Source organism: Uloborus diversus, chromosome 2 (assembly GCF_026930045.1).
Source record: "Uloborus diversus isolate 005 chromosome 2, Udiv.v.3.1, whole genome shotgun sequence".
NCBI lineage: Eukaryota > Metazoa > Arthropoda > Arachnida > Araneae > Uloboridae > Uloborus > Uloborus diversus.
This window is the reverse complement of record NC_072732.1, coordinates 72,694,138-72,766,226: the sequence shown is the minus strand read 5'-3', so window position 1 is coordinate 72,766,226 and position 72,089 is coordinate 72,694,138. Positions and strand designations below refer to the sequence as shown.

The following is a 72,089-nucleotide window of genomic DNA, read 5'->3' as shown; positions in this document are numbered from 1 at the left end:
ATTTTTAGTAAAAAAAAATGTTTTTCTAAATGCATCCATTTATGAGGTATCTACAGATATTTAAATCTGTATGGCGGAAAAGTATTATAAAATATAAAATAAAACAGTTACAGCTGCGGTTTTTTTAAAAAAATGTATAGCCATGTATTTTACTCCGATAGATAAAGCAGTTTTTGGACACACATGCTACAGTTAAATCAGATCAATTTGGTAAATACGCAATCATTACAAGTTGAAAAAGAAATTGGAGACACTAAATGGCAAAGTTTATTAAAGTTGGCTTCGCGAGAATCATTATACTTCATCCTCAGTATTAATTACAACATTATCTGCATCAGGCCAATGAAAAGAGGTGTTTCTATCCTTCTTTGAAATTTATCTGTGTGTTTTTTTTTTTTTTTTTTCATTATCACCCCTCAAAGTTAGAGCTACACAATACTTTACGGTTTTCTCTGTTGCAAATTTCACAACTACATAATCACCAGCTTTTGTTGTATCAGAAGCTGAACTATTAATTCTTTCTATGTCTTTTATGATTGTTTTGTATATTATCTATGAAAATCTTCATTAGAGTTGATTTTCAATTTCAAATCATCGCTAATATGAGGAGACCCATTTACCCCTTAGAAGGGAACACTGAAGACATAAATGGAACCCAATGATTGTAAACACTAACCTGGAAATTATTTTTGAAAAAATGTTGTTAGGGCTGTTATAAAAGTGTTTTCCTGAAATTTATTTGACAAAAGTTATATGACACAGAAAAAAAGTTGCGTGGAGCGCAAATATATGCAGAACCAACTAATTTGATGTAATGTGACATGATAAGTGTAAAATAAGCATAAAAGTCGCATATTTCAGTTGAGGGGGGAAGGAGTCTTTTTTACCTCAGTAGCACCCCTACCCCTACCAATCCTATATACTTCTGTAGTCTTGTTCCCAGTACTCGGTATATTAAATCATTGAATACAATTATTTTATTATGACTACTATAGAATATAAATAAATATATATAGTTCAACCTCATTTATCCAGAATTACTGGGATCAAACGCAATCCGGATAACCGAAGATCTAGGTAATATAGGTAGTAAGCAAAAGGCTCTCGTAAAATATCTTTTGTTGCAGCAAAAAATAATGCCTTGTAACAAAATTACATATGCTTGTTACTCGCAAACACTTTATCATTTATAGTTCAGCTGCAGTGATGTCGAACTGACACTCGAAATGCGCCATGTTGTTTATTACAGGAATAATGTAATTTATTGCACGGCTTATGAAAAGCAGTAGATTTAATTAAAGTAAAGAGCGAATATTTGAAACATTTATGAATCATTTTAACATAACTGTCATTTTAACGTCCCTGTAATAATTTACGAATGTTTTATGACTGGTACAAAATGGTTACAAGTCTGAATATTTTTTAGTATAGAGTTTAACAAGATCATTAAAAGTAAAATTTCTATATTTTAGCTCAAATGTCTTTAATGTATGTCTAAAGTAACCAAATGTCATCATCTCACTTGTCCCTACTGTTAGTAAGAAAATAAGCAAAAATTATTTCTAAGGAAACAAATTAGTTCTCATAATTATTTTTAAGTTTGTCCCAGCGGTAAGTGTCATTCCCTCATAACAGTCAATTTAATTCCCAAAATCGCAACGAAATAATATTTTTGTCAGTAAAACGTCTAGTAATTTACAGCTAGAAACCCAAATAAATATTGCAACATATTTGCATCTTTACTTTCTCAGAAATAGTGACTTGGAATGTATATGAAATCATAAAAGTAGAGATGGATTTTTGCATCCGTCATTCATTCACATCTGTTTTTGCTGAAAAATAAAATAAAATAATGCATGAAAACTGTAGGATATTAATTTGCTTTCTGGTTTTATACTACAGTCGAGCCTGGTCATTAGAATATCGGTTAAAAGAATATCCCGCTTAGATGAATATTTTTTCGTGGCAAAATGCATATTCCATTAAGTGGGTTCGACTGTAGCTACTTGTGTGCGCATAAACTCAAATATCAGGTATGCATAGCTACTAAGTATCCGATTTTAATGAATTCGTCATTAAAATTGGTCTCATTAGTGAGGTAATGATGCTTAATTGAGTTTATAATGCTGAGGGTATAATGCTATTCAAAAAATATTTTTGTTTTACAGAATCAAAATTATTTTCATAGAGCCCTTACATATATCAATCACCATAAAAGGTTTTATCCGATTCCACCCACTTTAATTTTTCTCAACTTAAAATGACTGATTTTAGAAGAATGACACTTATGGCTCCGTTCTTGCTATCATAATTTAGAATCATTTTAAGGGAATATACATTTTTTAACCCTTCAAATTTCATCCGGAAGAAACAGATACCCAAGGTTCTACTATAAGTTGTAGATGAATTTTAATATTCTGTGTGAATTAGCCTCAGTTTTTATAGTATTGCTACGCCAGATTGATATTGTTATTTTTTTCCTTTCAGATTCAAAGCTCAGTAATGCCAATCGAGCACATACACTTATTTCGGTCATTTCAATTGTTTTTGCCATCTTCCTATGAAATCAAAGGTAAAGGATGACGTCTTGTGGTGCGCTCGAGGAAAGAATATTTATAAGCGTATGTGCTACATTGAACTGAACTTCTGCAGGAACAAATGATCCTTGAAAACAATAGGTGAAAGTTATGAAAAAATTGAAATGAAGCTTTTATATTATATGTGTTGTGTTATCCTGGAAGAACAAATCAGAATTCGCGAAACTTTCATTTGTAATTTTGTACCGTAAGCACAGTGTGCAAGTTTTGACTGTGAACATCATGTAATCCATCCCCTTATAAATTATGAATACTCACTTTTATAATGTGTACGTTAGTTGGTTTTAAAAGCTGTAAAAGAAAAGAAACGGAGTTTTTTGAGGTTTCAAACATTACGTTTCTGTATGAATGTTCTGTTTTGATTATTCATACAATGTCATATGTTTCACGATTGCTACTTCAACAAGGGAAAGGATTTTTCAGACGTAAGCTTTTATACGCTCAAAAATCTAGAAACATGTAAACTTTTTTTTTCTTTCTGTCTCAAGTTTTTATCTGACAAAGTATTTAACAAAAAATAAGGTGTATTGCCAGTCTTATTTAAGAATGAAAGTAAAGTGTATGCTTTCAATTTCAATTTTTCGATTATAAAATTGAAAATAAATCCATGGCTGTTTTGTTTTGCAAAATTTGAATACTCAACAAAACTATTTGAAACGTCAAATTTGCATTTTTATTCTAAGGAAGCCCTTACGGTATGCTGTGTACGTTAAACACTTTATTTTTCTTTCACAAAATGTGCTGCTAAACAAATATTAAAATTTTTAAATCTTATACTAGCTTTAAAAAAATTCCGACGAAAACAATATTAAAGGGCGTGTTAAACATACAAAGAAATCAAGTAATATAATTTTTATTTCCTGAATGATTTTATTTTCCAATTTCGAAGTTTAAAAAAAACTAACTAATATGAAATCGTGGATTTAAATTTACTTTGTTAGAAGTCATTTTCAAAGTACATGCCATCTTCGAACTTTATGATAAATAAAATTATACACAGAGTCATTTAGGGTGATTTTTTACCATGCTGGTTTTATTCGCTCCACTTTATGTTTTTAAATATACAGTCAACCGTTGATAACTCGAACCCTTGTCCCCCAAACTCCAATGAAAGCCGTGGGAATTTCCTATATTTCGAACTACCAATAACTCGTGTTTTTAGCCACGCTCTGGAGAATTTGATCTATCAAGAGCTGACTGTATTTGAGTCATAAAAAACTAGATGACCCGCTGAAGTACTTACCTGGAAATCTTATGAAATACATGTTTTTATCTTTATTATACACAAATAAAAACCATTGTTCAAAGCAAATGGCAATATTATATAACCCTAAAGTTACTGTTTTAAGGCTGTAATGGTTAAAAGGTCTTCCTACATTGTCATAAGAATAATTTCATAATTTTTGATAGTTTTCCAATAAAGTTTGCTTCATTCAAAAAAAAAAATATATATATATATATATATATATATATATATTCTGCTTTATTCTTCTGCGTTATTCAAAAGACAAAATAAAATATAAAATACTGCTTTTAAAATACAGCTTGAAGTTACCGCAATGACTAGTTCTTATTGCTCAAAATTAAGATAGTATAAACGCTTTTGCGTGTTTATTTTGTATTTATTTATTTATTTAATTTTATTTTTGAAGAAATCATACGTAAAAACAACGACTATTAGCCAAAATAGCTGACGAAAACTGAGATACTCTGTATGTAAAAAGTGTAACGTTTCATTTATTTAAAATTTACAAATATTAAAAACTGTTGCACATTGCTGAGCTTTATATAATTGTTACTACCCACAAGTAATGTAACTAATTTATTTAACTCGTTTTCGAAGGAAATAATGAAAATTATTTCAAAAATAATTTAATAAAACTTTAAGTACAAATGAAATGTATTTATTGTGCGTATGCAGGAGAAAGTGTCAAATGCTGATTGCAAATCAAAATATAATGTATAATGAATATGTAAATGATGAAAATGAAATTATAGACTGTATTTTTTGAATAAATACCAAAAGAAAAATTGTTTATACTCTGTGTAATTAAAAGCAATAAATTTATGTGTGGTTTTTGAATTGTAAAAGCATTCTTACAGTAATCAGGTCTTAAAAGTCGTACACAACTGTGTCCAACCCCTACATACAAAACTTATATAAAATAATACAAATTATTTATCTTTGTGACGCTAAAAGTGAAAAACAATTATGCTTACTTAGGAATTTGTATAATTTATGAATTATTTAAAAGAATTTATTTAAAACAAATAAAACTTGAAAATAATAGCCGAAATGTGCCCAAATTATGACTGTTGACTCTAAAGGGGTCTCGACTACTTATAAAAAAACTGAGATTTCTGTAGAAAGATGAAAATAATTTCTTATAATCGAGACTCTAGTATCTGATTAGTAGCCTAAAAATTACTAAATGAAAAGAAGAATCCACAATGTTGTGATTCCTGAATATTTAGAAAAAAAAAAATGAAGCGCACATAAAATATTCTTTAATGCAGCCAAAATATTACATAAAATATTTATAAGCAGCCAAAATATGTTTTATCTTTAATGAATTTCTATTCTAGCTGTAGAAACATGGATAGCCGAAAATGAATAATTTCTGATTGTGTACACAGTAATTGCGACGGTGTTGATAACATTGAACTTTACTTCATTGTTTCTTTTAATGTATACGAATCGGTTAAAAAAAAGAACGTTTCAAGAGTTTTAAGGTTCTATAAGTTCGTATGAGTGTACTGTGTAGCACAAACGACTAGTACATCCCTGCGTGACAAGTACAGGGGACTTCGTGATTGATGGGTAGTACAAACATTATTGGAAAGAAGAAGTTTTTTTTTATCACCGGAACAATTCAAACTACTTCAAGGGTATCGAAAATAAAAACTATTGATTCCACTGGCAAGATCTCAATGCAATAGTATTCGTCAGAAACTGCACTGTTATATGTAATTGCCATGTAAAGCAAGCCGAAATCAGTTTTTTTAGATTCAACACTACATCTCTTTAATGGCAAGCTGTGTAAAAAAAGGCACACTTGGCACACTAATAGAGAATTATCCTGGAGAAATACGTTTGAGGGTTTGGATAACCTTAACCAGAATATGACAGAACACAGGCGAATGCGATCATCGGATGCGACTAATAATAATACCTTGACGACTAGTTTTTTCCAGGGGAAAAAAAAACTTTCAGAAGATCAGAAGCAATGTTGCACTAAATTTGCCTATTGACTCTGGCAAATAATTTCGAAAATGCTTTCCCGGCTAATAAGAATTTAGTTTTTGTTGGTCTCTGTCTTTAACTGTATTGAAGAGCTAACGTAAACACGTTAGAAGATAATACGAATGTCGTTCTGGTTTTTGCGGCCATATAACGGCCAGCCAAGTTGAACCACAGTCAGATACGCGAAACACCGATTGTAGCTATTTCTCAAATTTCGTTTGAACGTGGACTCTAGTCCCCTTTTTTAACACATTTTTTGAAAGTTGTTCTTTTCAAAACACGCAATTGGTTCAATGCAATTTTTTAACACATTTTAGGAAAAAAGTTTTTAACACTGACACCTACTTTCAGATTACTTTTACAGCACATATGGGACACTCCTTTGATTATACCAGGAGTTTTTGTTAATAATTTTACATCAATCTAGCGGGGCAACTGTATAACGACAACCGGACGATGAATGGTCTTCGGCTGGTGAAGACCATTCCTTATGGCGGCATTTATGACAACAGCCGACAACGATTCATTGCAGCAGCATTTCTAGTAGCATGATATTGAGAGATTATTTTGACTGGTAATTAAAACAAGCTGCTGAAAATATAGTTGTATGAAAGAAAGCGATAATATCACAAGTATGCCCTCAAAGGTGTGTATTTTCAAGGGTGCTCCAATATGTTTAAAACAGTTAATAAGTTTAAATCAAACTAATATCTTAATCGGAACCAGTAGTGAAGCGTCAAATCGCCAATTGATGCTCCGATTTTCAAAAAAAAAAAAAGAATAAGTGTTGTTTTGCTCGAGAAAAATTTCTTTATTACATTTCACATGTTTTTTTCCGAAATTATTTGAAAAACAATATTTTTCCTATATAACTTGATAATGCTGCTACCAAAAAGTAAAATAGAAGGTGTAGGATATGGATCTATTTGATTAGCATATCCATTTCTGTCTTGCCGCCAGTTATTTCAAAGCTTATATCAGTCAATTAAATTCTTTAGGATACTTGTGTACTCATTGCTGCGAAACACCAATTTTTGCTGCAAGATTGCTAGGTTTAACATATATTAACCGATTTGGCTAATTTTGAGCACACTTGGCTAAAAAAAAAAAAAACACTTATTATCCAAACCGATGTTTGGCTATATTTCAGCTAAACCATGGTTTAAATTTTTGCACGTCATATAGTTCTACATAATTTTTAAATCGCTCATCTATATTTTATTTTGCAAAAAAAAAAAAACTAATGATATGAGACTGTAAGTAAAATACTGAACAAATTAAAGTCTCATATGGTCGGTTACTAGTTGTGCCAAATAGTTTTATCGCTGAAACATTTCTGAAATTCACTGTTCTGAAGGCTAAATAAAGATTAGTTTTATATTTGCATAGAAAAAGAAGTTTCTTTGTAAGGAAACATGCATTTGTCATAATTTCTACGTCCATTGAAAAAAATATAAGGTCGCGTTGGAAATGAGTATTATATATTAAAGTAATCATCAACTGGGAACAAAATTAAAAATACATTTTTACGTGTAATTAGGAATATTAAAAACCTTTTAGTATGAAATTAAGTTAAAATAAAATAGTTTAATCATACTTTAAAGCAACTGAACTAGACCAGTGAAGAAGTTTCCCAGAATTGGCCTCGAACCAAAAACGTGATGCACTTGAAACATGGAAAATTGCCATGTCATGTTGAAACAAATAGTCACCACCTATGATAAGGGGTACTTCCGGTAATAAGTTTTCAGCTAGTATATCAACATATAATTCCGAATTCAAGCGATCTCAAATAGAAACTATGAATGCTGTTCAATTGGCAACAAAACCTGTCCACACCATCAGAGAATCACTGAAATTAGGAAATTGTACAGACTTTTGTTAGAAACAGTACTATACTCAAACTTACAAACATAAGGTAATTTCTATTGTTTTATACAAACTATTAAGTGTTAATGCTGATAAATAAGAATTATCATTAAAAGCAAACATTTAAATTAAGCTTTTGTGTTTTTTTAAATTTGTTTACAGTCTGGGGCCAAAATGAATTGCTTCGCCGTTCTAGGTTGACGGAAAGTCCCACGTTTTTAATTTTAAATGTTCCAAACGAAATGGCTTTATTTACTGTATTCCCAGTAGGAATGCCATTAATTGATGATATAAATATTTACTGAAAAAGTAACCCTAAATATTGGACAAACTTAATTTGGTACTTTATTCTGTAAATCATTATTATTATTTTTTTTTTTTTTTTTTTGCTTCTGAAATTCCTATTTGTTTGTTTGAAATGAGTTAAACCATGTTTGACATAACTTTACACTTCAAGCAATTGAGAAAATATTGATCGTGTGCAAGAAGATCGATGTTAGTGACGAGAAAAAAAAGGTTGTTTCGATCTAGATGACATTTCTTGTTTTAGACAAAATGTGAGTGAGCTTTTAGATGAAAAGTCATGCAATAAAAAGTTTCTGCACAAGTTAGGACACATTTTTTTTCACTCTAAAGATGATTGCCTGAAGCCCCAAAACATCGCTCTGCAATCAGCTAGTAATTTGTGTTTTTTCAACGTCGTGTTTCCAAAAGTTACTTTTTTGGACAAAGGTAATTATTCATTTTGTCTAAATTTAAAAAAAAACAGTTTTTAAACATATATGCATATCCAAAAGAAAAATACGAAAATGTGACAGCGAAAGTACTCATAGTTGAACAGATAGTACTAATAAGAAATAGCTAATTCCTCTTCACAGGGTAAAACTTTGGAGCTACTATATTTTCTTTTACGCAGCAATCTATCGGCTTAGGTAGGAAACGGAACCAATCATCTATGTCAAACAGGTCTGTCAATTCCTTCCCAAGAACGATGCATTCTGCATTAATCTAATGTATTTTATTGTGGTATAAGGCTTATAAGGCTATTCATTAGACTGGAAGTGTTTTTTTTCCTGTATAATATTGGTAAGTGACATTCATCGAACGTTGTGTCACCTAGGGATTACTTCGTAGAGATGATCTAATTCTACTGAATAGTATTTTAAGAACCAAAGCATCCAACATATAATTTCGCATAATTGGGTATTTAAAAATTAATAAATATACAAAAAATTAGCATACCGAGACAGCTAGAGTGTTAGTAGTACTAAAAATACTTTAATCTTTTGCAAAAATAAATAAATAAACAAAAAATACTTAAAAAATGTTGCAATATGTAATTTTTATCAAAAGCGAAAGCGATAGCAGTTTTCTTTGTAGGGTAAAGATATTCGTAATCTAGGATTTCTTTCTATCCCTGTCTCTCTTTTTTCGTTATCAAAACGTTAAAAAAAGTAGAAGAGGTTTCTTTAAAATAAAATACATTAATAAAAATACGCCTAAATAAACTTTTAAAAAATCTTCTGCAATTCTTTCTCTCAATAATAGAGCACTCTTAATTTTTTTTATATACATCTTAAAGTTTTTAACCCACTGTTATTAGAAGGGCTATATTCTGAAACTTTAAATGCAATTATTTTATAACGTGTTAAAATGTGTTTTGTTAAGTTAACTTTTAAAAGAAAGAAAAAAAAACACCAATGGCGTAAGGTTAATTCTCCAAGATTGTAATAAATTAAAAATACTGCCATTATTCGATTGTCAACTGGCGGAAATAAAATGCAATGTTTCACAGCATCAATCATGTACTCCTTAACTTACTCATAACGCAAACCAAATGGCTCGAACGTAACAGCTGAAACAAAGATCTGTTAAATTTTGAAATTCTAAATCACTGTAATGCATTGGTTGTCAAATGCGCCTGCGACGGACACCACCTTAATCTCGTCTTTGTGCGGGAAGAAATTGTTTCAGCTTGCAAAGTAATAAATAATTCCAAATCCTTTACTCATGAGACATAAATCGATTTGCGAGAAATGAAGGACTTACAGAAGGTGTTGAATCTGTAAATAGGTTGCTACTTGAGCGAAAAAGGATAAATTTAAGTAAGCTCAATGTGAAAGTTACTGCTTTTTTTATTCAATTTCTGTTGGAGAATTATTGCTGAAAAAGTTTTTTTTTTCCTGTCGATATTTTTAGGACTAAGTGTTGTACAGCTTGTCTCTACTTCGCTCTGGGACCAAACACATAGAGATCTTTTTAAGGAAAATAGAAGCTTATATTGATCAAATTTTTATTTGCTCCATTATTTATACTTAAGGATCGTCAAATTCGAATAAAAGCACTCATATTTTCCCCAAAAAGAGAGGGCTTTCTGCATAGATTACGCAAGTAAACTAAGTGTTTGGTACAATCAATACTTAAAGTTTTTAATGACATTTATGAAGTTGGATTCAAGTAGTTATCAGATGTTTACCATAGACCGCAGCTTTTGTTGCAGTTATAGGGTTTAAGCTATTTATTTTTAGTTCTTTTATTTTTATCTATAAACGTAATGCTAAAAACAAGGAATACTAAGTCTCAGTGACCCCTCAGTCCGTGAGGGAAACGGCCTAAAGTATTCATCTCGGTTTTCGTAACCAAAGGAACTGTCGTGCAATGACAGGCCACTAGTTAGGTGCTCTATTAGGCAGTCCACTAGCTAGGTTAGCTAGGTGCTCGCTCAACCAGTACTTAGTTTCCAAGCATGATTGGTACTCATTTTATTGTCGCACTGAAGGGATGAAAGGGGGAATCGACCGTGCGCAACCTAGATTACCTGCAAGGAAATGCCACTACTTAGCCGCTCGGCTCTAAAAAAATATACAAATGAATAAATAAATAAATAAGCACGGAATATCTAAAAAAAGTCCTGTAATAAATACGAAAATTATTGATTAGATTTTTTTTTTTTTTTGAGATTATAATATTAAATGTAAAAGTTTTACAAATATCCTTCCGTTTTGCTTCTATTTAATATTAGACCTAATAACTGCCCTTAACGTTGCTAATAATAAATAGTTTAACACCGAAAGACACAATTCATATTTTCTTTCTCTTTTCGTATGATTGTTTCCTTTTAAAATTACACAAGCAAGAAAATATTTTGGTATATTATACAAGTATGCAAAAAGATAATAAATAAATTACAACAATACACGATGATCGTAGTGCCTTAGCGTATGTGTTTTTAATTACATTGTTATTATTGTCGAGTTTCAAAATATTCTTACATTTTTCAGAGATCTCATAATTTCTTTTTTTTTTCTTTTTTGAAACTAATCACAAAAAGTTTGGGAAAAGAGTTTCAAAACGTCTGCTTTCCTTTAGCAGCTTTTAATTATCTCAAGACACATGATCGATACTTTATCACATTCACCATACCACTTTTTCCAAAGCACACATTTCACTTTAATTCAAAATAAGTATTTCCTTTTTCTGCTCTTCGTACTTACTTTTCAGGTAGCGAAAAAATGTATTATAACGTCTGTCTGATCTTAGTTTTCTCCTGAAATTATTTTGCAAAAAAGAAGATGAAGTTCTGCATTTGCTGCATGCTGTGCAAATGAGATTAAAGTAATACATTAGCTAAAAAAAAAAAAAAAATACGACAATCTAATGTTTTTATCTTTCGCACTTTTGTTGCATTGATTTTACTTTAACTAACTTACGACCAAAACTTATTATTATTATTTTTTCTTTTTTAATTATTGTTATTCATATTTTCCATCTATTGCCCCCTTGCATATTTTTTTGCTTACTTAATAAACTGTAAACATTATATTAAAAAATATATTGTTTGCATATTTAATTGTTGCTATTTAAACTATTCCGACATCTAACATAGTTTACATAAATTGATATTTATTTACAGAAAAGGAAAAAATGTATCATAAACTTGAAAAAATAATGGTCAAAGCAGACTTTTAAACTGAAAAAAGAAATTTAAAAAGAAAAAAAAAAGTTCGTCGTAAATCTATAGAGCATCAAATGGAAAATTTCTGCGTTAATAAAACTGAATTAACAAAATAAATAAATAAAAATACAAGTTATAATTCATAAACTATTACACTTACATCTATAAATAATAGTTTTAAAAAAAGATAAATTTTTTTTTGAGCGTACGTGATTACTTATCACATTATGATGATTTAGCCTTTATGCGATCGCCAGTCATGCCCCAGACCTAATCCCGTGTGATTTTTTTAATAGGTTTCGAAAAAGGTAGTGTTTATGCACATCAATTGCCTACCTCATTGCAAGAACTGAAAGATCGCATATGTATAGCATTGCGAAACATAAAATGAAACACTTCAAAATGTGTGGAACGAAGTTACATCTTTCACGAATACAGGTTAGATGTGTGTCGTGTTACGAAAGGCTCGCATATTGAACATTGGTGAGTGAAAAGAAACTTGCAATGAATGTCTACAATGGCGATATTTTGGATTCATCGTGAAAGCCAAGAAACAATATTTCGTAGTCATTGGCCTCAAATGAAAAGAAAATGCCAAGGGCCTTAGCCAGAATGAAATTTTCCTGCAAAAAGTGTGTTGAGATTTCTTGTCGAAAGGATGAGTAAGAAAAAAATGTCAACTTTCAGATTTGACTTGAGAAAAGCTTTGAACACTCAGACGGAAAGCAAAAAGAATTTACGCATTTTTGCTGTCGACAGGGAGTTGAGATTATACACTAATTACTGAATTGGGTTGATGAAGCCTTCTAACATGGAACTAAAAAGCTTACAGGAGAGTGTTGTACTTTGGGACATATATTAATATTTCATATTTTAATTTTTAACGTCAATTATTTGAATCAAATTTCAAATCTAAAGGTCCGATTAAAATACCCCAACATATTTCTATGCAAAATAGTTTTTTTTAAATTCAGATAGTTTGAAAATAAAATATTGCCAGCCATTTAAATTAAGAGTTTTAAGCTGTCCCAAGGTACAACGTTCTATTGCACCTTGGGACACATCCTGTTGAACTATGGGAGTCTTCATGATTCAAGAAACAGCCATATACTAGAACCTATATTGCACCAAAAAACAAAAAACATTTTTTTTTGTCATGGTAATGAATTAAATCATGAATAATGAATAATGAGTTATAAAAACTAATTATGAATTATTATCTAACATTAAAAGTGTTTAAAATAATACATACGTTTAGAAAATTGTTCCATGTTCTTAAGCACATCTTAATTATTAAGAACCATGCATATGTTGTAATTTGAAACGGGTCCTAAGTTGCAATATATTTGGCTATCCCAAGGTATAATCACAACGAGGTTTAAGGAAAACCAAAATAATGGTTAATCTAGGCACACTATCATTGCTTTCTCATAACCAAATTATTTTAAGTACTTCTCTTTTATAACAAAATAAAATTTTGTTGCTTAGTTTTACAAATACAAAGACAGAAAATGAAATAAAAGTGAAGAAAATATTTACTTCGAAGTCATGAAGTTTTCTTTCCCACACAGAATCGTAAATCTTACTCATTTGATGCTGATTTTGACTATGGCACCATTTAGTGGTGAAGGTTACTATTGAGATAACAAAAAAAAAAAAAAAAAAAAACATGGCTGCTAAAAATAGATTCTTTGAAATCAGCAGTGTCCTAAGGTACAAACGTCACTAGGTACAAAAATCTCTCCTATAACTTATTTTTTATTGAAGTTTCGAACCGATACCATATTCAGCAGAAAAATCAGCGCTTTCAATGGATACATAATGTTAAAATGCAGAGTATTTTTTATCCCACATATTAAAGATTTAATTTGAAAATTGCGTCTTAACCCCCTATAAAAGGTTTACCCCCAACAGCGAGACAAAAACTACCCTATGTTGCTTTCTGAACGTCGAAGGAACTCAGAGTCAAAATTTCCAAAACTCTGACTTAAACTGTGAATTTGTATATAAAGAACACACATACACATACTGAATACACATCCATTTTTACATATAAAGAAATTAGTAAATAATTTAAGAAACCGTTACATGAATCTAGAGGGTAATGAGAAATACTACCTAAACAGTAAGCACGATAAAAGGAATAAAAATCAAAGCGTAGTTTCAATAAGATTTGGTAACTTTTATCGTTGTTGGCCGTTCTACACTTATTTGAAGTTCTCACAAAAGAAAATATTTTCATCAACGTTTAAAATAAGCCTAAACATATATCAAATTGACTAGTTAAAAATATAAAAACTTGAACGTATTTTAAATTATTTTATGATCAAAATGACTGGTCTGACCGTTCTTGTATGAAAATGAGGAAACATTTCAAATGAAAGGAACCTTTATTTAAAAACCTTTCTAAATCAAGTTGTATAGCAGTACTTGGCAACGCAACCACTAACATCTCCTCCCAGAGGACTCATTAATGCTCCTCCTTTTATTTCTGCTAATTATCTAGAAACTTTTGCTTTTCTCGACTACAGCCTTTGCTTCTAAGAAAACTAACTTTACGTTTAGCGAGTATGTCACTATTTTATTTGCAGTAAAGTTGAAAAGTATTGTACAGAGGTTGAAAAGTATTATACTAGCTGGCCGAAAACCAGGATTTTTTAAATTTGAATTACAGGAAAATATGTAAGTACATATGAAAATAAGATGCAGAAATAGTCCAAATTTTTATTATTACGAATATCCAATGTGATTTTATTTCGTTGCTATGCAGATGCCATGGTGGTAAATCAGTGGTCAGGAATGGGTTAAGGAAGTGTTTGATTTCGCTCATAATGCTTTAAAAAATATGCATCCCAAAAAATTTGATAAACGAAAACATGTTGACAAATCTTAAAGGGGAACTTTTTTACCGGATGGACATTTGCAGAGCAACGAAAGGAAGTTACAAGGATCATTTGTGATAATGGCAAATCTTGGACTACTTCTCCATCTTAGAAGGGTGGTTTCACTTTCCCTGTAAATTATACTCAATAAAGTGTGCTTTTTGACCTACAAACTTGTATACGACCAGTATTTGTTTTATCGCGTAGCTTTAAAATTGAGTAAAAATTCCATAATAAGGTTACTTATATGCATTGAGCCATACTTCATCTTTGGGAAATAAATTATGGAGCGTCTTTCGGATTTTCAAAGATGTTCTATTGCTTTGTGTCTCATGAAAATTCAGAAAAGACAACCAAATTTAGCTAAGTTTGGTGACTAAAGCGTTTCTTTCAATGCAAGCTTTAACACATTGGTTCTCCACTTGGACTGGGCACCCCTTGGAGAAACGTGGAAGAATTTTAAGGGGGCGTGAATGCATAAAAAAATTAAGTAAAATAGTAAAAACAATTAAATTTTTTAGATACTTTAGTCGCATGTAAATGTTTTCGACCTCTACCCCCTCGTTTCTTTCTTTCTTTCCTTTTGAGGTATTTGGTGTAGTTTTCGTCCCAAATCTCAGTGAATCTAGATTTTCAGCATTCGCATACTTTGAGTCAAAATATAGCTCTATATATTTAAAGTGACCTGAAGTGTGGAGAAAATTATATGAACCGTCGAGAAAAGTAACTAAGGCGAATATTTTCTAAGTCATGTTGCTGAAAACGTGGAACAAAATTAAAATGTTCGCTCATTTCATTAAAAAAAAAACTGTGCTATGAAATATTTTATTTAAGAAACAGTAAAATAATTTTAGGTTATTGTATACAAATCTTTCAAAAAAAAAATGTTTTTTCTCAAAAGATCATACATACATTTATACCTTCTTTTCTTTCAAATTTATTTCTTGTGATACGTAATACCATTGTCACATTCACGTGATCCCTTCCCAACCTATACATTGACAAATATTCCTACGAGGAATTTGAGAAATATACTCTTATCAATGTTTTGGTTTTCGTGTCATAGTTTTTGAAAAAAAAATAAAAATAAAAATCAACAGCATTTCTCAATTTCGTCATAAATCCCAAATCGAGTTCTGTTGTTTCATAAGAATATAGATTCAATTCTAAGAAATGGCATTATTCCTTTTCGGAACTCCACATGGCCTCCCAAACATCGTTTCAAGAATGCAATGCATCAAGAAATACGGAAAATATATCAGAGCTCTGTAAAGGCACTCCAGAGACGTTGTAAAACTTTCTTGTGCATTTAACAAACTCAATATATTTTCCATGCATCGCTTCAATAGTTTCAGATGTTCCTAACGCAATTTATTTTCCGGCAATCCCCTTTGTTCATTGTTTGAAATATATTTCCTCCCTAACAAGTTCGTTTCGTAGCAAAATCTCTCATCGCTTCTTATTTGAGATGAATATGCAAGTTGAATTAATATATAAGAAAGTAATTACGCAGACAAACGATAGTCACCAGTATTATAAAGGAAAATATTGGTACATTTTCAAGAAAACTATTAAGAATATTAATCGCTGCTTGCTATTGACAAATGTTCGTATTGTAATCACACCAATTGTTAGAGCAACCGAAGTTTCACCGAAATCTCTGATATTTTTAAAATATAATTTTCGTCGAACGTTTTAAAAATTAAAGCTTTTTTGTTCGCAGGGGAAAAGGGGGTACATGTGAGCACGGGGCAGATGTGAACATGGTATGTTTTACTAGGATAATGTGAAACAATTTTTTTTTTTAAATCTCAAGTAATGGCAGTACCAGCCCTACTTTTTAACCAAACTTTCAGATCAAGGAGCCAGTTTATGTTTCTGTGGTGACAGCTTCTTTGTTTTAGCAGATGCTGATGTACTTTTATCAGTCTTCTTCGTGTAAAAACACTTAACTAACTAATAAGCTAAATTTAATTATTTCAAGCTATTATATGAACATTTACATAAATTTTTGCCAATATTCAAATTTTGTAATTAAATTAAAAATTCATTATTTTTGAAAATTAGTTCTAAGGTAGATGAAGGAGCACTTGTGAACACAGCATGTAGGGGTACATGTAAATAGTTCCTATGTCCTCTCTACAATATAAATATTAGTGTAAGCATATTATAAGTGTTATGCGAGATGTAAAAATTTTAAATTATTATTTTGCTGCAATCAGCTTTTGAATTTATAGTTAACTATTTTTACTTTAATTATTAAAGTAATTTATTTTATTACTTTTAAATGTTTTAAATCTTAATTACTAAATAATTGTCCAAGCATTTAGTGGAATATAATATTTGCAAGGGAATTGCAAAGATAAAATATTTTCCTTTAACTAAAAACTAATGTTTAGAATAACTTTGAAATTCATCATCATATGGTGTATGAAGCTAAGGCAATATGTAGCAAGAATAAACTTTACATAATAAAATATTCTTTGTATTGTTTAGTCTTAAAAGATATTTTCTTGTCGATCCATTGATTGGGACATGTTATGAATCTTTAAAATTTGACAGTGAGCAGAGTAAGATTTCGGAAAAAATATTTTCTTAATGACAGAGTTATTGTAGAATTCAAACGGGCGCAGTACAGGTTACAAATCCTTGAATGTAATTGGTAAATACGTATATGCTTCATTATAACGAGTTTTTCGTTGAAATATGATGCTCGTCCTGCATTTTTCAATCGTGTTCACATGTACCGCAAGCTTGTTTACATGCGCCCCCGTGTACATGTGAACAATTAAAGACATTTTTTTAGATTCATACAGTATAGAAATTTCATTTTTTTTTTAATCTTAAAAAAAATCCGTGGCACAAAGAAAAGACTATTTAATCATGGGGAACCTTTTTCTGTGAGAAACTGATAATATTTTCTGACAAATTTAGAAATGAAAAAAAAAAATAAACAAATAAAAAACTTAAAATGTTTAAATTATCAAAACATTTGAATTTTTGACATCGTGAATTCAAATTATGATTTTCGCATCACGATTGTGTCTGTGTGCTGGCATGTGCATGTGCATGTGTAAAATTGTGTGTTGGCGTGTATGTGTGTATGTAGGCTTGAGTCTGTGTGTGTAGGCGTGTGTGTATGTGTAAGCGTGCGTGTGTGTGTGTAGACGTGTGTGTGTACGCGGGCGTGTGAGTGTATGTAGGCGTTTGCGTGTAGACGTGTGTGTGTACGCGGGCGTGTGTATGTGTAGACGTGTGTGTGTGCGAGTAGGCGTGTGTGTGTGTGTGTGTGTAAAATCGCTAGCGTGCGCTTGTGTGTCGGCGTGTATGTGTGTGTGTGTAGGCGTGCGTGCGTGCGTGTTGTGTAGGCGTACGTGTGTGTATATGTAGGCGTACGTGTGTGTATGTGTAGGCGTGGTGTGTGTATGTGTAGGCATACGTGTGTGTATGTGTAGGCGTGCGTGTGTGTACGCCGGCGTGTGTATGTGTAGGCGTGTGTGAGTACGCGGGCGTGTGTATGTGTAGACGTGTGTGTGTGTATGTAGGTGTGTGTGTGTGCTTGTAGACGTGTGTGTGGGTATGTTGGCGTGCGCGTGTGTGTCTAGACGTGTGTGGATTTGTGTATGTGCAAGCGTGTGTGTGTATATGCAGGCGTGTGTGTGTGCCGGCGCGCGTGTGTGTGTGTACAAGCGTGTGTGTATTGAGCAGGCGTGTGTGTTTGCGTAGGATGTGGACGTCACCGTCCAGAAGTTCACTGGAAGAGCAGCATCGGGGAGCTGGTCGAAAGCATTGCTACAGAAAGGAGCAAAGGCAAAAATAAAATCAAAGGATGGACGGAATGACGCCTAAAACGCTAAAATGAAAACAATAAACAATTTGAAATTGTTTTAAAAAAATCTAATGTTCACTGCTCCTAGTGTAAAATAAAAACAAAATATATACATAGTCATTGTAACGATAGTTCGCATTACATTGGTACATAACTACAAAGTTGTACCTGCGTATAATCCCATGGGGCAGATTATACGTAGGTCAAAAATCAAAACTAGCTCTATGATTTTTGAATAAAATATTTTTGAAACGTTTCTGATGGCTTTTTGAAAAAAGAAAAGAGTAATAACCTAAGTAAAAATTGCAATGTAAGGTAAAGTATACATTTTTATGTTGACAATAATTATTTTCAGTCATCTAATCAGTTTGTTACTTATTACTTAAAGTCATATTTCAAAATCAAACGATTACTGGCCAACAGCTTGTAAAGTCAAGATCATTTATTTTTGATTTAATTTAAGAGAAGTAAAAAATTAAGCTGATATGTATTAAACAACAAGTAATCAAGAGTAACACAACAATGATTCTCTGTGTAACCTTTCTAAAAAACATTAGAACTAATAATTGGGAAGAACTATTTTCTCAGAATTATTTCACAGTGTAGTATTTCCCCACTGATTATTTCATTTCAATGTGAAAATAAGCATAATGCTTAAAGACTGACAAAGAATTTATTTTCAAATTAAAAAAAAAGCTGCAGAAACGTTTACGCTTTACTTTTTTTGATAAGAATTAATTTCAAGACGGAATCAGCATCGACCGGAAGAGTCCTTTAATTAATTTATTCAAACAGCTACGTTTAAACCATTCAATTAACAGACAATTTCGCATAAAAATATAGAACAACCACATGAGACATTAAAATACCAAAAGAGAATACGTTTAAAAAATGAGTTTACGGAATTCCTGAAATTACTATTATTCTTTGTGCAAAGAATGATCTTTACTTACTTTGGGAACAGCTAACTAATTAAGAGAAAATGAATGACTAGTTTTACCATTAATTAAAACAGTTACTGTAAAGAAGAACACCTAGGCGAATATGTGGATTTAGACGCTTGGGAAAAATATTTTCTGAAATTTAATTTTATATAGTTTACTTTTTTGACTACTTTAAAGACATATTTGTAAAATTAATACACAATTCAAACGAGATGATGTGTGCATCACATGACTTCCTTTTACTCCAATTTAATGTCATTTCCTCATTACCGGCAATTTTAATGTGATTCAATAGTTTATTCTCTAAGGTTGCGTTGGACGAGCACGACCGAGAGCGACCGGTTAGTTAATCACGTGACAACTAGTGATCACGTGCTCCAATCAACCAATCAACTGCTTAGAATGGTAACCGCTACGGTAACCAGTTGATCATAGAACGCCGCGGTTAGAAACTGGTTACTTACCGGTCGCCCGGTGAGGTTCGTCGAACGCAACCTAAATATCACCAACAGTGGTCTAATTGAAACAGATTTAAAAAAATTAACAATGATTCCCCTCCCCTAAAGGAGCAAAAAACCCCTTTAGAAACAACCGAATGCAACCAAAAGAGGAGGTGCACAACTAGACCCTACTAGAAGTTTATGTAGTAATCTTCAACTTTCTAGGACATACCGTTCTTGATTTCTGCGACATACATACGCACTTACGCACATACTCACATACATAAATACATACTTTCAGACGTCACGAGAAAATTCGTTATAATTAACTCGGGAATCGTCATTATGGATATTTCGCGTGTCTATACATTATTGGGCATTTATCCACGTGTGGTCTAGTCGAAAAAAAAAAAAAAAACTCAATATTCATTCGGGGATGAGTAAAATGGAAATTAAGGTCGATTTTTGAGTGAAATTTTTTGCGAATACAATACTTTCTTTTTTACTTCCTTTTACAAAAAAGGGAGTATTGTATTCGCGAAAAAATTTTAACTCAAAACTCGGCCCCAATTTCCATTTTGCTCACCCCCGAATTAATGATGAATTTTTTTTCGACTTGCCCACTAATGTATAGACACTCAAGAACGGTAAGTCCTACAAAGTTGAAATTTTGTTTCGTAGACTCCTAGTGAGGTCTAGTTGTGCACCTTCCCTTTTGGTTGCATTCGGGTGTTTCTAAAGGCGTCTTTTGCACCTTTTTAGGGGATATCATTGTTAATTTCGATGGATATTCAAGTGGTGTTATAATTTGGCGGTCTTTGGTCGCCAACTTGTCTAGAAGTTTGGCGATTTTTTTTAAAATCTGGTTTTAATTTAGCTACTGGTGGTGATATTTAAAGAGTAAAATATTGAATCACATTGAAATTGCCAATAATGGGAAAATTGCATTAAATTGGAGTAAAAGGAAGTTATGTGATGCACACATCAGCTCGCTGTAAAGGGAAGTAAAAGGAGTTTTCTTGCAGTTACAGTACTAAATATTTTCCTCTGCGAGTTACACTGTTTATAATAGCTTCAAAAAGTTATGCATACGATTAAAAATATATTTTATATTTAACAATAAGGTTCATGCAATATATAAAAATGTTCTGCGTTTTTACTTCCTTTTACAAAAAAGGAAGTATTGTATTTGCCTAAAAATTGTCGCTCAAAATTCGGCCTTAATTTCCATTTAGCTTACCCCCGAAATAATGTTGAGTTTTTTTTTTTTTTTTTTTCAACCCGCCTACACTCGGATACGTGCCTAAAAACGTATAAACAACCGAAATATTCATTTCGACATTCCCCGAGTTAATGACTTTTCTTGTGACGTCCGTATGTACGTATGTATGTATGTGCGTATGTATGTATGTGCGTATGTATGTATGTGCGTATGTATGTATGTACGTATGTATGTCGCATAACTCAAGAACGGTATGTCTAAAGGGGGTGTTTCTAAAGGGTTCCTTTGCCTCTTTTTTTTTGGGGGGGGGGGGGATCATAGTTAATTTCGATGTATACTCAAGTGGTGTTATAATTTGGCGGACACTTGCCGATATATCGCCAGTGTTTTGGTCGCCAAGTTGGCGATAAATTTGGCGATTTTTTTTAAAATCTGGTTTCAATTTGGCCACTGGTGGTGATATTTAGATAGTGCATTATTGAATCACATTAAAATTGCCAATAATGGGAAAATTACATTAAAGTTGGATTAAAAGGAAGTCATGTCAGTCAAAAATCAGCTCGTTTACTATACCGCATTGATTTTTATTCCCGATTAAAACTAGATGTTTTATTTTCAGTAAATTACCGCCAATTAGCCAGGGCTAAAGCCGAGATACGTGAAAACACCGACAGCTCAGTCATTTCCAGCCGAGGACTGCAGTTTCGTGCTTATTAGCACAAAAATTGTTTGTTTCGTACTCTTGGCTTCCTTAAGAGGTTTTCCATCTCCAGCTCAGTCACTTTCCTATGCCGGGCTGTTGAGTGCTAATAAGCACGAAACTGCAGTCCTCGGCTGGAAATGACTGAGCTGGCGGTATATTTCACGTAGATGTTTTATGCCTTCTTTTGTGGGTGAATGTCAATGTATCATTCGATATTTTGTAATTTAAGTAATATATGAAAGTCATGTCAAATGCATTTTTATTTCCTTTTACAAAAAAAAGGAAATGTTGTATTCGCGAAAAAAAAAAAAAATCAGTCAAAAATCGACCTAAAGTTCCATTTTTATCACCCTCGATTGAGTATTGAGTTTTTTTTTTTTTTTTTTCGACTCTACCACACGTGGATAAGTGCCTAAGAACATATAGACACGCGAAATATCCATTTTGACGATTCCCTAGTTAATTACAACGAGTTTTCTCGTGACGTTTGTATGAACATATGTATGTATGTGCGGATATGCGTATGTGCGTACGTATGTCGCAGAACTCAAGAACGGTATGTCCTAGAAAGTTGAAGTTTGGTACATAGACTCCTAGTGGGTTCTAGTTGTGCACCTCCTCTTTTGGTTGCATTTGGGTGTTTCTAAGGGTTCTTTTGTCTCTTTTTGGGGGAAAATCATTGTTAATTTCGATGTAAACTCAAGTGGTGTTATAATTTGGCGGACACTTGGCAATATATCACCAGTCTTTTGGTCGTCAAGTTTTGTCGCCAACTTGGCGACAAATTTGGCGATTTTTCTCTTTTCTTTTTTTTTCTCAATCTGGTTTTAATTTGGCCACTGTTGGTGATATTTAGAGAGTAAACTATTAAATGACATTAAAATTGCCAATAATGGGAAAATGATATGAAATTGGAGTAAAAGGAAGTCATGTAAAGCACACATCAGCTCGTTTAATATAAAGTTGATGAAGTCAAAACAAGCCAACACCTGACACATTTCTTTGAATGAAAGTATTTTAACTTAATTGTAAATTCGAAGTTTTAATGCTTAGATTAAATAAGTACTAAAATCTTCTCCTAAAATATTACACAAGTAAATTAAACTTATTGATTAGATAACACTTTTTGTTACTGTAAGTAGGGGTAAAAATGGGTTACTTTTTGTTATTTTCACTTTCAAAGTGATGTAACATTGTAAAGGGGAAGAGTTCCTTATATTTTAACTGTATCTTGACATTACTGTTTTCAGAATAATTTAATGTTATGTAAACAGTATTTTTAAAATACAAATTGGTTTAACTGAACTTGAAAAGTTCCAACCCATTTGACTCCAAATTAGGGTAAAACGAGTCACCATGGACAACCGTGGTTCATAATGGAATATGATACCTTATTATTTACTTTTAATACACTGTTGTTAAAAAAAAAAATTATTGCACCTTTTGCCACATAAAATATTTAAATTTTAAAGTAACATTGTTCACGGTTATTGCAAAATGGCTCCTCTAAAACTTCTACAACATCAACCTATTTTACTATATCAATTTTTTCTCTGTCTTCCTTTTTTTTTTTGGAAAACCAAACGATTCCCCTATATTTGCTTTAATTAAATGAATCACGTGTGTGTCATTCCCAATAACAAGTACAAATTGACCACCAAATAATCTTTATTGACTGTTTTCCATTGTACTGAACTATCAGCCATTTTTCGGTCATTTGTTCTTAAATAGTCTTAATCCTTGTTGCGGTTTGATATTTTTACACTCCATATATTAAATGAAGTTGTAAACAATTTTTCTTTTTCTAAACTCAGTTTTTTTTTATAAAGCCGTCCAACTAGGGGAGACCGGGGCAAGATGACGAATTCTTTATTTTTTCCTTTTCCCCCCCAGTTAACAGCATCTACTACATACTATAAGGTCTCCTATCCGCTGTTTGTTCAGCAACGATATATAGAGACGCTGAAATCGTTATATTTGTGTTAGTTCTGAAGCTCTGATTGTTCACCGTTGCCATGATCTAAGTTTTATGCATTTGTAATTAAACTCTGCTACAGATACAGATAAGTAATATCGTGCCTCTTTAGTATTTATGAGTAACTTAGTTTAAATACTACCTATTCCCATGAATAAATGTCAATTAATCGCCTTCTTTTATGGCAGTGGAGAAGAATCCGATTAAACAGGCAGTACGGGGCAAGATGACGGGCCGAAACGCGGGGCAAGATGACAATCTCGTCATCTTGCCCCGTGTTTCGGAAATTATTACATTAAATATGTTGTCCATTTTATTAAATCCTGTAAACGCTTATTTGTCTGTGTGTTTGTTCACGCGACCTTGCGCTTCTATATTTGGTGATATTGCAGCAGCATTTGGTGAGCATTAACTCAGGCCATTGATCCTGATATATGCGTTCCATTGTCAAGATATCTTGTTGAAAACTTTCCTCATTCTCACTGCTCATACCTTTAGTTTTTAACCAAAATATCCTTGAAGAAGTGAACAAAAAAGAGTTTCTGAGCCGTACAAATCATCAATGGTTACAGAACTTTCGTAGAGATTGTTTGACCAACTATTTTTAGTTATCATCTTCTCTTCTGCTAAGAAATACGTGTAATACACCGTTACACATGTATTGTTAAAGACTTCTTGGGTGCTTTCTTTCACCTAGCATTTTTTTCTTCTTCAAAAACAGTGGTTTTCATAACTGTGCGTATTTGAAGGGCTGTTAAAACTCATCTCCTTAACCTTAACTTCAATTTAGATCTTGGAAATTCCCTCCTAAGGTATTGGAAAATTGTCTTTGTAAACAGTTTTCACGAAGTTCTTTATTATTCCCAGCAGAATGAGCATGGGTAGAAGCAGAAATGGGTGGTTCTACTAGAGGCTGATTTTGAGCATTTCGCTTACAAAATTTAAATTTCTTGAAGTCCATTTCGGTCTTCATGTCGTGAGAATTTCTATACCAACCCGGGGTCAAGTTTAGAGGATAGTCAAAACCATGGGATGTGTTTCAATCTGCCAGGAAAAAAAGAGCATCGGTAAGATTCCAGTATCCTAGTTGGCTCTGTATCTTGAAAACTAGAGCTAATCTCAACTTTTTATGGTGATTTTCATGTTTAGAGAGGCAAAATTTTCGGAAATAGCTATTAGTGAGCCGGATGCATTTTTTGTTTTGACTAGTATAATTAAGTACTATTGCATAGTTTTAACATCCATTAAAAAAACATAGGGATTTAAAAGTTATTTGTGTGATGGAAAGTTTTACGAAAACTGGAAAACAGAAAAACTTTTTAAAAAAATTATTTTCTGGTTTTTTTTAAACCAATTTATGTATATAATGATATACAAAAAAAAAAAAAAAAGTAAGGAAAGAAATGCATTAGAATGCTGAGTCACATTTCAAAATACGCAACTAACTGGCTAATTTTGATTACTTTTTATTCCTTATAGATTATGTAAGTTCAATTTAATGAAGTAGACACTAATAAGGACTAATTAATCAAAACAAAGCAGTTGATGAAACATTCGGTTCCTTTACTTCCATCCGTACTGAAATAATTTGAGCAAATGAGAAAATAAGAGATCATATAACTTGCTTTAAAAAATCAAAATTTAGTCTAATTAAAATCGCATTTGCAGTAATTAGTACCTAATTAAATTTTAGCTGGAGAAAGAGAGTAGTTAATTAGAAGTGACTTTTAGGGTAAATCTTAGTAGATATATTTCTATTTTTATGAACTAAGAAGGTGCAACTAAACTTTAAATCCGAATGGTTTCGGTAAGATTAATTTCAAAACTCTTATTCTTTTTACATATGAATATAAAATAAAAACGTTAAAATATTTTACTTTTCTAAGATAAAAATATATTTTATTCCTTCTTTGGAATTGTATTCACGACATTGCTAAAATTAATATGGTACGACGAAATTTAAGTAAATAATGTGAAGCATTTTCAAGAAATTGCTTTTCGATTGTTTATTACATAATGAAGAACAAGACCAGATCAGTTCTTTTGCATGGGATTAAAATCTTCTATTTTTGTATTGGTGCCACAGTGTTTCAGAATCTCTCTCTCTCTCTATTTTTTTTTTTTTTTTTTTTTGAGCAATCACGATTGCTTATTGTTCTCACTATACCGCCCTTGATGTTGTGGTTCCTTTTTCAGCTTGGACCAGGGGCCTCTGCAGAACCATCGCCCACCGGCGCGGCTCCTCCTGTCCTGAGCATTGTCTCCCGGGATCCACTTCGGTGACGTCCATGTCTTACACACGCATGCTCATACACAAACACATTCACACATATGCGCCTTTACACACATAATGACGCACCTACGTGCACACATGTAAGCCTACACACATACACACACACACTTAATTATGCACACGTAACCATCCAGGAAGAGGGATATGCTTGAGGGGGGAGCCGTTTCTAGAAACCATAACTCCAATGAGTAGGATTCTGCCGAAATTCGTGATTGCGAGAAACATAATTTGAATTCAAAGTTTCAGAGTTCAAATTAGAGTTGATTGGGGGAAGTGGGTCACAGACCTTTATATTTTGATATTTTCTTTTTTTTTTATAAGTGTCGAAAAAAGCACGTTGTAAGCAACGATCTAAAGCTGTTGTTAAATAAGAACTTTCAGCATCTAAAATAGATTTGAATATCCTGTTTTTTTTTTTGTTTTTTTTTTTGTTTTTTTTTTTTTTTTTTTTTTTTGACGGGCTTATTTATTTTATGGAAATTGATTTTTCAAACTAGAAACAACTGCTGAACACCGGTTATTATTAGGTTTTCTTGATTTTCCCAATTGTTTGAGAGGGATATTTTGTTTCTTTAAACGGGGTGGTTCAACGTTGTAGCTTTCATCTCTTCATCGCTTTTAAATTGAAAAACCAAATCGCTAATAATCGAAATTACGAATTGTGATAGGACCCTACTCGTTGGTTTTTCTTTTTTTTTTTTTTTTTTTGTTTTTACTGATGACTCCTGTCCTATTAATAATTGCGAAAAACATAATTTGAATCTAAGACGACATAATTCAAATGGATAACAGGATCTGGCTGTCTAAAAGTGATTGTATAAATCTCAGAGGGTGGATATAAATGGTGTCAATTCCGTGGGACATGGAAACCACTACCAGCAGGGGGACAAAGATGCTACCGCCCAGGAGGAGCGCTCGCTCGTAGAGGCCAGTGGAAACATTTGTAGAAAGTGCGAATCGCGGAGGCATACCACTCAAAAGTGACCCGGAACGTAAACTACTGTCTAATGAGGACATTTAATAATTTGTAATTGTTTAGAAAACTGTAGAAGTTCAAAGTAAAGTACTGCTTTCGGAAACAGTTGCCGTAAAAAGAAAAATAACATACCTTCCTGCCCGCTTAGTGGGATAGCCAATTTTCCCACGAAAATGATTCTAATAGGCCGGATATTCCATTAAACGGGATGCAATATTAGACACCAAAGATTTGGTGCATTGAAAATGTATCATATTAAGTCAGATATTCTTTTAACGGATATTCTAATAAGCGCACTTGACTGTATTTTCTTTCAAGTTATAATATATTTTATTTTGATTGCATGATCATGCTATTTTTCATTACTTTTTGTTTTACAAAAGCTAGACACAGCAACTAATAAATTAAAATATAAAATTTTTTAACAAACAACGAATAAAATTAATCAAGTCAAGTTTTTCGTATTATACCAGCAGTATTCCATGCTTATGTCTTCCCGTGAAGCTCGCCACAAACAGATAACGATCTTGTTATCAACTCATAACAATTTAATTAATAAGAGTGAAAACACTGTTGCTTCGCTTGATACTGTCCGATAGTTTAATGCGAAACCTTACTCGAAATTGCGCATGCGTCAGGTCTCTTCTGATTTTATCAAAACACGGAAGATAGCAAGAAGGAAGAAACGAGCAAGCAAAAACTGAATGCATGGGGAAAGTACGCTTCCTTTAATCGTCACCCCTTTTTCAATTGGAACCATTCGCAGCTGCTAGTCGCGGAGTTTGAGAACAGACAGCACGTCGCACAACTCACACTAATGTGTATTTATTTCTTACTAGTGGTTCCCGCACGGCTTTGCCCGTAGTTGAAAAATTAAAAGGTCATTCTGTTCGCCTGTATGTTTACAAATAATGGATGATAAATTTCTCGCCAACTGGCTTTGTTCATTCGCTCTCCCATTCCACGTCATGATAATTTCGTAATATACTCGTCCATCTTATGATAATTTTGCTCCGAAAAATGTTCTTAAAATTGAAATAGAAAAAGAACAAAATCGAATTTTCGAAAAATCGGTTCGAGGTGCACATCCTCATGCTACAAACTAACTTTGTGCCAAATTTTATGAAAATCGTCCGAACGGTCTAGGCTCTATGCGCGTCACAGACATCCTACAGACATCCTACCGACATCCTCCAGACAGAGAGACTTTGAGCTTTATTATTAGTAAAGACTTAATCACAATTCTTGTGGGAAATTTCATTGTTACAGACATTTATCGAGTTCAATGCAGTTCAATTGAGCTTCTCTTTTAATATCAATACATGAACACAAAAAATAGTAACGGTCCAATACAGAACATGACCCTAACAATCACAAAATAAAATAAGTAAATTTTTTCTTACTGATTTACCAAATATCGGTTGACGAAGTTCACATGATTGGCCATGAAGTGAGTCACACGCACTAAAATATCGTATTTTGATGTAAGTACTTTTTTTTAAAAGTAGCTTACAAAAGTCTGAAATGTACTTAAATTCGAAACAGACGTATTTTAAAATACAGAGTATTTAGATGGTAAAAGCAAACAGTTTTTCTTGAACTTTCTAGCTTGGACAAGAATCTATGTATGCCTTAAAGGCACGCGTCCAGCCATTATTTTCCATGGTATGATAATTTTGATGAATGTTAGCCCAGTACTTATCTAACCATCTCCTCCTTACATCCCCCATGTTGTTCTACAAAAAAAGAAGAATAAAGAAAAAAAAAAAACAAGGATAGCAAGAAAAAGGCAATCTACCAGAAGTATTTCCTAATGGCATCAATGGTGATACATCTTCATCTTCAACAGCTGTATCTGAAGAATTGTGCGACAATGAATTGTGTACCCATTTGTTCTCCGGTGAACTATCCATTACAGCGCCATATTCCGAACATTCAATTTAAGCATGCGTCATTAATTAGCGGCATTACCATTGAGATTCCCAGAGCGATTATGTATAACCCTTCATGCGCCAATCAATCCTTCATGTCATGACAACAGTGTCAAACAGACTGTTGGAAATAATTATAGTGACAAAAGGTAACTCACAGTTACTGTACGCACGTAAGCAAAACAAAATACGGGGGCTTATGTAGGTTTTCAACGATGCATAATAATATACACGATTCAAACACGTTGCAAACACATACGGTATTTACATAAATGACTAATATGCATATAGGGGAGACAGAGGCTGGTGGTAACAAGGGAAGTTTTTTATAGCCCTGTTTGCCTTTTATTGATTTTTTTTCTAAATCATGGTATAAAGCAGCACCCACCAGAAAACCCAGTTAAATTTGATGAAATCTTAAAAATATATTTGTGACCTAATGAGATGTGTTTTATTTATTCTTGAACAGGCGACAAATCGGAAGGAATCGCTCACAAATTTGTAACGCAAGTCATTTTGTTCAATATGATTCGTGATTAAACAATTGACGTATTTGTGAACGATTCTTTGCATTTGTTGCAAACTGTGTTTTGGTTTAGAAATAAAATTTTTGTGTAAATGTAAATACATTTTTCTGTAAAAAATTCGTAAACACCAACCCATATTGCAGGGTATAAAAATTATACAGGTTTTAAGTCAAAAATAGTTTGTTCATGTCTACTCTATTCGCTTGGTATCTTACATTGTTTCTAATTAAAAGAATCAATTCTGCGTTGGGGCAAAACAATGAAGTACACTTGAAGTTGTGACAATGTCTGTGGAAAATGTCGAAATCAGCCGTAGTCTCTCCTCTATAGTTTACGTAATCAGAGATCTATTGTATTTGAAAAGGTTCGCTTTTAAAGGATCTCTATTAAAAAGAAGGCATAACTCTCTGATTTGATTGTACCTCTCAAAAGATATTTACTCTTTCTGTATAACAGTTAATGCTTTGGAAAATAAATGTTTAATATGAACATTGCAGTACCATATACATATTTTACTAGAAATTTTATGCAAACTATACGTTAAATTAAAATTGTTGACGAAAGTTGTTTTCCAAGCAATAACTAATATTGCGCAATGTGCATGTACACTGTAAAAAAATTTAGTGTATGTCAACACCAAAAATGGTGGCAACTACTTTACACCAAGTGTCGTGTAGTGAAACACCACAGATAATTCTTAATGTTTGCTTACACCAAGAATAAGCTGTGATGTTTCACTACACGACACTTGATATAAAGTAGTTGCCACCATTTTTGGTGTTGAGATACACTATTTTTTTTTTTTTTTTACAGTGAACATGTTATACAAGTTTAAATTTCCCAATTGATTATTAACAACACAAATACATATAACTATTTTGTATATGAAGGTTCTCAACTTTTTATTTTTAATACGAGGAATGGAAATTTATGCCTATAAGTTGTTCAAAAAAGTATCTTTCAAAAACACTTAAGGAAACTAAAATTATCTGTATATTAGAACAATGAAATTAACACTTTTCAAAAAACAACATAAAAATGGAACAGTTTAAGATTTCATTCAAATTTGTTCAAGAAGATTTCTCAATTAGTCTTAAAAATCTGGTATAAATAAAAACGAATTACAAAAACAAGCAGAATATAAAAATTTCAAAAATCACGATACAATAGCGATAAAGTTTCTCGCTCTTCAAAAAAAGTTATATTACAAAAAAAAAGTGTTTACTAGGCCTTACCGTTTTCCTGGAAAGCGCGCCTCACACATACACACACAAACATGTTATTTTATTGTGAATTGATATACTGTAAACCCAGCCGTAAAGCAGCCATGTTGAAAATGGCTGCTAAAGTTGTAACGATCATTCATAAAATAATATATTCCTTAGTTTATCTTTCGAATGGATTAAAGACTTTTCTAACAATGGTGCAAAGTAGCTTCGGTTTACAGTAATTGACATTTCATAACAAACAAAATTTAACATACCTTTTGAAAAATTCAATCCTGTGCACACGACGATTGTGTGTTGACAACGTTGCAGTGTGCTTGAGACTGATTAATGTTTGGTTGCCTAGGCTGTTTTCCAATCTTAAACCAAAGTTGGTGTCAACGGATCCTCAAATAATGTTTGCGCATGTGACGTAAGTGTAAGAATTCACCAATATCGGTGTTTGGTTTCAGTTACATCACTTTTGGTGAATGGGAAAGCTAGATATGGTGTTGACTTGAAATAAAGCGTTGATTTGCACAATTTTCGGAGTTGCTTAACACCAAACTCGGAGTATTATTACACCTCAGTTTTTACAGTGTATACATTAAATGACAATAGTTTAAAAATTTTAACTCAATTAATAATTTTTATTAAAAAGAGGAACGACATTTTAGTCCTGATGCCGGAGGGGCTATAATATTGAGTGAAAAAGGACAGCGTCACCCAATTTGTGCTCAGATAGTTACATTCAATTTCTATATCAACATGTATTTGTTAACAAGCTTGGTAATGAAATATTTTTCAGTTATATAACGCAATGATAGTTCAGTATTTCCTTGGTTTTTTTTTTTTTTTTCAGTGCCCCTTTTTAAAACACTAAGTAGAAGACTTTTGAATTCGAAATATGTTATTAAACTAGTTTTTTTTATTTTTTGAGAGGAAGAGAGAGAGAGAAAAATTGAGTGTTTTAGGGTTGGTGAATAATTAATGCTGATGGAAATGAAAAACAATCAGTGGGGATAGGTATTTTTGAAAAGTCACTGATACGATTAATTCAATTTTTGAGAAGGTTTTTATCTTTTTTAGTTACTTTGTTTCGTTTATTATCCATTCATCGAAGGAAAATCCAACGATGAAAAGGAATAAAAGCAAAATTAATAATTATGGCTGACATACTCAATATACAATATATAGAAGTAATTTTACGCTTTTTTCAATGACAATATTTAACATATCTTTTCTTGATATACATATACCAGAATGATTGTCCTTCATAAAAACAATAAAATATTTTTTTTTTTACGAATGATTAGTTTAATTACGCCAGTTTAATGCTTTTTGTAACATCGCATATACTTCCGTACAACATTTTCGTTTAAAATGTTTTTTTCAAAGTGACACAAAGTCTTTACAACACTAAGAATCAATTATTTATAATGATAAACATTATGAAAAAGCAACAAACAGCTTCCTTAAGTTTAAGTTTTTATTTCAGAAAATAATGTGTTGAAAATTACATATGTACAACCAACAGATGAAAACGATTAACAAAAAAAAAAAAAGAGCACATAAAAAAAAAATCAAATATTATTTAAAATGTACTGTAGTTTTTGCAGGAAAAAAAAGTCGAAAGAGAAATTACACACATACAATTTTTTGAATAATACCAAACTCATGTAGTTTGTTTTAAAAATTAAATAAATGTTTTACAGAGGTGCTTTACAGAAGAACGTAAATGTCTACTTTACTGAGGGAATGTAAAAAAAAACAAATGCACATTTTTCGTAATAGTTTAAAGCAAACAACATGCCACATTTTTTTTAAGTAAGGGAATGTGGAGCGAAGTAAATTGGTTAAGATGACTGATTTTTTTCAAAATGAATAAATTGGAAATTTGTTTTGAAAATCAGTACATTAAGAAAGAACGTTGTATTTTAAAATAAATCTTGCATTAAAAAAAAATTATTATTGTTTGCGATAAATCTTCGCCTTAAAAAAGTAAATAAAAGGTTAAATGAGTAAATAAAAATATACTGAAAAAAATAAAACGAATAATTAAATAAATAAATTACTTTTGTATGAGGGCAAAACAACGAATGAGTAAAAGAGTGAATGAATAAAAAATAAGTAAATGAACGAACAAATAAGATAATTACTAAATTAAGGTATGTTAATTAAGTAATTAATAAAAAATAGTACGAAATTTAATAATGGAATGAATAATTAAACGTAATTAACTATTTCACTTCGCCCCATCCACTTTGAGTCGCATGTACTTATCTAATTGTACAAAATATTCAAAATACAAATGGGCTTAATATTAACTAAATAAATGTTTCACCGAATACTAGAAGATCTCAATTAATATTTCAAAAGTGAATTACAAGAACTTTATCATTTAATAATAAAAAAGTAATTTTTTACTTACAACAAAATATTACAATGTGAGTCATTTTTTAAAAAATTGCTTATATTAATTCAAATCATTCATTTCAAATAGGGATAGTTCATGAGAATGATTTTCTGGTATAACTTGAAATTGAAAGATATTAGTTATTGTAAAATTTTGAAAAAGATATTGCCACACATTTTGCAAACATATTTTATGTTTATGTTATTTTGTGTACATTATTATGCAGTGTCATATATTTTGAAGAGGTTAGCAGTTAAGAAATGCATTTATAAAATTAAAGCAGACATTACTTCCTTTCCCGGAGTTTCACTACCCCGGACATGCAGGACTTTGAGAGTGGAAAATGATACGATTTCAGTACGTATGTATTATGTACATATGAGGCAGTGAGAAGCAAAAGGATGTAAGTGGCAAAATTAAAAATTTGGAGATAACCAGTACAAATGGTAGGGAAACCTCCCCTCTGTCTTGGGGCAATAGATAGTTCTAGTAGTCATGGTAGGTGCTGCTGTATAGCATGATATAGAAAAAAAATAATGAAAACCTACCTAGGATGGTATATTTAAACACGTTTTACTCAAAACTTTGCTAAACCCACTTACATCCCTTTGCTTCTTAATTATTAGACCAAATTATTAGACTAAAGAGGGGTTTTTTTGTACACTATTTGCACTAAAATACTATTTATTTTACTGTTAAAGTACAGTACATACTGTACACTGATTATTACGTTATTTTAGCATAATTTAATGCGTGCAGGTGGCAGCACTGTCTGCTTTGTTTATGTTCTTTTTTATCTACCTACCAGGAACATAACCTCAATCAACTTAAACATTTCACTAGTTATTTTTATTAATGTGTTCTGTTCCATTTAGAGTGAGTTTTAGGTAATTAGTGTGCATGTGAGTACATATAATAGTGAGTATAAACACATTTTTATCTCCTTTTTTAAAAAGTTAAGAAATGGTGTAAACCTTGTGAAAAGTATGCCAAAAAGACTTCAAATGCTCATCAAGAACAAGGAATGCATACTAAATATTAGATAATTATTTCATTGTTCGTTAATGTGTCTATATTTATGTAATCAATAAAGAATTTGCTTTTAAAACAGTCTTAGTCAAATAATTTGGCCAGCACTGTATAATTACAACGGAGCGCTTAGAAAACGAAAATAGAAGGTAGTATTAATCTCAGTTCATCATTGAGTGGAAACGTAAAAATCTAGTGACTTTTTGAATGTTTTCGGTGCAAAATGTGATGAGAACTCGAAAAATGTAGCTAAACATGTAACCTTTTAGATCCTTACAGATCATTGCATATCTATCTGGAAATAAGTCTCCACAGAGCATGAAAAACCACTTACAGGTAATGAATCATAAGCTAAGGGAATTTTAAATGAAAGTAAAAGAAATAAAATCCAATTGCGAACATAACCAACTCAAATTAATCATATAAAACCACAAAAATAACACCAATTTACACAGCTTGTATTAGTTAAAATAGCATAAACATCAAAGCACTTTTTTATTTATTTTCATCGGTGCTTAATATTGATCCTCACATATTTTTTCCCGTTCATTAAATAACTAATCATTTATTATAAACATTCTGATGCGTCTTCTTTTCAAAAGTTAAAATTATGTGACTTCAAACTGCCATTCATGTCTTAAGATCTGCCGAAATCAAATGACTTGGATATAAGAGCAGAAACGAAGGTTCAGTAAATTTTAAATTTAAAATCTCAGTAATAAATTGACTGTCATGCACTTCTGCGACAGACACCATCTTAATCTCGTGTTCAAGGAGAAAGAAAGTGTTTCACGTTTGGGAGCGATAAATTATTCCAAAGAGTTTTGAATCTGAATTCCGTTTATAGGAAAACTTAAAGGGAGTATTTAATGCGTATCAAGTTTCAAATTTCAAACAATGCTAAGTAAGAGTTACAGCAACTAAATTGACTTTGAAGTGAATAACATTTGATGAATTTTTCGTTAGGTTCACTTACATAGATTTTCGATCTATTATTTTACTGCACAATGACACTTATTTTGGCTTCCGTTTCTGAATTTTGTGGTAAAATTACAAGTTAGACTCATAAGGGTGCAAATATTTTATCGAAGTTAAACAGTTAAAATTGTATGGAGTCATAAAACCTGTCACATGACCTTTATGTTAAAATTCAGAGCTAAAACTTGCAAAGAAATAATTTTTTTTGCGAAATCTAATTAGTTAGAAACATTTTGATCTTAATAGATGGAGCATAAACAAGTCTTTATAGTATATGGATAATCAAATACGCTATCGAATGCCTGCATATTTTCTTTTTTTCAGTTTGAGAAGTTATTAATGCAAAGTGTTTTAAAGCAGAAAGGCTTTAAACTTAGAAATTTTTTTTTAAAGTCAGCTTGATTTTCGCTACATGAATAGAATATAATATTGAAGTATATTTAAATATTTCTGTTCTTAAGTTTCGTATGGGGTTAATAACGTGTGAGACATCAATGGCAACCTGAAAAAATATGAGCAAAAAACAGAAACATAATTTGCAATTTCAAACACGTCGAAAGAAGATTATAAATAAATAGAAATGATATACTAATTACATAAATTGTATGAAAAAATGTAACTAAATGCGTATAACTCAAGCATGCGTTTGTAACCCCAGCATAAAAAGTAGGTCTCTAAAAACGAGACGAAAAATTAAGAACATAAGGGATGTAGCAGAAAAAAAAAAAGAAAAAACTCAGTTTTTAAATGCTGCAAGATTAAAGAAATAGTGAGCAAAACAATAAAATATTAAGTAAAAGATGGTTTCATGAAAATAACTAACCGAAATATTTATTTGAAATATACAAACAATGAACTAAGGTTTTTTTTTTTTTTTTTAACGCTTTGTTGTTCTTTAAGTGCAGATCAATAATAAAACTATTATTGTAGTAAATTCCAACCATCCTGATAGCCTTGCCTAAATGTATGTAAAACAGCCGAAGTAGTTTTAAGATTACATATATATTTCTAGCAACATAAACAAAAAGGATTTTCTTTTGCTGTATCAGTAATGTCACAAATGTATTGAACAAGAAGTTATATATAATGTCTGACAGGAAAAGTACGGCGTCATAAACAATGGTAGCTGTAGTATTTTAATGGTTGATTCGGAAGAAACATCAAAATTGCAAGCTTGGTTTAAATTCTTATATGGAACGTTCTGTAAAGTTAAAAAGGCAGATTTAAAAAAACGCAATTAATGAAGAAACTAATAATTATAAAAATTCTTTCCAGGTAATGATTTTAAGCATTGAAAAATTTAGTCGTCAGATGAAATACTTATAGATTAGCTATAACTATAGCAATGCCAGCATAATGTCTCATAATGTGGCATATATTATAAAGGTAGAATGGATACATGTAATCACATTGAAAACATAGCATTACGAAAAATAAAAATAACAAAATAATAATAATAATAATAATAATAATACCTTAATACTTTATTTTATGCATTACATTTAGAAAAGAATCCTATGCAAACGATTTAACCCATTTGCGCCAAGTCTCCCATTTTGGAAGCCTTCAATTAAGATTTTTTTCTACATCAAGTAATTAAGATATCATTTCGATTTTTTTTTTTTAAATGAATGATAGAAAACCAAACTTTATTGGCAACTTTTTCAAAAAAGTTTGAAATGTAAATTCTTTTTTTAAAAAAATTTAAAGTTTGCAAAAATTTCTTGTTTTTGCATTACACGGGAAAAAAATTCCCTAAAAATAATTAATGCGAATGCAGGAAATTAAAAACATGGAATATGAAGCTCAATAGACTTTGTATCAAATCACAACAAACAGGGGTCAAGAAAAACAATTTAATGGAGTTTTATAGGACTTTACTTACTGAAGTCCCAAAATGGGAGACTTGGCGTGTTCTGATTAGCAGAGCAAGTCATGCCTAGTAGAAATGGTCTTCAACCACTTTGCATGAATGAACTCTCCCCTTTTTTCCTGTTGAAGCCACAGCCCCCTTTGTATTTTCTCATTGTAAACACTCTTTTGTTGTTCAAGGTCAAGAATAGGTGCTTTTATCAAAACAAGTGACATTCCATTCGTTTAGAAAAAAGTTCTGAAAAAACAGGGGTGCCAATCCTCCCTAAGGAGGATGACGCATCTCTCTGAATTTCTACAGATCACAAAAGTGATTCCCGTAAAAGGAGATCAAAATTCCTCTTAAAACTATACCCCCATCCCCATAAAAATATTTTGTAGCTCAGTCAGCGCCATACTCCCCTCCCCCTTGAGGGCACCCCCTTCAAGAAGGAAGGTTGAATTTCATTAGAGAAATTTCTTCACTTTTTTTTTTTTTTTTTTGAAATCAAAAATGTCGTTAGAATTTTTGACTTTGCTACGCGCTCCAAACAATATTAAAATAATATATTTAAGCTTAAAAGAAAGAGGAGTGCAGTATCACTTGTTTGTGAATTGCCTAAATCTGTTCAGATAGTTAAGAAAAAACTTAAATGGAAATCCCTTAGATCACAGATAATGCGATAACTGTCTCCATTTACATTTTTACAATTTATTGTAATTTGTTGGGTGAAATTTAAGAAACTATAACCGTTTATAATTTCTCAATGTGAAGCACGCTGGACATTATCTCTAAAAACATTATGATGATGCATAAATCATGTTATCAAACATGTTATAAAGCAACTAAAATGCTAACTGTAAAAAAACCCTTGCCTATAAATACATAAATACACCGTCAAGGAGCCCAAAAATATCTCAGTTCAATTTTATAAGAGCTTCAGGTCATTGTCATTTATCGTTGCTCGATCCCCGACATTGTTAAGAGAAAAAATCTACCTCTTCTCTTTTTGTGTATAAAAATCGTAAGGCTTTTTGCTAAAAGGTAGTAAAATGTGTGGGAAAAGTTCCGTTTTGTACAAAAATTTATTAAAAGAAGGAATGAAACAAGAATGCAAACCAGATCCGGAGTGACGTACGAGCAGAGGGGGGGGGGTCCTTAAGGGGCCCGGCCCAACGGCTAAAGAAACTGAAAATAATTAGCATACTAATACTTATTAATGTTCCAAATATACACTGCTAGCCTCTGGGGCTAGCCTCCACAGCTTTTGTTGCAAGGTGACCCAAAATTTATAGCTTTGGGTCTCATGAAAACTTAAAAGTTCTACATTTTATAGCTTGAATATGTTAAATATGTTATTAAAGTACCAGTAACTAACTGCCTTAATTACATAAAAATGGTTTTAGGATTTTCTAATTGGATTTAGCCAGGAATTATTCAAGCATCAACATAGTGGTAGGGATATGTATGTTATCCCCATTAAACGCCAAGTCTCCCATTTTGGGACCATACCATATCTCTTAACCTAATACATATTTTAACACATTTCAGCTACATATGATTAAAGATGTGTATTGAACATCGAAACATACGAAAACTTAAGTATTTTCAATGTGTTTCATATAGCGGCGCTTAATGGGTTAAGAAGCACTGTGGAGCATATTTTAAAACATAACCTCGTTTTGCATATCCGTGAATACTTAAACAAACATTAATGCCTCAGATCGGGGACGGGGGGTTAGCTCATCTCAGCGTCGGAAAATTTTGAATATAAATTATCTTTTAAAAAATGTAGCACGAAGCAAGTGAAATGCACGAGTTTTTAACAAATTTCCTTGATTTTTAACAAACCTTCTTCCAGTGATTATTCTACAGAGTGATAAGATAGAAATATAATCTAGCAAAACGGACGATTTGTTGAAACGTGCTCTGGACTGGAAATTAGTGTAGAATACATTCCTTAATAGTATGAATAAGGTTATATTTGAGTAACCCCGTCTATATACGTTATTCCAAAGCAAGGTCCGACTCACCGCAACTATTTAAAGTTCTTGCGAATATTAAAACACGCATGCGCCCCGAATCCCTGCTTGCCTTGAGCATCAAACGCCGCCATTAGCGTTGTTATTGTTGCTGTTTGCGGTTTACAGTGTCAGTTTGTAGTGCTTAAGATAATTCATTCTCCCTCAGATTGTAAAGTAAAATCGCTGATTTAGTTTTTGTCAGCAATAAATGTATCAGCGGTAGAATTTCATCAGATTAAAAGACTTTTGACGTCTGAAGTGTTACTTTTGCATGAAAAAGCCAGGCCTAATGCAGCAAATGCACTCAAACTCTGATCAAGTCTTTAGAAAGGAAACAGACGGACCACCGACTTGGAGCCTAGCGATCACCCCTTGTATCCCTTAAATAAAAGAAACTGTTGAAGTGAAAGAAGCTGTAAAAAACTGGTTATCCTTACTGGCTGCTGATTTCTATGACTTAGTCATTCAAAATCTTGTTGAATGATACAATGTTCTTATAAGTATAAAGATTATGTCGGGAAAAAAAAGTTGGGAATATTTTATTTTTCTTCTTCTTCTTACTTATCTCTCTGTTCTGAATTAGATCAGATCCATGAGGTTGTTCGCCTTAATCAACTTCAAGACAGAAGCAGGTCTCTTCAGTAGATCCTCGCGTACCAAGTCAACACAAAAAGTCAGATGTTGTGCAGTGGCCTCTTCATTATGACATTTGGTGCAAAGTGGGAAAGTCCTATAACCATTGGAAAATCCGAGGGTTTTTAGATGACCTATTGGCTGGAAATATATTTATAACAATTGTTTTAAAAACTAAATGTGAAAGTGGTTGAGTGCTCGTAATCACAAATCGCTTTCACAATTCGATTTACGAAACCTTATGCTATGTTTCAAAATATTTCACGCACTTTTTAAAAGAATATTTGCTTTTTAACTACACTCTTTTAGTTTGTTCAGCATTGTTATTTCAGTTTACCGCACAGAAAAAACGCATGCACAAAAAAATATAGTTACAAAAAAACAAGATTTTTATCGCAAAAAATAAAGAAATCATGACCGAAAAGTAATCAGCAAAACATTTAATTAACATCTCTGAAAGTATTAATTATGTAATGTTACGTGACTTGAAAGAAAGTACCCCAGGAAATCCGGAGCTTTTGAAATAACTGCTTCAAATTCCATAAAAGAAAGTTTTCCATCATCGTCCAGATCTCCTTCATCCATGACTTTTTCAACCACTAATTTAACTTCCTCTTCATTAAGTTCTGCTCTGGTTAAAGCAGTAACAGCCTGTTCTATGTCTTTCGGGCCAATAAACTGATCGCCATCATAATCTGCAACAATTAGAAATACAGAAGAGAAAAGCATCAAGATTATTAGGAAACACTTACCAATTTAATTACAAACAAACAAACAACTTTTTTTTCCAATAATTAGAGTTATGATAATTCAATGCAAGCTGGTAATTCAAGTAAATGAAAAAGAAAATTATTTGATTATTCATTGCGATGGAAAATTTCCTTACAAAATTTATCTGTGCAGTTTTCCCTTACTTTGTTAAATTTAACTAAATACCAATTAACAAACGCATTTTTTAAAATAAAAGTACTCTTTTAAGATCGATTTGGACACATTTTTATGAAGTAGTTCTGCAATTTCAGAAATATTTATACCAAAAATGAATTAAAGTTTTGCATAAGATATATTTGTTTATAAATATTCAATTAAGATATGTAAAGGAGTTAAAGGTGATCTTTCTATTTACAAGGTTGCAAAATCAATTTGAAAAAATTAAAAAAAAAACTGCTTGACTTCTATGTTAGTTAGCTAAATCTAATATCTACATTAAAATGAACCATTTAAACTACACTAGTTAGTAGTTACTTAGGAATTAAATTATAAAACTTTTAAGAATCTTTTATTTCTAAAGATGGTTAACGAACAATAAATCATAAGTGATCCTGTTTAGGGAAATTGTTTGTTTTCTTCTTTGTAATTTTCAATGTTAAAATAAGCTATAAATTCTAAATGTTTCATAGTGAACTGATGGGGGTGTGATTTTAGCATGTTTTCATGTAAAAAATAATTAAATAAATAATTAAATACATGATAAAAACAGAAGAACAAAAAAAAACAAATAAAAAGCTTATTTTTTTCAATAAAATGGTGCAAAATAAGTTAATATTAAATAAACTATTTGACGAAATAATCATTTTAAAATTCATTTTGAATTAATCGTTTTGCAAAGAAAAATATGTTTCATAATATTTGAGAGAATTAACTAAGATTTGTACAAAACTGTTTATTTTTTTTAAATAATTGAAGGTGTAACGCCAGGTTACCTAATTTATCATACTTCACTGTTTGAGATGTGCATTTTTTTTTCTCTAGTTTTTAAGAGTAGGAATTACACTGGTAATTTAAAGGGTAAATATTTTTTCGTTTACATTATTAACTATCCGGTGGTTTTCTACATGATTTATGAACTGTTGAAAACAAAAACAGTAGGATAAATTTTTCTGAAGAAATTTTGTGTACATTTTTTTTTTCAAAAAATAAAAAAAAATTAATTAATTAAAACAATAAATACTAATAACCAATTTAAATATATTTTGATACAATTTAGAGCTGGAGACTAATCAACACAAAGAATAAATAATCCATCAATTTACATGAGTTAATCATTTAGCTCTATCTTAACGCTTTGTTAAAAAATAGTAATTTTTTATTTCAATTTTATTATCCTTATGCTATTTTTTTCTTTTTTCATAAACGTATAGAAAAAATTTATAGATTTCTATAATGAATCAGTAAGAGAAACTATGCCGAAAAATGTGTTTATTTTCCCGTCAACTGTTTCAACATTCAAAATGCAATATTTAATAACATCAGCTAAATACATAATACGGGTAGCATTTAATTTGTATCCGTGGATATTTTTTACCCGCAAAGTCTGTAACATTAGGTCTGTTGACTTTAGTTAAGCTCTGTGCATTGAATCTAATGCACTCAATTACACCTTTATATGTACTTTCTCTCCTTTTTTTTTACTAACACACATCTAGAAATATTTGATTGTCTATCGAATTTTCTGAGGATGTTAGAAAATTCAAGAGAAGAAGATTTTTAGATGCATAATTATTGATGAAGTTGTGAAAAAAAGAAAGTGGAACAAAACTCAAAATGTTAGTATCATAAGGGTCCCTAAAAAGTCCTTGACGCATTTCAAAACTCAAAGAAAAGCCACAAAGTGTTATATCACCATGAGGTTTGCATCAAGATACTTCACGGGTGCATGATTTTTTAACTCGTAAAAAAAGGGAAAAAAAGAAAAGAAAATGCAGTTATAAGTGGTTTATATTGACGGTTGTATTGTCACAATAAGAAGAACAAATTCTTATTATTGTGATACAGTGATAACTTTTTGAGCAATCACGATTGCTTATTGCTTTCATTTGACTGTTTTTGGCGTCTTATCATTTTATTTTCCCAACACCACCCTCCGCACCATCACCGTCGACCGGCTCCTCACGATGCTGCTCCTATAGTGAAAGCCGTCTCCAGGTTGCATCCATGTCCTACATACACGCGCATACATACACAACTACACACACACGCACGCACACACACACACACACACACACAAACACATACACACAAACACATACACACATACACCTACACACATACACATACTCGTACACACACGCATACATACAGACACCTGCACATATATACACACAAAACATACACACACATACACACAACTACCACACATTCATGCCTGCACACAGACACAAACACATATGCCTACACACACATACACATTCCCCCCCCCCCACATACACACAACTACCCACACACTAATGCCAGCCCACAGACACAAACACGCATGCCTACACACACATACACATACCCCTACACACAAACACACATGCCTACATACACACACTCGTGATTTCGAAAAACATAATTTGAATTCAAGAAGTAAAAATTCACATTATTTTTTTTTTTAATTTTTATTCCGACGTCATAAAAAAAAATCTTAAACCAATGAAATATTATCTTGCAAACCGCATATTATTCAACACATTTGTTGCCTTTCTAGACATTTTAAATAACACACACAACACACATAAATAAAACGAGTTTTTTTCAAATGCATGTAAATAGTATCACAGCTTATGTTTAAACTAAGAATGAGTATCATAAATGAGTTTATTACTGAGGTTTAAAGTAAATTTTGAATAAACCACCTACATCCAATAAAGCAGTAAGCATTTTAATGATTTGAGATTGTGGGAAACAATTGAAAACTGCTTTATAAACAGTGTCATGCTTTCCGGTAAAACTTGTATTTTTATTCAAGTATTTTTTATGGGATTAGTTCTAAAAAATATTAAACATGAAACGTAGAAAGGTAGTCAGATTTACGTGAATTTTGTTTAACGAGTCACAAAAATATGTTTACACAAAACATTAAACCTGATGAAGGATAAGTTTGAATATTTTCAATGATCGAAAATAGTTTCAGACGTAAAAACATTATCTTGAATAAATGTGTACTGAAATATACTTTAACCAATCACATATTTTTTACACCTCACTGCATCCGTTGTTTACGAAGTTTGGGTTCAATAAAAAGATTTTTAAAAACTTAAGCTTTTAAATGCTTCTTTTTTTGAAGCCAGATATCGACTAAGGATTTAGGAAATGAATTTTTCTGAGATTAGGTCGAAATGTTTCTCACAAATCTTTCAAACCACTCTTGTTTTTTTAACAAGCAAATAAAAGTTAATGGAACTGAAAAACAACAAAAAACTGTCAGAAACATATTTGTACGATAAAATTGTTCTTTCCTTTTTGTGAATAGTGTGATGAACTTTGTGAAATTAAACTAGTGTGAACACATGAAGCACTGCAGGCTAGTAACAAAATAAATTCATATCTTGAAATTTTAGATTTACATGCACATTTGCATGCTTTTCTTTCAAATTGTAAACATAGTACTTATTTTTAAAAACGTGCTTATGATAGTTTGTACAATCCATGTATACAAAAGCCTGAGAAAGGCTCAAAAAATCTTATTATATAACTTCTTGAAAAGTGTTCGAAAAATGTGTAGGATATACCGGGGCACGTTTATGCGTTGGGCATGTTTATGCAGTGCCCTTTTTCCGAAACGAGTTATAACTGGAGATCCAACAGTAATACCAGATTGATGCTACTCCCTAGCAAATATTTTCTCATAAGTTTTTGAGCATCAGTCGAGTTTCGGATTAGCATGCGGATAGAAAAAATCTATTTTCCACCAAGCTGAGTAAATTTTGTGTTGAACGTTTTGAAGCTTATTGTGAATAAATAATACACAGTTAAGAACAAATAAATAAATAAAAATTAGCAGAATTTTATCCTCTTTTAAGAAAAGTATTTGTATGGACAGAAAAATTATGAAACTTTGTTGCACGTTAAAAATAAATTAAACTTGCCGACGGGGCACGTTTACGCATTTTCAGCGGGGCACATTTATGCACGTTCTTACTGTGTCTTTTTACTCTGTCTTACTTCAAAACGGGGCCCGGACGCTTTTTTCGCTATGTACTGTTTCAAACCTTTAATATTTTTGTTATTTAGTTGTGAAATTCACCATTTATTTCTAATTAAGTAACATATTCGTATCTTATAGCTTACAATCATATAGCGTTGTTTTCATGCCTATAACATGTTCTTTAATTAATTGTGTGTAATTTTCTTATTATTATAGTGTTTTAAAATAAATAAAGCATTTATATTTGGTTAGATATTTCATACACTTACTCCTTGCTAGGATTTTTTCTATGCGTAAACTTGCCCCGCGTTCGGGGCAAGTTTACGCAAACGACATGGACTTTTAAAAAAAACTTTTTTTTTTAATGTTAAAAACACAAGGTGCGCATCAACTGTATATACATATTTTGACTCCATTAACTGTTTCATGTAACCACAATGTTTAAAATTTCCTCTGTTAAAACATAAAAATTAGAAAATTAATTGAGAAAAAACCCTCGTAAACGTGTCCCAGTCTACCCTACTTATTACAAATGTTAAGCAATAGTAAAAATTTAAATTTGCAATAAATTCATTGATTAATACTGAGATATCTAACTGAGTTAATAATGGATAAATAGTTGTTAAGGCCTTGAACGCAGCAATAAAATGCCAGCATTTTCAAATTTTACACATTTTAAATTAATTGTATCTGGTTCTTGTTAAAAAATATACTAAAATAAATACATTACATCGTGTTTCCACTTTTTTTTTAAGTAGTAAGCATATATTTTTTGAAAGTCATTATCAACAAGTTAATGAAAGGGAAATACCCCCCCCCCCCTCAAAAAAAAAACCCAAAAAAAAACGAACTGAACGCTAAAAGTAATAAAGGAAAGAAAAAAAAATGTGGAAAAAATATTTTGTGCGGTAATACATTCAAAACAGATATTTATCTACCAACCAAACGGAAATAATGCAGCTAAAATTGTTTCCCTCCTTTTACAGGATGACAAAATCTATTTATATATTTTACGTATTCCCCTTCTCCCGATCACGAAATTTAATACAAATACAAGACTCAAAAAAATATAGTAAACAGCATGCATGAGAAAACCCTATACTAGAAATATCTGGAAGAAAAAATGTTTTTTTTTTCGTTTACCGTAGATCTTAAAAGCATAAACTTGTTTGACATTGCGAGGTGCCTGCTCACTAAAGACGGAGAACATGTCGAGGAAGTCGTCAAATGTCAAGTTTCCGCTTCCGTCGTTCGAAAACACTTTGCAAATCCGCTGTCGAAACGGGTTCTCCTGTAAAGATTAAGAGGCAGGCATGAAACGAAAGTTTTTGACATCAGACTGTGGGAACAATAGATGTCACGTCTTCCCCTGAAAGCTCTCTCACTATGAGGGAGAAATAATTTGTATTCTACAAAGGTATACAGCGGAATTTGGAGATAGCCATGAAGCTGAATTGAAAATGGGATGCGTCGGAAATGCTTGTATTTGTTGCGTACAATCCTATGTCTGAAATTTTTATTTTTTAGTGATGTGCTTTTGGGGAATTACGTTATTCAATACAGACATAGCAAATATTCGATTCAATTATTCTCATAATATTAAAGATACTAAAAATTGTCCATCAAGGTATGACGGGTAAAAATTGCTTCTACATATGAACGAAGCAATTGGAAGCACTATGAGGGAGAAATAATTTGTATTCTACAAGGGTATACAGCGTAATTTGGAGATAGCCATGAAGCTGAATTGAAAATGGGATGCGTCGGAAATGCTTGTATTTGTTGCGTACAATCCTATGTCTGAAATTATTATTTTTTAGTGATGTGCTTTTGGAGAATTACGTTATTCAATACAGACATAGCAAACATTCGATTCAATTATTCTTATAATATTAAAGATACTAGAAAATTGCCCATCAAGATATGACGGGTAAAAATTGCTTCTACATATGAACGAAGCAATTGGCTGTACTCCAGATGCAACCCTAACTCCAGTGGATTAACCCTAAACTCCAGTAGATAGCGTTCAATTTTGACCCCTTTCTGTTTCTTCATTTCCTAAAATGACACAGTCTTATTAGTAAAACTGTTAAGTTACCTGATCCAGTTCAATCTTGTAGCAATAAAGCCATTTTAAACATTACCAAAACATATTATAAAAGTATCATTAGATGCACGAGTTTCATTGTTGATGACGTCAGGAGCCTTACTCAATCATTGGCTAGTATATATATATGAGGACACCCAAATTAAGTGTGACCGTGAAGGCATGAGACATGATTTCAAATTGTTAGCGGGTGATATTAATTCCGACTAAGATTTAGAGTGCAGTATGTGTTTTATTTTATCTATTTTTTATTTATTTATTTTATTTTATTTTATTTTTTTGAACATGCAGTTTTGCAGAAATGGAAAAACGAATCGAATTGATACTATAGTTTGGGTTTGATAACATAGCATCCGATTGGAATAGAACCGTTTGTTAAAACAGTGTTGATGAATACCGCTTGATTATGTCAACAATGGTTATTAGCATTGCACCAATATTAAAATCTCTTTATTTTTACTCAAACAAAAGAGTTCTGCTACAGATCGTAATGTGACCGTTGCCTCAGCTATTGATGAGATTTATTTATGGGTATCATTATGATAAAACCAAATTTTGTGAACGAACAAATTTAAAATTGATTTAAATGGTAGCATTTATACTTTCCCTGTATCATACAATCGAGTTTTTGTGAATTTTTTAAATATTTTTTTCAATTTATTTCCATTGGGAAGTTAGCAGACAAACAATAGGCACTTATTTCTGAGACTTTCGACTTCTATCTGTCTTTTAGGGCACTTATTTAATTTATTTAAAATTCATCAATTTCAAAATTTTAATAAACATTAAACAAATTTTAATGAATAAATATCTTCTAAAAACTCAAGTCTGATGACTTTGAATAAATCAACTAATAATCCATAAAAAGAAAAATTAGAAACTTTACTTGAAAATGTTCAAAAAGTCACTCTATTTTTACGCTTCCACTCAATGATGAATTGAGAATAATACTACCTTCTATTTTCATTTTCTAAGCACTCCGTTGTAATTATACAGTGCTGGCCAAATTATTAGACTAAGACTGTTTTAAAAGCAAATTCTTTATTGATTACATAAATATAGACACATTAACGAACAATGAAATAATTATCTAATATTTAGTATGCATTCCTTGTTCTTGATGAGTATTTGAAGTCTTTTTGGCATACTTTTCACAAGGTTTACACCATTTCTTAACTTTTTAAAAAAGGAAATAAAAATGTGTTTATACTCACTATTATATGTACTCACATACACACTAATTACCTAAAACTCACTCTAAATGGAACAGAGCACATTAATAAAAATAACTAGTGAAATGTTTAAGTTGATTGAGGTTATGTTCCTGGTAGGTAGATAAAAAAAGAACATAAACAAAGCAGACAGTGCTGCCACCTGCACGCATTAAATTATGCTAAAATAGCGTAATAATCAGTGTACAGTATGTACTGCACTTTAAGAGTAAAAAAAATAGTATTCAAGTACAAATAGTGTATAAGAAACAAAAAAAAAACTCTTTAGTCTAATAATTTGGCCAGCACTGTAGGTGTGCTGTAAAGGAGAAAAAAGACAAAAAAAAATTCGTTTACTTTAAATTCAACTTACAAATCTAGCAAGACCGTTGTTTAAAGTCTTTGCATTTAAGAGCGAAAATTTTTGTACCTATATAAATAAAACTAAAAAATATAGACGTATGTTGACTAATGCATGTCGCAACAAACAGAGTAGCTCTTGATGGAACTTTGTAGTTGGATGACATGATCTATCAAACGATACATTTAACACTAGAATTACGACGGTCTTCGTTTACACGGAATTTCGGCTGGGGTCATATTGACCCTCTGAGCAGAAATCGACATAGTTCCCTACGTAGCGTTATATATTTGTTAAAATTAGTTTAAAATAAATATATTTAAAGTTAACATAATATTTATAAGGGATGCAGAGATTTTAAAGACACAATAGTTGACATAAGCATTTTAAGTTAAGAACATAAGTATTTAAAAAAAAGTAATACCCTTAAAATAATCAGCGCTGTTTTAGTTGCATTTACAAAACAAAAAATTTAGCATAATGCTCCCTTTTATGAGAGAAAACATTATGAATGCTTCTAGTTCTTGAAATATGATTTTCCAAGAGGCATTTTTGACTTTCTGCTCAACTTTAGCATCAGAAAATGTATTTTCTTTTATTTTTTCAGGCAGAGTCAAAATGACAGCTGCCTACACTTCTGGGTATAACCTTTCAATTTGAGTTTTAAAAAAAATATTTTTTTTATTGAAAACTTTATGTTATTACTCAGCAGGATGATTTAGGAAAAGTCAAGGAAGGATTACCCAACCTCTAGTACTTATAGCGTTAAAACGCAATTTCTGCCTTACTCATTGACTTCTTTAATCTAAATAAATATATATCTCTTGCAAGTAACATGACCAATTTCTAAGATTGTATATTGCACAGCTAAGAAATGGAGCTGTAAAAACATTTAAATTTAAAAATTAATATTGACAATTCTCGAAGATGAGATGCAAATTGATAGAAGACACCCATTCAATGGAAAATAAAGTTAATATCGTCGCCTCAGAGCAACAGTAATATTCTACGCTAGCAAGAATCACAGCAAATCTTCTGTTTCAGAATCCTCTCGTCGTCGCTAAAATTTGTTACAAACGGTTAGAAGCATCAAATTTACCGTATAATCATATACTTAGGAAGACGAAACCTTATCCGGAAGATGAAACAGGAGTAATATCTATCAAAGTTTACATCTTTCATTACTTTTCAGCTACATTTTACGAGCTTAGTACCAGTTTTTTTTTGCATATTAAACATTAAAATGAAACTTCAGTATTTAAACTATTTTATTGCATATTTTATTTCCGAATATTCTAAAAAAAATTTCAATATTCCTAGATGGAAAAATAAATCTTTAAATGGAGCGGAATTAAAAAAAATGTGCAAAATTTTGCATATTGTTTTGATTGAAAAATTTCACAACATTTTTTTTTACTACGATGGTATACATGTCCAAAACTTCTAAGACATTTCAAAAGTCATTTAAACTAAAATATTAGCATGTAAATTCACGCTTAGAAATGCTACATGTTTGCTGAGAATATTTTTCTTGATTTTTCACTGCCAGCTCGTTAAAACTGAAAATTATTTTTAATCCAGTGTGCAATAAAACTTGACTGTATGATTGCACAAATGGTTGATTTATTTTTCAAATTAAAAAATCGTACCTTAAGCTCCGGCATTTTCTCAACTTTGTCCATTGGAACTGTTACGGAATGTGCTTCGTCACCAGTCATCACTTGGGGAACACGATGTGGATCTAGCTCTCGATATCTTTTGAAAACACTAAAAAACAATCCATAAAGATATTTCCCAGCAGTTTATGAATCACTAGTTACTCACATAGAACATTTTCTGCAGCAGATAACAGCCCCCAAGCTAAGCGCTTCAAAAACTGCCAGTATATTAAAAACAGTATTGCACTTGGTTTTTTCCTAGATCTCACAAAAAATTTTGACGTTATTGACCACAATATTTTTCTGCACAAATTAAAGTTATTTGGTATAAGAGGGGGGCCATTTGAATTGTTTCAGAGTTATTTAAGGAATAGAAAACAATATGTTTATGTAAAAAATACAAAATCGAAATTACTTACTGTTACTGATGGTGTTCCTCACGGGCCAATTTTGGGCCCACTGTTATTTATCATTTTTCTAAACGACATTTTCTCGATTGCAAATAACTCATTAATACTGTCGTATGCTGATGACACATCTGTTTTTATTGGAGAAAACGATGTAGTTTTCTAATATAATAAATGTCAGGTAATTTTAGAGCAAGTCATGACATGATTTTTAACTAATAAATTGTTTATTAATTACGAAAAAACTAATTACACTGTTTTTCATTGGAAAAATAAAAAAATTGGTAATTTTGAACTAAAATTGATTGGAAAGCTTATCAACATGTTGAGAATATAAATTTTTCGGGGGTAAATCTTCAAAATAACTTACGGTGGGACAATCGCATTCAGTTTGTCTCAAAAAAGATTTCTCGTAATTTAGGTTTAATTAATTTTGTGTCTAATTTCCTTCCTGCTGATGTTCTGTTTATTTTATATTTTTCTTTGATATATTCAGTTCTCAATCACGGTGTTCATTCTTGGGGGCCAAAGAATAAAAATAATTTAAATAGAATAAACATTTTATTAAAAACATTTCACAGAATAATTAATAGAGATAATATTGTGGGTAACAGTAATAGAAGCTTTTTGAAGACCGTGGAAGAAATTTATAAATATAATGTTGGTATTTTTATACATGATTTAGTAACAAATGGTTTGAATTTAGAAATAGTAACAATCCGTGAATTGGTTCATAATTACCCCACTAGAAACCGTGAAAATTTATACCTATTAACGCAAAAACAAATCTATTGTTTAATGGCATTAACTCCTACGGACCAAGATTGTGAAACACCTTTTCCAATTGTTTAAAAAACATTAATAATTGAAATTTGTTTTAGAATTGGCTAAAAAATTTTGTACTCAATTCTACTGCAGTCTATTTAGGATTTATTTCACAGTACATTGGCCATTAGGCCATAAAACCGCGGTCTCTCGACAACACAATTAAAATCAGTTAGTGCAGAGCAGTCGTCCAGATGAGCAGCGTTCATGACTTGTCCTGAGTTGCATAAAGTGCAGTTCGGGGAATCCTTCAGTTGAAAGCGGAACAAATAGGCATTGAGACAATCGTGTCCTGTTAAAAGTCTAAAAGCAGCCACAGCAGCAGCTCGAGGAGAATTCGGGATACAGTGGGTCTCATTGCACAGTCTCCCCCAGGGTTTACCTTCAGCAGCCCGGAAAGCAACACGACGAAAAGCATCCCTATGAACCCTCTTGATCTCCAATCCAGCAGAGTGGAGCGGTAAGGGTCCACGAGATCTTTGGAGAATATTACATCCCTTCTTGGCCAAGAAGTCGGCTTTCTCATTTCCGGGCAGACCACAGTGGGATGGTACCCACTGAAAAGCCACAGTTTTCTCAATACCCCTCAGGAGTTTTTTACAGCTCTGAATACGAGACCCCTTACTTTCATAGTTATTACTAGTCAAAGCCTGTAAAGCAGAGGTCGAGTCTGAAAGTATTACTGATTTTTGGAAGTGATACAGATGTGAAGCAAGTTGTTGTAAGGCCACATGAATGGCTTCAAGTTCTCCATCAAAATGGGTTGTGAAAGATTCAACATGCTGATAAAAAGAAAAATAGTCGCAAAATATTCCAGCGCCGGCACCCCGGGAAAAATCCAACAGGGACCCATCAGTATAGATGTGAAGCCATTCGTCAGGAGGGAAACGAGTGTTAATTGTTTCCAATGCAATAGCGCAAAGTTTAGTAGGATTTAGGTCACGTTTTTTTTTGCGTCCAGAACCAAGTCTAGTCTGACCTCGAGTTCCAAATGGTTCAGTGGGTTCGCGAAAGACAGAAGTTCAATGGGAGCATCATTAATGTCATCGTATTGGGAGTACTCACGTACACATGGAATGAAACCCCTCTGAGTCTTTAGATTACGAATTGCACAATGACTGTAATCTCTCCAGAAATTGTTTGGGAATCTAGTTAATCTATTATATAGAATGGATGCATTCCTCTGTATTAAATTAGTCATTGGTTGTTGATTACAAAGTAATTGCATGGAAAGCACAGGAGTAGTTTTAATTCCTCCCATAATCATCCGGAGCACTTGGTTTTGGCAGGTGTCAAGGGGTTTCATGAATTTGTCCGAGGCTGTGATCAAAACTTCATTGCAGTAATTCAGAACCAGCTGAATATAAGTCGTGCAAGTTGTATTCAGAGTTCCTCTACTACATCCCCATTTAACTCCCGCTAGTCTTTTGAGAATGGAAAGTCTCTTCCTTGCTTTTGAAATGAAATGCTCAGCATGTTTAGCCCAATTCAGTTTACTGTCAAGGATGCATCCATGATAAGTTGAATCATCCTTATTTTGTAGGGTAATACCATTAGAGACAAGACAGGAAGTAAAGGGTTGCATATTTAAAGTAAAGAATTGGCAAGTAGTCTTCAATAGGTTTATAGTCATGTTATTTTCCTCACACCACGAATCCATTCTCTCGAGTGTCAAATTCAAGATAGTATTTAAATTGGGATGATCCTTTTTTGATGCACTGCACCAAATAGCAATGTTGTCAACAAAGATAGCTGTTTTAGTCTACCCATCAGAAGTCAAAATGTCGGGAAGGTCATCAATAAAGATGTTGAATAATGTAGAGCTAATCACTGTATCTTGTGGAAGACCACTTTCAGTTTGTTTATAAGAAGAAGTGGCTTCACCGAAACGAGTGGCACAGAAACGCTGGGAAAGAAAGTTCCTAATCCATGAAAGCATATTGCAGCAAACTCCCAGGGATTGTAATTTCTGAATGCATTTGAGTCGGAAAACAGAATCAAAAGCTGCCTCAAAATGTACGAACAGAGCATCTCTGATCCAAGGAATCCTTAATAGACTGACTCAAAAAAACATTTTTCTGGTTTGTAGACTGATGTTTTCTTAATCCTGCTTGAGTTGGAGACAGAAGACCATTTGATTCAAGGTACCAGTTTAAGCGAGCCGTGATTATTCTTTCCATGACCTTCGATAAAATCCTGGTCAGGGAAATAGGACGGTAGCTGGCTAAATCATCCGAAGGCATATTTCTTTTATGAATATGAATGATAATAGCCTTTTTCCAAGCGGCAGAAACCCCCGAATTCCAGCTGTAATTAAGGAGTTCCAACAGCACCTTAAGTGCATTTTTTCCAAGATGTTTCAGAAATTCAGGATGGAAGCCATCTGGTCCGGGAGATTTAGCACATTTTATGCGCCGAATAGCCTCTTTAAGTTCTGAAATGGCAAAGTTAAGGTGAAAAACCTCATGTCCGGGCGGTGGAGACGAGGCAAAGTCCCGGCGGATCTCTTTTCTAAGAATTTTCTGCTGGGCTTTGAGATTTCTCTTTAAGCGTTGTCTTGTAGAATAAAAGGAATTAAAAGCATTGACAATATCTCTGTCATTTGTTAAAATACCTCTACCTAATCTCATTGGTTTTCTAGGCGGTGCCGTTGATTTATTCAGCAACCTGTTCACATAATTGAAAACCTTTTTTTTAATCAATTTTTGAAATGAAATCACTAAAGCAGACTCTTTTCTCTGAAAGAATTTCTTTGCGAAGTATAGCAACGCTTTTTCTCCAGGATTGGACATCTGGTTTCTTGGAAAGCTCAGTCGCAATACGAGCATTAGTGCATATTTCTTTAAGGGTAGCAAGTTTTTCGTTCCAGAATGGTTTATATTTAAATTGCTTACCTCTGGGAATCCTTTTTTTTTCTTTTCTTTTTTTTTTTTTTTTTGCAACACCGAAGATAATATTAGAAAATCTGGAGATAGCTTTATCAATACTCTCATTGACATTACAAAAACTGGAATACATTTTAAAATAATTTTCAAGTTCAAAAGTAAAATTTTTCCAGTTAGCCTTAGAAGAATTCCATCTGTTTCTAACCGTTTTCTTTGGTGTCTTGATGGTAGTTCTGGTACTAAATCCGGTAACAATCATTCGATGACCAGAACCAGGGTCATAAATAACTTCTCTTACAGCATCATCGGCAATGTCTGCGGAAACCAATGTCAAATCTGGGTTAGTGCCACTGCCATTATAGTGAAGGTAAGTTGGAATATCCGTGTCATTGTATAAAAGTTCCATTTTATCTGAAGTCAAAACAGTCCCAGCGGGGTTTACATCATTATAATTCCAAATATGGCTATGAGCATTAAAGTCTCCACACAAAATTGTTTTATTAGAAAAGGTCAGAAGACTGAAGTCAAGTTTAGTGTTACCGGGTGGACTATAGCAACCATGAATTTTAAAATGATTTTTCTTTTTCCATACATTTAATTGTATAATTTCAGCACCATTATAAGAAGAGAAATTGCTGATTTTATGGAAATCAGATGTCAAATTATTTTTGACTCCAGTAAGAATGCCACTAGCAATTCTTCTTGATTGAAGGAAGAATTTTAGTATAGTATGGTCCAAATTATGGAATTTCAATGAGTCATGAGTCAAATTAGCCTCAAGAATAATGAAGATGTCAATGTCGTATGAAGGCAGAATTGTCAACAACTGAGATGAAGGACCTTGAAGATAAAGGATTTCAAGACAGAGGGTGTATCGCGCATTGTCGACAGTACCAACGACCTGAGTGAATTCAAAAAGGGTATTTTCAACTGTAGGAAAGTTGAGCACTAAATGAGTTCCAGGCTTAGAGACAATTCAATGGATGCAGTATGTATTTTACTATTATTGATTTTTAATGAAATTTTTTCCTTTATTTTATATTTGTTCACCATACGTTTTCATAAATATTACTATTTTTGTACAAAATTATGAATTGTGGCAACAAAACCATTAGTTTTCAAGCATTTTTGAAAAAAATTCAAATACCGGTATTAATATTGGTATTCCGGTATCACATTTTAAAAATACCGAATACCGGTATTGAATTTTTGGTCTGGTATTGTAATCCCTAGTCATATCAGAGACGTTCAAATAAAAACTATGTATAAAGTTTTTTGTACTGTGTAAAGTATATTTCATGCTGAAACGTATTTGTGATGTTTTAAAGTCTCGAGGAGATCATATCAATTATTAGTTTTAAATGTATTCATCAAAAAATTGAACGCTACTAAATTTCAGGATATAAAATGCATTTCTCAATTAATTGCCACAATAATGTATTTTGCCTATCTTACGCTTGATTTCATTTCTCAAAACGAAATAAATTGTTTTAATATGTGCTTGCGACGTCAAATCAGCTAAAATATCATCTAAATTGGTGGATTTTAATGCATATAAAGAATTTTTTAGAAAACACTATTTGTTTTTTTTTTTTTTTTTTTTTTTTTAAATGAACTAAGCATGAATCTTAATGCACTTTTTATTTATGTATTCAGAAATAATTTAGTAATATGTTTGATGAAACTAACATAAACAACTTCTATCAGATTATTTATTCTATTTAAAACACTATCCACGCAAAAGTTAGATAGTTTGAGAAAGAAAACACAAGAAAGCTTCAGTTAAGGTTTTTTTTTTTTTTTTTGTCTGGGCCGAAGAAATTGTTTTGTAGATTCCGCTAGACGGAGATTTTTTTATAAATATTCCCTTGAGGACAGATAAAAGCCTCAAAACAAAACGTCGATTCCCTAAAGATTTCTACCCAAAATAATTTAAAGAAGATGGTGGAATTTTCAGAAATTCATGTAAGAAAAATATCCGTGTTGCATACGAGGATCTAAAACAATATCATGTAGTATAACCTGAAAATAGTTTTTGATCTTTTTTCCTTGCTTCATTCAAATTACTAGATATGTAAACAATGAATTCTAAAAGCGTAATCTTGAATTCCGTCTCAGAATTAATATATTAAACATTGTATTTATTTTGATAATAAAATTGTACGTTAAAAACAAAAAAGTTGAATACTTACGTTAATATTTCCTTTCTGGTGAAGAATGTACAGTCCTTCAGATTTGTATAAAAAAGATTGTATATAAAAATGAATAAACATCAAATCAGATCCTATTTTTTTTTAAACTTAGGAATAAGATTCTCAATAAAATGTTAGTTGGCAAAAGCATAAAAAAGCATTTTTCTTCTTCGGAAAAAAAATATTAAAGAATACATCCCACCCTATTTAATAGTCTATTTATGAATGAATAATTAATGTTAATTAATACTAAATTTGGGAGCAAAAAAGTTCAAAGACTCCAAAATCAGATTCTTAATTACTTTTTCAAATATTTTCGTTTGTGTGTCAGGATAGCATGAAGTTATAAAAAATAATTACATTTTTTACTGATCTGCAAATGTTATTCTAGAAAAAAAAATATTCAAAAACAAGTGCGAAAAAATAGTTCAATTATTTAAAGGGCTTTTAAAATTAGAGCTAGGGGCGTTAAATATGTTCTTACTATCTTATTTTATTCGATTATATTTATTTCATTTACTAGTTGAAAAATATGTGAAATGATAAATTTAAATTACGGAAAATAAATAAATAAAATAATTATAATATTTAAATATCTTATTGGTTAATAAATTTTAAGGATGCATTCTTTATTATTATTCGTAACTATAATTTTAAATAATAATAGAAATCTAATTGAAATTAGTAATAAGTCGATTAACTTTTATGTTAATTCAAATTTATCTCTATAACACATATTAATGCTGAACAAGAGAAACAAGGAGAAAGAGAAGGAAGTAATTATATGTGAAACGAAAATCAAGTGGACTACAAATGTCATAATAGAAAGAAACATTTCCTTCTAAGCCAAACGCTAAACAATACGGTATTCCCCTAACTTAAATTGTCTTAAAAAAGTTAAACTTTAATGATTTTCAAAATGCTATCTTCATATTACATGTTACAGCTTACAAGAAACTTATGAAATAAAACAAACGCATTTTATTTCAAGAAATAAGAATCAAAATGCATGTTATTCGTAATATATTTTTTAAAATCATCAATGGATCAATATTTTGTTTTACAGGTTTAGTCAATATATAATTTAATTCGTTACTCAAAAACATTTAAATATGTTCTGCAATTTCAAAAGCCAACATGTATTTATTGTCATTATAAAGTCGAATACTTTTCCTTAAACCATGTAAGAGAAAAAAGTTTCGAATGTAATACAAGTCATTGAAAAGTTTTAAAATAATAAACATCAGTATATTTTATCTACAGCTATTTTTAACAAGAAAAAAAAGTACAATTTAATGCTCATTAAAATAATTTCGTACTTACTTGATAATCTTCTAACTGTTCCTCAGTAAATGTTGCAACTTTATTACCCATTTAATACCCTCAAGTAAATTTTAAGACTCTAAAACTGAGTTAAAAGAAATTTGTTCCCATAATGAAAACTTGATCCCAACCGAACAGTACGTGACCGACTGAAGACGCTGCATTGTTTTCTGTAGCCTTCTTTGGATGAAAAGCATAAAATAGGAGATGTTGGAGTAAGGAGCCGCCAAAGAGGGTGTTGTCCTTTGATCCGCATTTCCAATAGAGACTCTTAATTTGCACCACACCCTTGTGGTTAAAAATAAACTGTGAGATTACAGGATATTTGCATTTCTAATTTCTTTAGTATTTATGATGTTTTCCACAATATTTATAATGCATAGTAATGTTTCATACAATTAATTCAAAAGTTTAGAAAAAGTTTAGTTTTTAATTAAGAGTCGCATTTCCAATAGAGACTCTTAATTTGCACCACACCCTTGTGGTTAAAAATAAACTGTGAGATTACAGAATATTTGCATTTCTAATTTCTTTAGTATTTATGATGTTTTCCACAATATTTATAATGCATAGTAATGTTTCATACAATTAATTCAAAAGTTTAGAAATATAATTTTCACAGCTTAGGTGAAATGTGAAAGTATATAAAAATAATAATAATAAAAGGAGAAAAAAAATGCATGTGAAAGAATTCTGAGTATGTGAAAGAGCAGTGCTGGAATTTGAGTAGTCAGAACACCGAATTACAAAACTTACTTTATCACATTATCTGATGAAACTAGCAAAAATACTAGTAATTTTCAAGAGCTCATTTGATCTAGTGTTTTTTAACGGTAGCCGCCTGTGGCGCCAACTGGTTCGCCTTTTCCCGCCATTTGCTTTTTTTTTTGCAAACAGCTGTCTATGGTGGCTGTTTGGCTTACTTGCCATTCCCCTTTTTGCACCAAGATTGCCGCCTTCGGCAGCTGTTTTAATACATTGTCGATTTTTTTATCAATATATATCTATCTATATCAAACTTAATTTTAAAAAATATATATTTTCTGTATCTATCTCCAGATGACATTGCCATAACTATCTCCAGTTGCGTTTTGGGCCATACATCGTTTTACGCACAGATTGCCGCTTTCGGCGGCTTCTATCTACCTGTACGATCTATCTGTATTTATTTTACCTAACCGCCTATTCCCTAAAAAAAAATCACCCAAAAAAACCATGCATTTTATTTATTTAATTGAATAGCACAAAATTAAAAAAAACAAAAAACTCTACCTTTTGTTCGCCGTAGTGTGCAAAAAGTAGCGTTTTCAAAAAAAAAAAAAAAAAAAACTCTCACTGCTTTCATCTAATTAAATGTGCTCAAATAAGTAACGTAAAATAGATACAGCAAAACGTCCGGCGGGGGAGGAGGGGGATCGAAAAAAGAAAGAAATGAAGTTCCTAAACTAAAAAAAAAGTAAAGAAAAGCAAGCCGTTAAAATGTAGACGTAAGCAATAGTAAAAAAAATAATAATAATAACAATTGTAGCGATTAAGATTCGATTCTTCAATACGTAATCGAAAACCAGCTTGTGACATCACAGTAGAAAGGAAGAACGTTTTTTTCGGCCGATCTACGGGCATGCGAAAACGGGCGGGATGTTCTGCATTTAAAAAATTGTAAAAAAAAAAAAAAAAACTTCCTTTTTTTTTTTTTTTTTTTTGAAAACTTTTTTTTTCTGAAGAGAGTGAAAGGTTCTCACTCTTACATATTTGAATTTTAGAAAAGAGTCTTTTATACACTTTGCAGGATGAGTTTCAAAAAAAAAAAAAAACCCAGGAAAAATGCAAAATAAAGGGTTTTTTTTTTCAAAAATTCATTAAAAATGCCAAAATTGATCTATCTTCAAAATGTTTTCTTTCCGAAGCCCGAGGTGCACATCGTCGGTAAAAACTGCGCCTGTATACCAAATTTCATCTTTCTAGGCCTTACCGTTTTCCCGGGATGCGCACCACACACAAACACAAACAAACATCTTATTTTATTATATGTATATAATATAGATATGTGTAATGTAAGGTAGTTTCGATATATCTTGTGAATGTATTTACAATTCCTACAAAATGTATGGAAATTAATTGCTTTTAGCATCGCGTAGCTAAAATTTGTCAATTATGTTTATAATTTTTTATTCAGATCTTTAAAATGATACTTTACACAGTCCACTCTTGATAACTCGAATTCTTAAAACTCGGATGCCTTTATCTTATGGTTTTCATTCAGTCCCAAAATAATTTAGTGTCTTCAAAAAAAGTTGTCACTATACCTCGACGTTCTCCGTTTAAGTCGAAGTATTTATGAAAGTTTTGTTTTTATTTTTTGCATAAAAATGCATCCTAAACATGAAAAAAACTTTAACGCGTTGTTTACAATTTATTTACAATAGTGATCCTTTATGCTCAAAGTGATGGTTAGTAAAAAATATCGAATAGGTCTATTTTTTGCCTTGGCTGACGACCTAAAATGCTACGGCCGGCTATTCTTTTATAGACTTAAAATTTGGTCAAAAATTGAAGAAAAATGTCTTTGCTTTCTGGACGACTCAAATTATCGTACTTTGACGACAGAAACTGCCAAGAGAGGAAAATTAGTTAAAACTGCTTTAAAACCCGTGTTTACGTAAAAAAAAGTAATGATAACAAAGCGAAAATGACAGAAAAGTGGCAGCAATTGTGTTTACAAACTTAATGACACTTTGCGATGTGATTTTTAAAAAAATGTAAGAAGTGAAAAACAAAAAAAAAAAAATATGTTTTGATTTTGGCAAGTATTTTAGCAATTTTTTTTTCTCTAAAAAGGTATTTTTGTGTAGTACATATTATTTTTTTAACTGTGTACAAACTATACGTTTCACAGCTTTATGCACTATTTTTGAGAAACCAAATAAAAATTATTGTGGAGGGGGGGGGGATGAGAGTTCGATAATTCAAACTGCCAATTATTCAAAGGTTTTATTCGGTTCCTTTGGACTTTCAGTTATTGAGAGTTAACTGTAATTTAATAGTTACATAAATAACTAATCAACAAGTAAGTGTATTTAACTCCTTATTTAGTAATAGTAAAAATTACGTCAAAAAAGAGATTTAAATTAACTAATTTAACCACTTTCATTTATCTTTGTAAGTTTTTTTTTCTGCAAACTTTTAAATGATTTTTGTGTTTTTTCCATGAGTTAACTTTGTCTATCTTACATTTTATTTTCTATAAGAACACTTTGTTGCCATTTAATAAATTGAATAGCAGAGAAATTCTTTTAGCAGTATTTCTAACAAATAACTCAGCACTCGAAGAATTCCCCTCATCCTGCCGTTGTGAATATTCAATTAGTTAATCTTAAATGATCAACTGCACGGTGAAATATATAATGCGGTCTAGACTTCTCAACATATGGAGTATGCCTGAGGGTACTAAATTAATTGCATTTAAAATGAGCATTAACATTTAGGTTTCAGTCATCACTGAGGGAAAGCATAGGACAATGTGTCATTTTCTGTAGATAAAAGAAAAACAGTCACATATGCAACATCAACAATTAATTCATATTAATCTGCAATTCTAAATAAGATTTTAACTTTTTTTTAAATCACAAATTAGATGTAAAATTTTGAAGCATAGTCAAATATAATTGGTATTTTAGAATTAAACGGAAAAGAAAACACCCTGCGGCTACTGAAATAATAAAAAAAGGTTGATGTAAATATACAAATTCATATGTAAGCTCTTTAGAAATCAAGACATGTTTTTTTATGATAAAGCAATTTAAAGCTATAAATGTGCAGCTGTGAAAATAAATATATATATATATATATATATATATATATATATATATATATATATATATATATATATATATATATATATATATATATATATATATATATATATATATATATATATATATATATATATATATATATATATATATATATATATATATATATATATATGCTGTATTAAATAGATTCTGCAATACATACAAGAAAATTTTGAAAAACACTTTAAAAACATAGCAAAGTTACATAATTTCCTTAATGTGCTGCCGAAAAACTGAAACGAGATGGCAACTTTTTTTTTTCACTCCTACAATATACGAATTCCTTCACGTATCACCTTCTAACATACATTAGCAGTTCAAATAAAACAAAACTCTGCAGCATATAAACTATTTTTTTTTTAAACTGTTTTTTTTTCACTGTATAAGAAAACAAAATTTTGAAAAAAGGAGGTTAAAGTAAGGCGCTAACTTAATGCTATTATTTCTTTACTTTACAAGCCCTTTCGAAGATATTTTATAATTTTCTTTTACAATTTTTCATTATATTTCATTTCAACCCTTTTATTTTGAGTACTTCCTTCAATTTATCATGGATGCGTCAGTGATTTTTTTTTTAAATTTTGTACGTTTATTCATGTGAAATTAATTATTCAACTAGTTTTTTCAACATACGATAAAAATAAAATACTTAGAATGCGAAATTGGTATTTATTGCGTTGATAATCCTATTACACTTTTTACAAAAACCTTAATCTTTAAAAAGTGGAGTGAAACAAAAAGTAAATTATTAATTCAAACATATATATAGTACGGGCGTTTATATGCTCGAAAAGGCCACGTATCACGTATTAAGAACCAAAATAGGATAAAAAAATGAAACTATTTTGCCGATTAATTAATATACTAGGATATAAATATCGTCTTTAATCATTTAATATATCGTGCGGAATTCGTGTTTATTGCAAGTATAAATTTACTATTTTTTTGCAAATTTCCTAATCTTTAAAACCTGGAGTTAAAACAAGAAGTAAATCAGTAATTCAAACATGCGTAAAGCTTGGGTATTTATATTCACATAAAGGGCATTGATCACGAATTAAAGACCAAAATATTATGAAATAATGAAACTAATTTGCATATTGATATATAGAATAATACATTTCGGTCGTTTTAAATCTTAACGTGGCCTGTTAAATTATGTTCATCAGAAAGCATATAACACTGATAAACAAAAAAAAAAAAGTTTTGGTGGATATCTTGGTATCCAACACTTGTTTTAAGACAATCTAGACACGCTGATTAAAAATATGAAAACCGTTTGTCCTTTATCACCCACCGTTTTTGAGTTATTTTGATATTAACCATTTGTATAACGTTAAACATTGTAAAAAGGCAAACAACTCGCACACAAGTTACAGTAGAGCACATATTTCTGAATTGAGTAATAATTAACATGAACTATATAGCATCATGTAGTTTAAGGTGCAATACACATATAAAATACATAAGTATAACATAAATTTCCTTAATTTAAATTTAGTTTACTTTGAATTTTATATCTGTAGACTTGCGTTTGTGCAGCATTTGGCACGAATGCATGGCCCTACTGCTGAATGCTCTGAAGCATTCAGCAGTAGTCAGTCAACATTGTTGCACTCCATCGACCCTGATAGCTTGTCTCCATTACTAAGGCTCAATTTAGAAATTTTAGGACTGTAAGCACGACAAACCTTTGGGACACCCTTAAATTGCACAATTGAAGAATGTGCTCAATGGCACATCTTTTCATCATCGCAGAGGTTTCCATCCTCAAGAATAGTGTCGTACCCTGCAAAAAGAAAAAAACGGACATCTCCCACCCTCCCTTACACCCACCCTAAAAAAAGTTTGGTCTAGTCTACACCATTGATTTTCTTGGGGGTTGACCCCATTGACCCCCCCTTCCCTGTGTCAACCGTGGCATTTACATGGCTGTAGATTGACATGCTATAGTAATCCAATCTTAAAAGGAAGTTATGAAGTTACTTATTTCCTGTATCAATGTATTTGTAATTTGAAGTTCGCATAAATAATCAGTTACAAAAGATTCAAACATTTCAAAAAAATTGTAAATTAACAGAAACAAAAAATGCCATAAGCACTAATACACATCGTACTGACATGGAGTGACAGGTGAGCCAGCTAAATATATGCTAGATGCCACTCATAATTGTATTGCTTAATATGAGAGAGTTGGTTTTCCACTAAACTCATAAAATTTAATGAAGCAGAGCCAGTAATAACAATTAAGTTTTTAAACTTACACTTGACAAAAAATAATTATCATAGTTCAAAACAAATAGAAACATTTCTGTGTAAAAAAGTCAAGTTTTTGAAGATCCCAAAGCTAGGAGGCTCTTAAACCCTGGCTTCACGAGCTTACACTTAAATTAGGCCCTGTCCATCACCAAGATGTCCTGATGAAAACGTTCGCCATGTTCATCACTGACAGAACCTAGGTTATTGAGAAAGAAGTCGCGAATGTGAGTCGAGGAGATGAATCTTGAAGGATATGTTGCAACCCTATCAAGGTGTACGCACTGAAGCACTTCTGCACAATATTAAGGAGATTTATTACTTCCAAGAAAATTCTCTACAACAGACTTGAATGCCAACTATGCATATTTTTCAGTACTGCTAAGTAAGTCAATGATCTTCCTTACTTGTATACCCCATGAACACACCTTCTTCACTTTCGCATAACCCAACTTTGGAAACTTAATGGATTATGTGCCGAAAAGCATCTGAGCTGTTGTCTAGTGCGCTTCACGGAGTACTTCATGAGCCCCAACTATATATGAAGTGGAGGCATAGTAATGGAAATGTGAAGGGGAACTATACATTATTAAACAACATTGTAGCTTATAGATTTCCATTGGGGTATTAACATTTTCGGGGGAAGGGGGGTTAACAACTTAGAATCGGGGGGAAAATTCGGAGTTCTATTTAAAAGGGAAAAAAATAAAAGAAAATTCCAACGAAATGAATTAAAAAATATATGTTTTTGTTAATATCTTGAAAACCTGACGTAATAGAGCAAAATAGTTTTCAAGTTTGTAATCAACATGAAAAATTGAATTAGGAAAAGTAATCACCATGCCAAATATCTATGACTTACCAATGTTATCAATACATATCTAGAGCTTGTACACAAGTGCTGCCATGCTTTGAGATAGAGGGGTTTGTTAAATTTTGCTACGTGATAATTTGTGACAAGAGGGAGGCTTAGAAGAAGTGTAGCGTTACACATTTAGTTGAAATAAAAGCTTTTTTGTATCAATATATTTATATAATTTAGAGAGATGTGTGACTTGTGGATGGGAGTGAGCAAGATGAAAACTGACATTATGTGACAAAAGAGAAGAGGGTCGAATGTGTGGAAAAAGTTCGAGATCCTTCTTCGACATATCCATAGTAACGAAAAAAAGTAAAAAGATTCACTAATTAAGTCGCTTTCGTTCTGTAAGATAGAGATGTGACAATTTTTCGGAAAAACGTTTTACTACATTGAGTTTGCCCATGGATTGCATGGAATTCGCAAATGTCCAGTTAAGAAGAGGCTATGTGGATGAGGAGGGAAAGTAAAAACTTGATGCGCGTTTTCCGCTCATTTGAATGTGACGTCTGCCTAATTTAGAGGCTAGCATACACCTGCCAAAACTAAAATCCTTGGAAACTAAGAGATGCGTCCCTTTTTGTCTGTAAACCGGATGTTTGGATTTCCCTCTGATGAGTGGTTAAACAGTACATATGAGGTAGTGAGAAGCAAAGGGATGCAAGTGGCAAAGTTAAAAATTCGGAGATAACCAGTACAAATGGTAGGTGAACTTCTCCTCTGTCTTGGGGCAAGAGATTGTACTACTAGCATTGGTAGGTGCTGCTCTACAGCAAGATTTAGAAAAAAAAAATCAATGAATGTCTACCTAGGACGTATTCTTTACACGCGTTTTGCTTAAAACTTGAAAATGTCAACTTGCATCCCTTTGCTTCTCACTGTTTAATACAATAGATAAAACTGGGTCTAACATTGTATGAAAACGAAATATCCACCAGAACGAAAACATAAAAGAAAAGAAAGGAAAGAAAAAGAGAAAAGAAAAGAAGAAAATCAATGGAATGGTGATCACGAGTGAAGAAAGAACTGGTGTTCATTGGATATTCTTGCAAAAGCGCCAGGCAGTAAGTTGCTTGTGAGATCGCACTTTTCATTGAACACAAGCCCGTTGCCCATAACTTAAACAAATGAAGTATCGTGACTGTACATAGTTTAATAAGAATTATTAAGAAATTTAGAGTTTCTTTTTGAAATATTCGCACCTGAATTTAATGCACAGTTGTAAGTTAACTTATCTTTTTTTTTCTTTTCATTTTTTTTTCGCTAATACATACAAGGTCATATTCGAATATTATGCGCGGCAATTGCATATGTTATTTTATTTTACATAATGATATCAAGATTGATTGTGTAAAAGATGCATATGCTTATAAAACAATAATACACAATTAAAAATTCAGGAAACTTTTATGGTAAATAGTACTGTAAAATGAAGTGTTTACAGTACCGAAAAAAAACAAGTACAGAAAATTGTACCGAAAAAAAAAATAAACGCTTGCAGCGACAATTGATACACCACGTGACTTACAGTGCGAAGCAGATAACACTGTATTGCCCCTGACTCAATGTATCCGACCTGTATAGTGGTCAGCCAAGCTCTCGGCCAATGCAAAGGTCCCGAGAAAGAGCTGCTATTCGCCTTTTGCGTTTTTTTCTCTCGTTTGTTCTACCGTGAAATATTATAGTAAACTATTTTTTACGGCAAGAGTTACTGGCAACATGGATGCCAGTAACTTTTACCGTAAAATTTCATTATTTTTTTAACAGTGTATGCAACTTGCTCAATATAAAAAAAAACTATGAGAAAATGTAAAATGAGATGTACAGGGTGCTTCAGCTAAATGTTTCAAAGAGGAGTAGGGTGCATTGTAACAACTTGAACTCAAATAGCTATACTGGGTCGGAAATATTTTTCTGAAACGGTGATGAACACACTAGCACCAAAAATAAAAGAGACCGTAAGTGAAAAATATTTTAAATGATACATGTAAAAAAGCAAAAGATACAAACGAGTCTAAGAAAGTGTCCGAAGTTTTTTCATTTGGCTACAATGCACACCATACATCTTCAGCACCTGGAACTCCGAACAGTCTGGAATACTCCTGGCATATTTTAAATTTATCGGGTCTTTTCCAACATTGCTATATGATTTTGAGTCGTCACGATGCACTCTAACCCTCTTGCAAATTCTAAAACAGTTAACTGAAACACCGTGCATTGTTTTCTTCTTAAATGTCTTTGCATGTAATAATTTGTTGTTCAATTACTACATTCCATTGACAGTTATTTTTTCTGAGCTTTAGAGTCATGCTTGTTCTAAGACGTTGAGGCGACCGAAGTAAACTGCAAAAAGAAAAAAAAAAAAAAACAATGTAACGCCATAAAAAAAGCGTTCCATTGATTGAGAGAGTTCAGTTCTCAAAATTCGTGATTTTTTTCGCAATTATCATGGTTTTAGTGCACTGAGACAAATGCAACAAGTCACTTTGAATTATCGTTGCGGAAATATTTGAATAGCAGTTAAACCTATTATTTCTAGACTTCTTAAATATTTCAAGGTGTTCTCTGTACTTAAAAATTTTCTTGTTTTCTTTAGTCATTGTTAATTTTAAACCTGAACCAAAATAATTCAAATATGCTTTATCTATTTTTTTAAAATAAATTTTTAAACTTATTTCAAAAAAAAAACTCTTTACCTGACGTAAAAAGGTGTTCTAGCTAGGAAATTTTCGTTATTCCGAATCTCTTGTGTTTTATCTCTTCTGATTTCACTCATAATCATTCATGTCAATATGTTGTCACTTTATAACCGACGTTTGTTCCATTTGAAAATTTAAATCCCACAATAACCCCTCTTTTATTATCATACATTTTCGGTTCATTGAAACATAACTAAGAATTAAAGGATTTAAACAAACCACTAAACTAAAATGATTTTTGTTCACTAACTACAATGAGAGGAGAGGAATTTTGGCAAGCACCTAATACCATGTTGCGCTGGTCCAAGCTCAGAGCTTTTGTGGCACACTCTCTGCTTGTCAACATGGAAATAGCCGTTCAACTGAGCTCTTTTATTTCGCATTCTTGATGAAAGAGCGATGGTGCAATGGGCAATAGGGTGCGCCGAAAAAACTCATTTTTTTATTTCGAAGTTGTAATAGCGCGGAAAAGTTGCGAATTCTAAAGACAAACAAAAGAAAAAAAGAATTATGGAAATCGATTGAATTTTTTCGTTCGCGCATAAGGCCTAAAATTTGACAAAATCTGAAAAAAAATGAGATTTTTTTTAAATTTTAATTAGAGGTTTTCTCAATGTAATAGTTTGTAACGTCTTTAAACAGAGCCTCAAAACATGGTATTTAAATTCGGTTTCAATCTGATAATATTTTTCGGTCGCGCATGGGCCTCAAAATTTTCCAAAATAATGAAGAAAATACATTTTTATGGGTTTTCGGTATTTGATGAATAATCAGTAATATTAAAAAAAAAAAAAAAAAAAAGACGAAGTATTTTTTCAGTTGAACTGAAAATGAGATAGAAAAAAAAACTGTCAGGTTCAGTCAATGTTTTCCAGTAGCGCAAAGCCTTAGAAACTCTCCTGCGCAGACTTTGTTTTTCTTTATAATTCGCAACTTGTCTGCGCTGTTACAACTTCGAAATTAAAAAAAAAAGTTTTTTCCCCACCCTAATGGGCAACCCTGATTACGAGAATAACGCTCACAAGTGATGATGTCCCCATGACGCATGTATGGTATCATGTCAAAGAACAACATAATACATATTTACAGAACACAAGTTTAACATGTTCGTTTCGTCTAAGTATGGTGTAGGATATGATTAGAATAATTATGATAAATTTAACTGTACTGACGGAAACTTAATTCGATTTGTTGTGTCAATACGCCTTCAACACCATATGCTAATGTTATCCAATAACCCTTAGTAAAATATTAGCTTGTGTCTCCAGTCCCACGATGGATTATTTTATGCACGTAGTAACTGTCGACTGAAAAGGATATCTTATTGGGAAAAAAATTCAGAAATTAATTTTTAATTCAATCAAATTAGTTTCTAAATTTTATATCTGCATTTTGTGGAGTTTGATAAGCAGCAATTTTAATGCATTTATTCTGCATTATAATTTGTAATTTCGTTTTCTTCAATACTTGCTTCCCTTTCTTATCTGTCACTAGCTTTTATGAAGTATTGAATACGAATATTTTTATATTTTTTAAATTATTTAACATTTTGTTTAATGCTTAAATACAATTTTAACCGTTGCAATAAAGACGGTACTTAAATAATGTGTTTTTAATGAACGCTTGCAAGTAATAACTTTAATATCTTAAAATGTTGAAAACTTTTGCCAACCATTTTTTTTATTCCGAAAAAGCTTTCTAAACTAGGAAAAGGAGTAGTTCTTTTTCGTCTTATTAAATAGAAGCAAGAAAGTAATTTAAATACTGGTACTGCGTCAGTATGTCACGGTGTGCGGTAACTCATTTTATCGTCAATTGAATTCCCACTTTCTTTTGTGGACGGCTTTCTAAAACTAAATTTTATTTCACTCTCTTAGTCCTCTCCGGCTTCTTGAAAGACCGTAACACGTGGAGAGGGGAAAGAAAATGGAATGAACTAGAATTTTAAATTGAACTCGACATCCATAGATTGTGTGGTTAAAGAATTTCTTGTAGTAGAAAAGAAGCAATATCAACTTAAGTTTGATGTATGTTACGATTTCCAACAAATTTAATGTCAAAATACCAAAAGATATGAAGGAGCATCAGAGTGCATTTTAAAATCAGAAACGGCTGAGATGTATATCAGTTATCCGTAATGTCTTATATGTAGCAAAAAGAAAAACTAAATTAGCAGAAAAAAAATATGCAACAAAAGTGACCATAAAATGAAATTTCAGCATTATTAGCCTCAAATAATTATGAACTTTTTTTTTTTTTTTTTGACTTTGTAGGGAAAGACAAAACGAACTAAGGTGAATTAAGCTTTCGTTACAGTAAATCAACTGAAACTTAAGCTAAAAGTCATGTTGTAAAAGGAATACAATATCTGTATTTTGTTAATGTCTGGCATTCTTATTGTTAATGATATGAATAACGTGACAAAAAGTGGTGCACAGCTTCAGTTTTAACATCTTAAAAACTGTTTATGTGCTTTCATATCTTCACCTCAGAAGAACACTGTCGTCCTAAGCACAAAAATCGTATCTGCATCTGAGTTCAAAATGAGAAATTGCCATTTACAGATGCGTGCCTCCATGTATTAGATACAGATGCAACTTTCTCGGGTTTTTTAAACATGTTTCCCGTTTAAAAATCGCCATAAAACATTGTATTTAGGTAAAATATGTGACAACGAATCACTTAGTCACCGTAACTCACTTGTGATAAAAAGTGCAAATACAACTTTTGTGATTAGCACGGCAGAAGAGTGGAATATCTTAATGCTATTTCTAGGCTTAGTTGTCTTACCGTCACTCTGAGAGGAAGATATAAGCATTGAACATTTTTAATATTTCATTATTATACAGGGTGTTTCGTACAGAAAGGGACAAAAAGAATAGCACAGAACAAATACTGCCGTTCATCTATTTATTGGAAACACATTCATTCTGAAGGAACATACAAATTTAATACGGCAGCAACGAAAACTCCCTTGGCTACGAAATTGTCGCTTCGAGCACTGTTAATCAAAATGACGCCATCTACACAGGAGAGTAGGGAGAAAGCAAAGTGAGGGTTAGAATACGCGAAAATGTGTCATGCAGTGGTGTATCTCCATATTATTAAAATGCGTATTTGTTTGTTAAATGGTATCACATTTTGTTATATGTTTTACTATAAACGTGAATCAACTCACTTTTCCAAAGAAAAATACCTAACGACGAATAATAGCTGAACACATGTTATTTTTCCCAAGAAACAATTTGCAAGCAGCTCTTTATAATAGTTTAATAATTTCGTCACGAAGTACACCACTTTTGCCAATGAAAGACACAAATATGATTGCCTACTAACCTTCAAAGATGTTTTCTCGGGAAATTTCATATGTAACCACTAAGTAGTCATAGATCATCAAAGCAAAGATGAAGCAGTTCAATAGTCTACGCAATCCCTAACTTGGTCTATCCGGAGCAAATAACATGCCACTGCTATGTTGGCCACGAGATCTTCAGATCTAACCTCTTGTGATTAAGATCGAAATGTATTCCCAGATTTAGTGCCCTGTAAGTCCTGGGGAAATGGGGACAACAACCTAAATCAACTTAAATTTGAATTCATTAATAACTAATACAGTAAAACCTGTGAAATTGACCACCCTTGTAAGTTGACCACCTGTCTAAGTTGACAGCTTTTTTTTTCAGGCACGGAATTAGCCAAATTACATATATCAACCTCTGTAAGTTGACCACCAGTTTAAGTTGACCACTAAAGTAGTGCACCGCGAGTGGTCAAGTTAAACAGGTTTCACTGTACTACATCCCGAGCGTAGCAAGAACTGGAGTACCTCGTATGTATTTAACATGTGAGCGTAGAGTCACAAATAAATAGAACATCTATTAAAACTTGGATATTTAGTTTTGCTAAAAGTCATTATAAAAATTGTTTTTTAGGTGGGGAGGGTAAGTAACTACAACGTTTAAAAGTGTGTCTTATTGTTTGAGCTAATATGAAAATATGAAACACCCTATACTTTCATGCAAAGGATTTTTTGTAAGTGTACCAGGAATCTGTCAGAAAATCAATACGTTGCATGTTTGATTTTCCTTTTAAAATTTATTTATAACTAGTGGTACCCGCACGACTTTGCCCGTAATAGAAAATTAAAAGGTCTTTTGGTTCGCCTGCATATTTACAAATAATATATGGTGAATTTTCACGCCAATTGGCTTGTGCCCATGTTACGGTTCCACGTTATGATAATTTCGTAATTTACTCGTTCATCTTATGATAATTTTGTTCTTAAAATTGGAATAAAAAAAGAACCACATCGAATTTTCCAAAAATCGCTTCGAGGTGCACACCCCCGTGCTACAAACTAACTTTGCGCCAAATTTCACGAAAATCAGTCAAACGGTTTATGCGTTATGCGCGTCACGGAGATTCTGACAGACAGGAATCCGGGCAGAGAGAGATCCTGACAGACAGAGAGACTTTCAGCTTTATTATTAGTAAAGATACGCGATTTTTGATATGTAAGATGCTCAGAAACCAGTGCGGTTTTGAAAGAAAAAGTCTATTTTAAGGTATTTTTATCATACATTATTAAAGTTATTCTTTCATTTAGTAGTTTCTATAAGTACATAATGAAAATTGAACAAGTTTACTTTATGTTTTTTCAACTACGAAGAAATTTATTAACTTTATACAAGAGCAAAATAATAAAAAAGTATCAACTGAAAGAATCAACCGCATTGAGTTCTAAGTGACATAAGAATGGCCTTTATAATATGACTATAAAGAAAACATGAATAAACTTACTGTTTAGAAAAATACCTGATTATGACAGATATTTCAGGCCTTACAGGCGGTCTTAATTATTTCTCTCCAAAGTTTTTTGTAGGGCATTCACTTATCCATGATTTTTGCATCACATCCATTAAGAGATCTTCCCTCCCTAACATACTAGAAAGATCGTTTGCCATTGTCAAGTAATGCCTCAAAACTTTTAATGCAAATGTTTCTAGATGTGTGTCATGG

General features: G+C 31.8%; 2 protein-coding genes across 2 annotated transcripts in view; one reads left to right on the top strand and one right to left on the bottom strand.

Annotated features, from left to right (window-relative positions):
- LOC129216361 (lachesin-like) overlaps window positions 1-6,393 on the top strand; it is a gene marked incomplete in the record, with an annotated part of 68,590 nt that extends 62,197 nt beyond the window's left edge. Inside the window, 1 exon segment of the mRNA XM_054850575.1 lies at window positions 6,269-6,393. Within this exon segment, the coding sequence (XP_054706550.1) occupies window positions 6,269-6,393 (125 nt within the window).
- Window positions 6,394-36,194: 29,801 nt separating this feature from the next.
- Window positions 36,195-57,453, bottom strand: LOC129217162 (calcium and integrin-binding family member 3-like). The gene is made up of 6 exons (XM_054851424.1): window positions 57,403-57,453; window positions 56,080-56,114; window positions 49,762-49,879; window positions 45,577-45,724; window positions 40,024-40,219; window positions 36,195-36,216 (listed from the first exon to the last, which is right to left on the bottom strand). The coding sequence occupies exons 1-6, from the start codon at window positions 57,451-57,453 to the stop codon at window positions 36,195-36,197; spliced, it is 570 nt and encodes a 189-aa protein (XP_054707399.1).
- Between the last annotated feature and the right edge of the window lie 14,636 nt (window positions 57,454-72,089).

Bases quoted from the DNA above. Each gene is read 5' to 3' on its own strand.
- LOC129217162 (XM_054851424.1), bottom strand. From the start codon at position 57,453: ATGGGTAATAAAGTTGCAACATTTACTGAGGAACAGTTAGAAGATTAT. The intron at 45,725-49,761 runs GTACGATTTTTT...TAATCTTTACAG, and splicing joins AGAAAATGCCGGAGCTTAAG to GAGAACCCGTTTCGACAGCG. The intron at 36,217-40,023 runs GTACTTTCTTTC...TTAACTTTACAG, and splicing joins AAAGCTCCGGATTTCCTGGG to AACGTTCCATATAAGAATTT.